The sequence below is a fragment of the Scatophagus argus genome, chromosome 11 (genome assembly GCF_020382885.2).
Source record: "Scatophagus argus isolate fScaArg1 chromosome 11, fScaArg1.pri, whole genome shotgun sequence".
In the NCBI taxonomy this organism is placed as follows: Eukaryota; Metazoa; Chordata; class Actinopteri; family Scatophagidae; genus Scatophagus; species Scatophagus argus.
In genome coordinates, this window is record NC_058503.1 from 5,842,314 (window position 1) to 5,913,647 (window position 71,334).

Genomic DNA, 71,334 nt, shown 5'->3' on the forward strand with positions numbered 1-71,334 from the left:
AAGTACAAATACATATCAAAAGTAAAAACACTGACTGGAGGATATTTTTTGCCACAGTGTTAAATTAAAGAATAAACACCTAAGTTGTATTCAAACTCCCTTTAACTATGTAATTGCTGGGAGTTTAAACAATTGTTCTATTTCATATTATTGATGTCTGGTTAATAAATAAATAAATTAATAAATAAATAAGTAAGTAAGTACATGAATAAATAAAACACACGAATCAAATCACATGAAAACTATCATTTAGGAAACTATCTAACATTTTTCCATTTCTAAAATAGATTTGATATTGTAGCAGTGCAACAGTAACTGTCTGAATGTAAAATCTTAATCTGAAAAGTAATGATTAACCACAGCTGTCGGGTAAATGTAGAGGAGAAAGTAAAGTAATGCTAGTTACTAGTAAAGAACATAACCACAAATATACTGCAAATGTACCGACTAACTTTAAAACGTCCGCCTGATTGCAAATAAGCAATAGTCCCTTGAATGAAACATATATATAGCTATAGACAGCCATATTTCACAGAGAAGAATTTGGACGGCAGTCAGGTTTCAGTGCTCATAGTTCACCCACCCTGTACTGCCTGGAATCAGTGTATCCACATGTTATATACAGAATCCTTCAAAATGTGGGGGATGACAGACACTGCTGGTGAAAGAAGGGAGTGGGCGGACTGAAAAAAGCCACCAAGCTCCACTCATTGTCAGTAAAGATCAGTGACAGCATTAAAAACTGTAGAATTCGCAGGAATTATGAAGCCAGTCGTGACAAGATTCCCTAGAAATATTGAAACCATTGTCATTTGAACACCAGAATAAAAGTGCTACAGTGGAAAGCAACAGATCTATGCACCCCCATGTGAAATTCCCTTTCTAACTGTAAAAAAAAAAAAAAAAAAAAAAAAGATGTTTGTGCATTTATATTTGTCTTGGTTCTTGTTGAATTTATTAAATCCACACAAAGTGAGCATGGTTTACAACTGATTTGTCAGTGCTAATCCCTGCAGATTAGTACTTGTGGGTGAAAGCAGGTGGCATGTCCTGGATAAAAGTGAAGGCAATACACACAGGCATTGTAGAGACTATAAATAGACTGTAATATATGTAATCTATAAACTACATCCAGTAATCAATCAGCAATTCTCTTTGATCCTGAACCATTAAGAGAAGCAAAATGTAATAAAACTAAACTAATGATACAGTGTATTTTGCTCAAAGCAGCCCCAACTAGTTTGTGTCTCTGTAACTTCATGGCCTTATAGCTTTTGCAATTATGATGAATGGATAACCTTTGGCTAAATCATTTGTCATAATGCAGCAGGGTTCTACAAGTGAAGCTTACAGAATAAGCACAGGAGCTGTATCTCATTATAGTTGCATTTCAGCAGTAAATTGACATAAATTAGATTTATTTGGAATACTAACGTGTGATTTTGAGTACCTCTGATAACTGATTACTGATTTTCTTTAAACATAATATATGTTTAAACACCCACATACTCTTCCTAATCCTGGGTTGCTTTATACTGGTATATCTTAATGCAGTGGTGCATACTGTCGGACACTGCTAGTTGGCCCTCAGGTAGTAGGGTCAGGCCACGGGGACTACTCAAACCATGAGTTACTATGGGCCATCCCACTCCCTGTGCTGGGTATAACAGGACTCTGTGCTGCTCCCCCCAATCTGCTACCAGCACATTTCCATCTGTGTCTATACAGATTCCCCAGGGGCAGGACAGGACAGGTCCCATACCAGCACATACACCCAGAACTCTGACTGTGTTCCAGCCTGGCTCCAACACTTTGATGCAAGGTACATGACCTGTTTCATTTCCCCTTTCAGACACAGCTACCATGCCTGAGCTCAAGCAAGCTGCCACTAAGTAGGGCCGGTGGAATCCAGTCACCACTGTGCGCTCAAGGCGGGAGCCTGTTTTGGGGTCAAGCTTTAGCGCAATGACAGTTCCTTTCCGAATATCAGCTACCAAAAACTCATCCCGTCTGGTTACAGTCACACCCCTGGGAGCCTCAAGCTCATCTTTTGCAGAGCTCAGCCCTGACCCTCCAAAGGTCTGGAGCAGGCGACCATGCCGGCTGAACACAAGGAGAGCTCGCTCAGCTGCACAGCTTAGAGCAATCAAACCCTTAGCGTTTACAGCAAGGTCAAAGTAGTTCCGACATCGTCTGGAAGAGCCATCAGAAGTTGAGGAGGTCACTTGCTGGAGGACATTGCCCCGAGGATCAGTTACCTGTTCCAAAGTTTAAATGGTTCAATACAGCTGGCAACTTAATTTGCTATAGTACACATGCTGTATGAAAGATGTTTAACACAATACATACCTGAACACGTGCATTTCCGCAATCTACTATAAAGAGCTGGCCCTGGGGTGTGGCATGAATACCACTTGGCAGGGTAAGGTCAGCCCGACCTGAACCCTGCTTCCCAAACTGCCTGATCAAATGCACTCGTGTGGGGTTGAATACTGTCAATGATGGGTCTCCCTCCTCCTCCAATTCCACCAGGGTGGGCTCTCCTCTGCCTCTCCTTGGTTCTCGAAAGGAACCATCTATGACAGACATGGATAAAGACCTAGCCACCAGAGGTTGTTTTGATCCAGCCACTGTGCTTTTTTTCTGCGGCTGATGCAAAATATTATGATTTCTATGTGTAGGGTATGAAAGAGACTCTCCCATGTCAGAGAACCTAGTTCCCCTAGTGAGAGTTGGTGAGCTTGAGGTGGAGCTCGACATAGAGTTGAAGTTGCCACTTTTCAATCTCCACACTCCCACATGCTCATTTGTCCCACTGCTGATCAAAGGGCGTGTCTTGTGTGTCAAGTCCACCGCAGACTTTGACAGACGGCAATTGTAGCTCAAAGACCCTCTGTTTGTGTTGTAGTCATGAGAGGGGCTGACAATGAAAGTATAGCTGGAGTCAAGGCTGTCTGTTGGGGATGGTGCTCGGCCAGAGTCACCGTGAGTGCCTAGAGAGTGTTCATCGGAGGACTGGCTGAGGCGAGAGTGTGGCCGGGCCCTGGAGGTGAGGTCTTGGCAGCTCTGGCTGGTCTGTGGCTCTCTTGAAGTCATCCTGGGAGAAGTTAGTGCATTGTTGCCATACCTCAAAAGTTTACTATGGGAATCTTGTCTCACTTTTCCTTTATCTCCACCCTGGCTGTCTAAACTTAAACAGTGATTCAGCTTGGCATTCTCCCATCTTTGTTCAGGTGAGGGGGGTGCCTTCCTGTCAGAGACCACACTAAGTAGCTTCTTCTGATTCCTAGGTGAATAGTGTTTTCCATTATTATTCATCTTGTCCACCTGCTCCTTGCCTTCAGTATCTATGTTTTTAAGTGCCGTAGGGACAGTGAGAAATCCACCCTCCCCTTGTGACTGAAAGTTGGCTGATTCCATCTCTTCATACTGAGTTGACTCCCATTCAGAATGTTCACACTTCGGAAGCCAGCAATATATCTTTGTCGAGGAGAACTTTTGGTCCTCCTCTGATTCCAGATCAATCGGGGTAGAGAGGCTGATCTTTCTGACAACCCTGCCTGTTGGTGAGGTCCATCCTTGTCCTAGGAATTTTTTTTCTCCCCCAGCACCTTGATGGCTTTTATCTTCATACTGCATCTCATGTGAATGGAGAGCACACAGTTGCCCATGTGGCCCACAACCTCCAACATGGAGGGATAGGCTTTGCTCTTGCACACGAATATCTCCAAAGGTGATAGCATTAGGTTGGGAGCTAGGTTTGAAGCACACTTTCTTTAGGGAAACTGAGATTTCCCAGGGTTGTAGGAACTCTGCAACTTCCTTCAGAAGGTTTTGGTTTGACACACTTTCATCTTTCGTCACAAGAGCTGACTGTGGACCCACCTTCTGAATCTGCTGCTGAAGTTGAGTCAGTTTATGGAATCTTTCATCCAGCAGGGACTGGCTGACTCGGACTGCTGCTGTGTTCTCCTTCTGGACCTGTTCTAGGTGCTGCTGAGTATCTCGATGGTCCTGTTCCACCCTTTCTAGCAGGCGCTGCTCTTCTCTGCGTGCTCCAAGGATGGCTCTTTCTATACCCCGCTTCACAGATTCAGTCTCAGTTGCATGACGCTCTTGTAGGCTACGTAGTTCAGCCTCTGCTTGGGCAAGGTCATACTGTGCCTGCATTGCCCAGCATGGAGGAGACTGAGGCGGGAGAGTAGGGGAAGGACCATCTGACTGATGATCAGGACTGGGGCTGTGGGCTGGGATAGGGGAGATGGGATTGCTACTTAAAGAAATCCCCGCAAACATAATGACAGATACTTATTTTCTAGAATTCAGTGAATTCCTGCAGAAAGACATAATAAAGTAAGATTAATACAGATAAATAACAAAACTATAACATAGTAAATGCCTAATGAACTACAGTATTAGGTACCAACACTACTACAGTGCCCACTGTTTTTGTGAAGCTCTAACATATTTTTCAGCAGATTACCAAAACTGTATTGCATCCAAATACTCAACAAATATTCAGTGAATGAATTAATCAGTAAAACATAAAGTTGTTTGAATGACTAGCCATTTAAAAGTCTGTTTGTTTGTTTTTTTGTCTTTGTTCTTCACAGTTATAGAAGTAGGAAGTAAGATAGCTATAGCAATAGCTGAAGCAGATCTGTTGTGTGAACCCATTTAATCTAAAAATGCCATTCATGTCTGTAGTTTGTTTAAAGATATGTTATGATATATTATGTATATGTATGTATTATGTTATGGTATAACTTACCATAAGCTATACCCGTTACTGTCATTTTAATTTTAAAACTGTGCGGTGCAGAAACAAAGACTGTTCACCAAGTGTGGTTAGAGGGTCAAGTGTTTAACTTTAACTTGCAGTGTTACCGTATTGGAGTATACAGTAGTATGCAGTATAATGAAATATGTGCCTGTGCTAAGCATTGTGGTGATGACTCCATTTTATAATCGGATGTGATTTTCTTTTCACTTAATCAAAGAATGTAGTTTAACAAATCTGGCACAGCATCTTATTCAGCATGGCAAAGGTGGCTTTTATTAGAGGTATTTTTATTCGGCCAAACAAACAGCTGCTTATGGAAAGGTGATACGTTTATAGAGAAAAGGTTGTGGGCAAAAAGAAATAGAACAGAGGAGGAAGAAAGTTGTGACTTTAGTACTGAGAAATCTATTAGCATTTCAAATGGTGGCAGACAGCCAGAAGCATCTAGAGAGAGGGCGAGAGTGGGAGGTAAGGAGACAGCCCAAGTGTCAACACAACAATACTTCTCCACTCCCCAGTTCTGCAAACAGACCCCGCTTTGATATTTTATTCATGAGCAGAACAAAGTGATGCAGAGAAATGCCTGTGAAAGACGTCTTGTGAAAGATGTATTGTGATAATACTGGAACTCCAGGGAGCCATCATGTAATAAACAGAAAGTAGCATTCTTACTGGGAGTACATTAAGAAGCTTATAACCCAAAACATTTTTTTTTTCATTTACAGGAATGAGTACAGGGTACAGTCCTGTGCATGAATACTACATAAACTAATGTCTTTTTGTAGTATGATTTTTTGGGGGGGTAACTATAACAAACAAACCAAACAAATCAGCTATCAGCTGTACAACTTGGCTGAAATGACCAAAATTATGTCTCAAATTGTAAAATACCTTTTTAGGTTAAGAAGAATGATCATATATATCAGGTGCAACTTTTGGTACTTCACAATTTTTATTCCTCAACAGTTATTACACAACTATTCAAAAATTATTTCAAAAAGACCCAGTCTTAAATATGGTTCATTCATTTATGTGTTTAAGCTCATCAAGCAGTCTCAGCATATCATTGCTTTAGTAACAAATGGTATATACTGTTTTTATGTCAGGTAAATCCAGTGATTTTAATTTAACTGTAGCCTCCTGATTGCTAAAGGTTGAACACAGGTAAGCAAAACAAAGCAGTAAATGTGACAAAAAAATGAGATTTTTTTCTTTTTGGGGGAAAAGTAAGCAATGTTACTCTGTTTAAATGCAACATTTCAGTTTTAATATTACACTTGTTATGATTATCAACTAGTGTGATTTTTTATTTTATTTGAATGTTTTACTTGCGACAGACAGATAAGGACCTCCTGAAATGTAGTTAGTTTGTCTTAACATTGCAGCTAATGTTGCTGCAATTGTAGAAATAATAACATTATACTGGTGATGGCCCAGTAGTTCATTTTATATTTTGCAATTTCTCATTACGTTGTAATGGACAAGCTTCTCAGCTAACATTAATGATACCAACTTAACATTTAATGGTTTTCACCATGTGAATGTCAAAGTCCTCCATTGTTGTCCAAAAACCCAGAGGAACATAACAATGAGCCAACGTTGTTCTGGGTAACATGTTCCATGTGAAAATGCACTAAAATTTATTTTGACTCACTCCCACATAATATGACCCAGTGATGTAATTCACTGGAGTAAATGTGGATTCATCTGCAAATGAAAATAGTCCCCGATAAATGCAGTAGCCTACTTCATGAGCCCCCTTTCTAAAATTGAATTTGTGCTCCACAAACAAAGTTGCTTAAGTATAGATTATCACTAACCTTACCTATGAGATGAAAAAATGGAGAAAGGCTAGTCAGTTGAATAAGAGTTTCTGTCCAACTCTGAAGTTTGGAGTGTTGGACCCATATTTTGAATGAAAGTGGCTGTAGTAGATTTATGCACTACCTAATACTAAGACCTTGTGGGAGCAGATGTTGGTGTTAATAGATGAGTGTATTTAATATTTTTGAAAGTAGCATCCATATTTAGAGTACGGAATACGGTAGGTCTACTTGCTAAAACAACTATATATAGTTATATAACAAATTATTAATTAAACATTCTGAAAATTCAAAAAAATTTTCATGAGTTACTTGTACTTTGATACTTGGATATGTTTTAGTTGACATGTACTGAATTTATTTTTTCCTGCATTGTACTGTTGTTTCATTTTTTTAATTGTGGCATGTCTACTTGCACTTAAGAGATGAGATCAAGAGATTTTCCCTTTTCTTATTTATATTGCAGATAAGTGACAGGTGTGTCTGAGGCACTGTGCCAGTCCCATCTCTTTGTGTCACACAGCAGGTTCCCACTCACATTACCAAACTACATTATAGATGAGGAGGATCCAATTGCTCTTCTAGTGACTGCTGTAGGATAACTGGGTAACATTAAGAATAAAATAAACAAGCAGACCAGTGTTACCTCTAGGCTGTATGTCTGCCTCAAAAATAAGACCCAATTCAGAAATCATCAAGACTGTAACTGTACTGCAAAAACAAAAAGATCTGGTAAAAAATTACCTTGCCAAACATTTTCCATGATCCCATTTTCACACAGAATAGAAATGAAATCAAGGAAAACTCACTAAGATCGTGCTTTATAATAAAATCATTGCACACAGACTTTGAATGACAGTAAACACAAATCCATGACTGTCTTACCTGGGATCAGGTACCAACACTGCTGCGACCCCATGCTCTGCTCTTCTTTACAACTCCCTCACTTCTACCATTAACCATCAGCCCTCCCTTTGTGCCTTTTCCCCTCTTGTTGGCTGTTGCTAGGAGACCATCAAGCCGACTCCAGTTTCTTTTGTATGCGAACTCAGACTATGCTGTCACAGCTGACATTTTTCTCAAGCATCTTCAAGCTGTGTACTTCATGCCTTAGTTGTAATCCTGCCTTAGTTGTAATCCCACTTTAAATAATAAGAACAGGGTGGAGAGCAAATTCATTGATGACACAGAACACACAGGCTAATGCCTGAGGAACCAACACTTCATGTTGAGAAATACTTCTAACGAGCTGTATGATGCTATTTCACAGAAGTGCTTGCCATCTGCATTACATATTGATTTCTAGGGTCAGTTTAATGTTTGGCACATACTCAGTTCTGGGTTTGAGTCAGTTCTGTTTGCACAAACTTTGTATGCCCTGAGCCATGTGTCCATGATGTTCTGGTGACCAGGGCTGCACAGAAAAGCTTCAAATCCTCACACTGGAGAGGCTGTAATGTATTTTGAGTATTGTAATATTAGTGGCTGTAATATTTATTATGAGTATTTTTATATTATAAAAATATTTAAGAGATAAATAATAAATATTTTATTTTTGGAACTGATTTGTTGACTTCTAGCTTTATCCACTTTAAACAATATCCAGATGTCTGGTCATAGGTGCATCAGTGTATGTGACCTCCAACTTCTCTCTAATTTTGGTTCTGAATTGACCTCCTGCAGTAGATAAGAATGAACCCAACTTGGTTTAGGGTTTCTTGAACACTGCTGCATTCATCTCTGTTGTTTTCTTCTCCATCTGTTCACCAGTGTTGAAAGATGAGAACAAAAGTACCAAGAATTATTCATTTATCACCACAGTGTCAGCTGGTAATATGGCTCAGCCTCTTGGTTTCTATCAGAGAAACGTTGTTTTCTCAGACCTGATGAAATACTCCTGAAATTGAGGTATTTGTGTGTCCCTCCTCAAAATGGATCAATAACAAATGGATACTTCTTAGCATCGGTGCAGTGAGCACATTAACAAGCTCACTCGTTGCAAGTGTTTTCTGGTCTTTTATCAAAGTTGTTTATTTCCTGGAGCCTCATTTATATGAGAGACTAAGGATCAGTTTTGATCTTAGGGTGGATTTAAGCAGAAAACCATGTATGAATAGTTATTTATAGAACTGTACTTTGATGTGGAAATGATCTGATCTTTTCTTTCAGCAAAGTCTAGACTTGCGTGGTATTTCTGATGGTAATATAGGAATTATCAGTGGAAGATGTGAGGGATTAGCAGATCCACGGTCATTATTCTTCAACATGCTGCATCACTTTATCCTTTCATATTGAATTCTTAGGACCATTTCTTTCTTTCCATCCTTCTGTCCCACCTCATTCTCTGCAGCGCCACCACACTCCCAAACTGACAATGTTTGTAATTACCATTTAGTCCCTGAACACTGAACAATACATGTTGCCTGACTTTGGTCTGTTCCTCAAAAAGTTTAACTTTCTCTTTTGGTCCATGTCTATTCCTGACTAAACCCCTGCTCCATTATGTAAGGGGAAATCACAAGTCAGGAGATGTCAGTTTAAGTTGACTTGAGATTTATAAATCACATGTGTGTAAGTTACAAATGAGATTCATAGAACCTGCTCAGTGAGATTTCTTTTTGCTCAGCACTGACAAATGATCTTAAGACTAAGTTCAAGTACAAATCAATTTTATTTTATTTTTACAAATAAGGCCCCTGGTGCTTGTGCTCAATTAATACTCAACTTTTATAGTTTTTTGCAGAGTTTCTCGTTAAATACTGGATAGTTTAACCTTTCCACACCTCTAAAAATCTTTCAAATTAATTAAATCCCTTTCTGCTTGAACTAATGTCTACATTAAAGCCATACATTATCTGTGATAGGAGGTCACAAGTGGACATTCCTTACTGCACAAACCACAGTTTTACCAAAATGGAGATATGATGTTTATATGGAACCTAGATTAACATTGTCCACCACTCAAACAGTCACAGGACAACAAAGAAAGAACACCAGGACAAATGCAATATTGCTAGGCAAAGAATTTATAAATTAATAAAAACATTCCCTTTGTAGTGTTCTTCTGACAGCTTTTCCCACTTTGTATTTTTGTCCTTTTTTTCCTAATGATTTCAAAACATAGAAAAATATTTCTGACAACATTCATCATTACATTTCTTTTTTTAGCATGATTTCATTCTGTCTTGTTGGTTATTTCACATACCATCTGCATGTTTGACCCAATACTTTTTACAGTATTTACACATTAAATCCACATCATCTTTCAACTTCAAACAGGGGACACCACAGCATGTTTTGCATAGATCACAAGGGAGAAATCAAAAGTGAAAGTTTCAGCAAAAAAAAAAAGAAGTGAAAAGATACTGTACATCCCGTGATAGGCATTACAAATCAACACATGAAAAATCGATTTCAAACATGGCACAAAGTATGTTCAGAAATCTGGCGTGAAACAAATTCTAAGCATCAACCGAGTCCCTTCAGATGGAAGTCAAACAGCCCGAACTGTTTCAGCTATATTCATACAAAAAAAACAAAATCATTTCCAGAAATCAACCGTGTGACTGCATGTGTTTGCACCAAAAATGTGTTGCAAAGCTTGACTGGAAGTTTCATCTGGCAGACTCCACTGCTGTTAATTGCGTTGGGTTCTTTGACCCACTTTACATTGTGTTGTGGTGATGGAACAGCCAATCATAACCCACCCTGAAACAAAAAGGCGTGCCGTTCAAATCAAAGTCAGTTGCTGTTTGCAGCATGTTTGCGTGCATCTTTGTATGTACAAAACACAGAAACTGAAAACATAACACGAATTTAGCCACAATTGTGAACACGAAAGGTGTGAGATTCTACTTTTAGCTCACTGACTTAATTGTCATGTTCAAGTACATCTGTCTGAAACACAGACAGCAGGAAAAGAGAAAGAAAATCTGTGACATTTTCTGAAGCTTAGCTTTGGGTTTACCACTCAGCACCATCTCATCTTTGTCAGTTAACAGATTCAACAGATCACACTTTGATCCAGTAAATAAAGTCAGAGTCTGAGTAGAGCTGGGGAGAAACGAGGACACAGTAGCCATCACGGCATCACAAAGACGTGCTCTGTGATAATAATAAAATACATACATTTAACTTTTTTTTAAATGAATTTGGTTTCCTCTAAAGAATCATTACAGTCAAGACTTTTAAAGGAGTTAAAGACATTTCAGGACTGGTTTCACTATCCAGCCGTGGCAGCTGCTGTCAAAAAACAAAATGTAAAGTAATCTAATGTATGTCTAAGGAATTTAAATCACTTTTGGTGTTTTGGTATTTTCATCTGGTTGTCCTCCAGTCCGTGATCCTGACTGGTGTCTGGACAGTTTGTTTTTATTTGTGTGGGGAGGTCATTTTTCTACCAGCAGAGGAAGCTGTTTGTTGCCATTCATTCTTCTGTATGAAAAACAATTACCACAAAGTTGAATACTCCATCTCAGGAACTACGCAGCCTAGATCACATTGGTCAAACGTTTATTTCACTGTGTGCGCATTGAGTTTTCACCATATCAGCGTTGCACTAAATTAATCGCTGATTACAGTGTGTCATCTGACAAATCCAGGCCAAAGTCCCTGATAGGATACAATCCCTTATAAAAAAATACTTAAAACTTACAAACTTTGTTGCATTTATGTCTTTGTTTTCTAAACAATGAAAGAAAAATAAACAATAAATAAAGCAGTGAAAAATGACTGTGGGTGGTGTAGACAGGTGCAGAGGGCAAATCAGCAAAATGTTATGCCTAGGAGGACCAATGCCAACAATTCAAGTACTGCAACTCAAAATGACTGAGCAGCATCCCTTTTTATGAACTGAATCTCACACTGAAACACAAAACTGAAACATGCATTGCCCTGTAATCAGCTTCAGCTGGCAAAAATCACCTTTCCAAAGACAATCCAGGTTTATTACAGATCGGGTCTTGAGGTTTGACCATCGGTTCTACCATCTGACAACTCTGTAGCACCAACAAACATGATGAGTACAATTGTTTTCTGTCCTTCAACATTTACGCCTATTTGGCGTACTGTAAACTGTTTTACATTAGGTAGTGGCAGCTTTTTTTTGTGGGATCATTTGAAATTACTCTCAACATTACAACACTACATAAACAAGGTTGTTATGTACCGTGAAACTGTCGATGATTGTTTAAACAGAAACACTGGAGGAGGGGGGGGGGTCAGGTACTGTCAGAGATTGTCTTTGGTGATAATGAATGCATCGAAGGAATACAGCTAACTGACTGAAGCTGCTAAAGTTAAAACGCTACTGACCAACTCAACAAGTGGTCTGAGAAGCTCAGCATTTACCACCGTGCTAAAAGTATGACCACTCTCTGACGGAATAATTTGTAAAAATAGTTACTTTAAAAGACACAATCTTGAGTGTAGAAGTAGAAGAACCTGGAGGGGAATGAGACCCCCTGGCCTTTCCTGCACATCAGAAACATTAACCTTGTTCTGCACACACAGACGAACAGCAGAACAGGTGAACAGATGGCTGGACGGATGGCAGTGGGTAAAATACAGACGTGATTTCTCTACCAATTTAATTAGCCGAGAGGAAACATTCAGTGTGAAATGTGTTCTTGTTGCCGTCGCTGATCTCTGTAGGCACCAGGATGACTCACTAACCACTAAAATCTACTGCATGGAAGCTCAGTTAAGCTCTGCACTATTGCACAAACCAAAGGAAATTTACTCTACACTACTTAATTATTATTTCATTATAAACATGGCCTGAATTGGCATGCAGAAATCCTTACCTAATGGCATTTGAAAAATTGTGGAGTGTTACGAAATGTGTCTAAAAATTCCATAGAAAAGTGAGTTACAGGAGTAATGAAGTACTACATTTACAAACTATGGCTTCGACAAGTTGTCAGAACATGATGTGTGTGTTTAATTTCAAAGGTTAAGACTCTGCAGGATGGCAAGAGCATTTATCATTTATTATTCTCTGCTGCTAAAAATTGAGAGAAAATAGCTATTATGTGCAGGATATGATTTCTAAATGATTTCATAAAAAGTTGGGTTAAAATTAGATGGACTTTTTAAATGGATTGCAGTCATGCAGGTGATGCTTCATTTTTTTTTTTCTCTCATAATTTCCCTTCTGTACAGCACAGAACCAGAAAATTTGTTAGGGCATTACAGACCTGTAAAATAAAGAATGGCCATCTTAAAAAAACAAAACAAACTAAAAAAAACCCCAACATGCAACAATTCAAAGCCTCAAAGGTTTCTTCAACAGTGAGGTAAAATGAAGAGCTGCATGGGAATTCTGTCTTGGCAAAAGCTTTTAACACTGTGTGGCTGGAACTTCATTCAACCTCACACGCGAAAAAAATAAATTAAATTCTGATCACAATACTGGAAACGACTCCTCCACATCCACACACACATTTGTACTTGGTACCTATAATGAAATGAAGAGACAGGAGATATTACACTACTAAAAATGAGTGTTAGTGTTGAAAAATAGCAGCATGTTAACTTCCAAGCTGAACAACTTTGTATGTTCAGTTTGTCCCATCTCATTCTTAAGAGTCACTACTTTGAAGCTAAAACAAAAATGAAAAAAGTGAAATGGAGAATGCTTCTTACAAGCTTCATCTTTAGCTCACAAAAGATGTGTTGTTTAAAGTCAGCGAATACCTCAATACCTTTTTCAAATGTCAGTTCAAAGTGAATGGAAACCGTGCCAAAAGCTCCCTAGAAATAAAACTCCTTCCCTTCTCGCCTGTCTCTCACATACTCTCGGGTCTTTTAAAAAGACTAAATGACACACAAAAGGTATGAATTGTAAAGCAGTGCTGTCTTGTCAATCACACAGCCTCTTTTATGGCAGTAGGTGAATGGCTTATTGATGGCCTGACGAGCTGGCGTCATTCGTTCAAATAAACTCATACGCAAACGCACGTTGCTGATATGTCTTGAAAATGGTGCAAATGCAAAAGACAAAACATTTCAACATTTCAAACAAAACATTTTTTTTTTTTAAAAATGGCATTAATTAGCCAAAGATTTCCAGTACTTCTGTGGTGCTCGTGCTAATTCACGGGAGAGAAAGTGCCACTCAAACTCACATATGAGTTTCAGTTTTCATCTCATTCACTGATGTCTAGTCTTTGCAGCAGTGTGGCCTCTTCTTACTAGGAACTCTTGCTGTTTTTCTGTCGGCTTTCATTATTGGTCAGTCCTTGACAAAAAGCTCTTAGATGAGAGTGAATATGAGCTTGTCGTACAGAGGTGGCCAAAGCCGACTGGATCACTTTGTAGTCGATTGAGCATCCTACACTGTGTTCAGTGTTTTTCCGGCCAAGCAATATTTGGTGTTAGTCAGAATTTTGTTGAGGACAAAAGCTTCGTCTCCTCTGTGCCGCCTGAAAGCACCCTTTCAACTTAAAAGAAAAAGAGTATCGACTAGCACCAATATGTGCACCTATTTCTTTTATCTGTGGCTTTACTGTGTCACATTATACCGTGACATGGTATGTATATGTACACGCTCCCAAATATCAAGCATTTACAGAGATTTTCTGTGTATAGAATGTAAATATAATACATGATATGAACAATATCATCATAAGGTTTACAGTTTACAATTGATGAAAATTCTTACAGTCCTATACGTGTTCCATGATGATTTTGGTACAAAAACGCCACTGCTTTCATCGCGCTTTCTGTCTGTGTCATTGCAGACAACCCTCTCCAGTGACAGAAAAGTCTCAGTGCTCCAGTTTACCCTCTCGTGATGAGAGGATCCTAGATAACTCTCTTTACAGCACAAACAAAAAAATGGAGGCTAACGGAGGCTAAGAGCTAGATTTGAGGAGTTTACCGTCTATTCCTCTGCCTCCTGGCTGCGAGGGAAAGGCAGAGTGACAGCGTGCTCTTGAGCCAGGGCAGCCAGCTCCTTCAGGAACTCACAGAAGATGACGGCACAGTACACAGCGTTTTTTACTCGCAGCGCCTCTGCTTGCTTCTCCAGGCTGGTGGCCCCTCCACCTCCACCGCCCCTGAACAGAGCGCTGTGCAGTGATTGGCCACCGTCCCGTACGTGTGCGAGGGCCAGCTGAGCAGCATGTCGAGCCCGGGTGGGGCTGTTGGTGTGACGCAGGATCAGATCTCCAAGAGATGTCTTACGACTCTTCACTGAAACAACAAAACATAGTTTATAATTCATCACAGTGATAACAAGGATGTGTGTCCTGATATGAAGTGAATTTAGTTATACAGGGCTTTCAAACATGACTGGTGGAGTTCGGATTGTTTTGGTTAACTACTTTCACACACAGGATATGTGACTTGGTAACAAATTACTGGACAAGAAAACTATGACTGTGACAAGTCTGTTGGTCTACGATTAAACATTTAGAATTTAGTTATTTCTGTGACATGAATGACGACATCTTAAAACAAGACAAAGTAGGCAAATTATTGTTACAAAAGTAACATAACTGTAGGAAATTCCAGGAAATAAAAGGTAAAATATATCATCCCACTAGTACACTGCATCTCGATGAGTTCAACACCTTCTTTGTTGTTGTTTTATATCAGATCTACCTCTTAAATGTATTTCCATGTGAACGCTTTTTTTCTTTCAAATTCATTAGTATAATTTAATTAATATGACTGTCTCTCTGAAATCAATTTAATCTTTTTTATTCTCTTCTGTAAATTATTTGTCATCAGCTCTTCTGTATTTATGCTTAAATTCTATGTGAAGGCACTTAAAAACTACTGCAGTGTATGAATGATTCCATATAAATAAATCTGCTTTCACTTTTTTTTTTCTTTTAACAGATAAGAAACATTTTTTTTGTCTTCATAATTAAAAGAATCACATGCAAAGAGGTTTCTCATAAATGCCTGAGGCAATCTCATTCTGTTCCAGTTTAACAAGTGAGACAAGAAAGGCACAAAAGGCAAAACCTGGCTCAAAGCTCCCTGATGGCTGATTAGAAGTCAGAGAAACACCACACACACACGCGCACACACACACACACACACAGAGTATGTGTAAGTGCATATACTGTGTGGTCTCCTGTTTCCATCCTCACCTAGTGAATCAGAGCGTCGCAGAGGAGGAACTGCTGCAGGCGTCCAGTCCACTTTGCCTCGGGCCACCAGGTACTGCTGGGCTTTCTTCAGCATGGCTGGGAAGTCCTCGTGGGAGGCTGCAAATGCCTCGATGCGGTTCTTCACAGAGCTTAAGACCTGAAGTGAGTCAAAGAAAAACGTTTAGAGATCTGACTGATCTTCAGAAGCAGTCGGCTTTTGATAACTTGGTCAGTAAATTTCATTTGGTCACTCTACAAAATTTGACTTGGTGAAAGTTTCTGACATCGATGCTAAGACTAATAGACTAATATTGTTAATAGTGCACTATTTTTTCCACTGTTCACTCCAGTATTAGATATTCATTTACAGAATCTTTGAAGATGGGCTGAAATTGAATATGGAAAAGAAACTTTGCATTGTGGGCCTGGTGCCTTTGGAAGAGAAGCTTGAACAGATTGAGGTGGGCTGGAAGTGGACAACGATGCCTATAAACAGGAGACTAAAAACTGTCATTGCTCCAAGAGTAAATACAGAAACCTTTTTCTCCAGGTTGTACTGAGCACCTGGTTTAGAAATGAAAAGGTCTTAACAAAGATAAGGAGAGCATTCCTCAGCCAATATATCACAGGTTTTGGCTGGTGCAGCGTACCTGGATCAGTGACTTGACGCTGGGCTGGAAGACCATGTTGGTGTTGAGCAGGAAGGAGCGTAGGAGGGGCTGAGGATAGCAGGCCAGCTGGGCCACAATGCCCGTGAGCAGGATGTTGACGTACAGCGAGTTTTGGAGCATGTTCTCCAGCTTGGCAAACAGAACCACCATGAAGGGACCTGCCCAGACAACAACTGACAGATCATTGGATGGAAAGATGCAAAGACACAACTTAGGCTTAACTGCATGTGAGTGAACTGAGGATGAAATCAAAGGACTTTTTGACAGCTTTATTTAAATGACTAACATGGCAGTGTAGTGGCTGTCGTACTGTGAAGAACAGGCAGCGGGTTGCCTTAACAGCTTGTATAGGTTAATTAAACTCTAAAATTTATCTATTCCTCCTTCTGTGAACTCAGGACTTGAAGTGTGTCTAGAAACAAAGTTTATTAGAAAGAAAAATTCTTGAGAATGAAGATGAGAACGAGATCAATGTCTCACCTGTGTATGGATGAGAGGCAGGCTGATTTAGTGGTCGAACAGGACTACAAAGGCCCACCACAGATCCTTCCCCCTTTGTGTCACCAGCGAGCTTCACCTCCTGGGCTGAAGACAGCTGCTGTTCGTTCTCCTGCTGCTCAGCAGATAGGGACTCCCTGGTAGTTTCATCCTGCTGGCAGGCTGCTTTGGTGCGCTCCTTCACCCGGTCCTCCAGCTCTCTCAGCTCCTGTGTGAAGGCCTCGATGCTGATTCCCTGTCCGTTGGAGTCCCCAGGTAGCTGTGGTTCTCCTGGTGCCTGTTCCAGCAGCTCCTGGATGAGACTCTCTACAGACTGTTGCACCTGGTTGGCTTCTGGAAGATATGAGGATGCACTGTGCGGGTTTGAGGTGTTGCTGGTCAGCAGTTTGGTGTCAGACACTGGCTGGGCAATGGGGCTTTGAGAGGGAATCTGGTTAGCGCAATGAGATTTTGCATCACTCATTTCACTGTTGCTAAAAATGGACTGTGGGAGGGCCGTGCAGCTTTGGGAGGAGCAGGTGACCAGGGATCCATTTTGATTTGCGTTTTCATCTAAATATTGCTGCTCCCCTAAGTCTCTCTTCACTTTCTTTACCTCCAATCCTCTGTCTCGATTGTCTGAACACCCGTCCTCCTGCCCCAACGTGCCATTATACATGGCCTGGTAGCTAACAGTGATGGGAGAAACCGGAATGTGAGGAGCTGGGGATGAAGCAGGGAGGGAAGCTGATAAAGGGGTGGCTGAAGACGAGGAGGAGGGGACAAGATGAGGTATAGGCTTTGGCAGAAGTTCCTCTCTCTGCAGGCTGCGTTTCTTGGAGCGTGGCGTGAGGCTGATGCAGTTGTTTTTGCCAATCGTGACATCCCACTCTCCACTGTCCCGTTCAGAGCTGCTCCACTCGGATCGTGCTGCAGCCACAATAGCCGCCCTCTGTTGGCCTGGAGGGGTATTATTGCCTCCTGCCTGCTGGAAAGAGAAGTGCTCAGGGAACATTGCCATGGAGGCATTGGAGGTAGGCGGAGGTGGGGGTGGAGGGACTGTGTTAGGGGATGGGTTTTCTCCATCATAGGGCGCTGACCAGTCACGGCAGGCCCAGGAGCAGAGCTCAATGCCCCGCCGGGCATCTTTGAGGTACTCCAGGTAACCCGAATCCCAGTCCAGACACTCTGTGTGAGCCTGCTGTTGATGCATTGGGCTGTCAGGGGACAAGGGGTGGGAGCTGGAAGAACCCGACTGCAGCGTTTCCATTCCAGTGGGGGTAGAGGGACCTCCTCCTCCTCCTGATCCACCGCCGCTGCTCTGTTGGCGGATGAAGAAGGCTAAGCGAGATGGGGTGCTGGGTCTGGGTGGGGCTGGAGACTCTGTGCTGGGACTGTTCAGTACTGTAGGATGACAAAAATACAGATTAAAAGAGCTCACTTTTAAACACCACTGGTTAATTAATGTCGTATCAAAATTATTAAATGTACATGCAAAGTGAACTTTCATCTAAGTTTGTCTTGATTTTATATGTAGAAATATGATGCTTCTGCAGGTTGCAGCAGGTTCCAATGAAAAAAAAATGGCACTTAAATTAGTTTCTCTTCTTGAATTACTTAATTTGTATGCATACACAGCTGCTAGCCTGCCGCTAACACTCTGGGTGCTCCTCTCTCACTGACAAGTGAGAAAGAATGATTATCTAGTCTCTCAGTCAAGATTTAGTCACAACTTTGGATTAATGTTAAAATGGAAAATAACGGATTGACACTAACTACAGCCTATAGACTCAAGTTTATATTGTACAGCCACCCCAGAGGGTCTGAGGCCCACTGATCACATCTTAAAAAATTCTGTGAGAAACACTGTAGCCTATGCCTGATGGTCCTCACAAGAGAATGAAAAAAGATGACTGAAGGGACTGGACAATTATCGTTTTGAGGATTATACATAGGGGTGCACATAACTGGTACACAGGTACGCATGCGCGACAAGTGACATTACGCATTCCTGATTTTTGTCGTGCATGCGTACCTACATACCAGTTATGTGTACCCCTGGTTATTTATGTCTGAGTGTTCACTTCATGTTTAGAGCTATAAGTGTCAATTGTTCCTTTTCCACAGGTGTTTATTGCTCACCTTTGCCCCGGAATGCACTGTCCTCATCCCGCTCAGCAGAAGGCGCTGCATTAAGCCGGCAGCACTCTGGGATCAGAGACAGGAACTTGTCCGCTGATTTTCCGTACATGTCAGTCTCCCGGATAGCGCGACGCTGACTCAGCATTACATGGTTACAGGGCAGCAGATACCTGGGAGCAAACCACATGGATATACACTGTTAATCCCCATACAGACTATAACACATATGTTATTATTTGGAAAATTGTTTCCGTTTTGGCAAAACCAGTTAAGACTTAGTCAGTTTCGTTGGCAGTGTTGGTTACTGTATCTCATTGAGATGGACCAGCTGGTTAAACACTGCAGTTAACAAACTTTACTTAATGTATCATTCTCAGTCATCCTTGTCATGAAACGCAAAGTATAACATCAGAGGCAGCTGAATGTGCTTTTTTACTTCAAAAGACAAAATCTGAATAGCAAAACTGGCCACACAACATTGTTGCCACATTTGTGGAAACATGTTCTCTACTTCTCTCTCAGACTGTTTGGAGACAGAAGAAAACAAGACTATTCCTTTGTTCAGTTTTTCTACATTTTTAAAGGAAAACACACAAGTTCAGCTCATGTAGCTCTCATCGAATGACTGAGTAGGGAGAAAAAATATATAACACTAAATCTGTGTTTTTATATTAAATGAAATTATTAAAACGTAACACTTAGGAGGATGTAAGGTCTGCAGACATACCTGAGAACAAGCTGCAGCATGACGTCTTCACAGTTCAGGGACAGAAGAGTCCTGAAGAGGCTCAACGATACCATGCAGAGCTGCAGCACATAATATACATGCATAAGAAAGCTAGTTAGAAAACTTTGAATATCTGCATAAACATACACTCACTGTCCGCTTCATTAGGTATAATGGCAATGTAATGCAATCCAACACAACAGCCGTAAATTGTCAGGTTTTGTTGATACCCTCACAAAGGAACAGGTGAGGTTTATTACAGATGTCACTGGGTGGTGATGCTGTACTGCAGTGAATCACACTGAAATGTGGTAATATTCTGCCTTTCTCATGCATACAAATGCGGTGGATATAATATTGAGAAATAGCTCTCAGGATAATGCAGTCCAGTTCAACAGCAATGAAGATGACAAGTTCACTGATGAATATGTACTTAAATGAATACCTCACTGACAGTGTCTATATTAAAACTGAACATTATCTTTGCTATAGCAGAATTGCTCTGCTCCTACTGAAGAGGTCAACGACTGTATGATGCTCCAAAACATGGACGTCTTTTGAAAAACCTGTAATTTTGCCACAAATCTGTATTAAAAATGTACAACGTGACACATGAAACTTTTTTCCTCATTTTCCATGTGGGAACTCTGTGTTCAGCAGTTCTGCTGCAATAAAAGTAAGCAAACATAAGACTGAAGCTGCCACCAACCACAGCTTTCCCAAAATCAAAATCTTTACTTTCTGTTGTGTTTCCATTGTTCCCATTCAAAATGATGTTTAAACTCCAACAAAGACGATGGTGAAGTGATGAAACCCTTCTTTTTTTCCTAAACACCATGATTGTCTCAGATGGATGAAATGTATTTATTTGGATGGAATTTCACTTGTTTTACCAACTACAAACAAAGTGCAACACGATACTTCTGGATTCAGCTGGAGTCATTCTCAGTCAACTTTTGCTCTCAGCCCACTCACCACCCACACAGCTGAGTTTATGTCAGAGCCTCTATCACACAAACACATCTATACCCTTGAATTGCTGCTGATGCGCGTGAGCAGTGTGTCCAGGATGGTGTCGTTATCGTGACGATGCAGCAGGATGAATCGCAGGAAGGTTTTCAAGAGGGAAGTCTCTGACACACTGCGCAGGAAAAGGTCCAGGTAGGCAGTGCTGGCGATCATCTCGTCCACCGACGACTACAAACACACACACACACAAATTTGCATCAAAACTGCAGAAGAGGGCAGCATGACAAATGTCCTATAAATAAGCTCAAGTCTACAATTTAAGCAGGCAATAAAACAATTTCGACTGGTCATTTTTTGCCTTGACTCACACTGTGACTCATCTGTTGAAGAAAGTCAAGGAAACAAATCAGTTCTTTGTGTTCTAAGTCTGCAGCCAATTCACTTCAAATACAAAATATAACAATCTCTTACAGTAACTCAAGAGGGGCAGTAACTGGGTGATTATTTTTAATATGGTCCACCATCCTCTTTTAGTGACAGGGTCGGTTTACCCAAGTTCGACACACCTTTAAGGATATCTGGCGAGGATGCTCATAGTTCGTGGAGCTCAAATCCTTTGGACCTATTTTCTAACATAAAAGTTGTTCCACTGTAAACAAGTGACAGGGAAGTCTGCTTATCCAGAGCAAGCATGTTTAAGCCACCCATCCGTTTCCCACCTTGTGCAGCGCAGGGCCCATGACAGGTATGAGGAAGCCGTTGTGGAGGTAGTCCAGGAGCTGAGAGCGGACAAGGGGATGTGCCACCTGAACCACAGCGTTGCAGAACTCCAGCGAGTTCATAAACAGCACGAGCGATGACACGCCCATCCAGTCCTCCTGCCGCAGGGCATGCCAGTCATCTCCTCGGACCTCAATCTTCCTGGGCAGAGAGGAGTAGAGAGCGCTGAGGCCGGTTGCCAACACCTGAGAAGAGACAGAGAGGCTTCAGATACAACTGCTCATTCTCATCCCCAGTGGGTCAGTCTACTCTCTGGTAAAAACCTATGTGTATCCCGATTGAGCAATGTTTATTTTGCAAATGAACTTGTTTTTGTATTGATGGAAACCATAATCCATAAACAACCAACAAGACCAAAACAGTAAGGATGTATGACATTTTATAGATCAAATGATGACTCACTTTGTGCTCACCACTAATGACTCAACATGTCAACAAAGCTCACTTCCCTACGGCAGTCTTAAGAAGTGAGCTGGATAAGCAAACTAACTTCCCAGTACATACATAGATGATGAAAAAGACCCCATTTTACACTCAATGTAAAAGCTCTCAGGTAATTTAGCTGATGACATGTATGAAACTGTATTTTTGTATTTTCATGGATGAGTGAAAATATATGAAGAAGAAGAACTTGTTTGCCCAATTAAGCAAATTCATCCCAAAAACAAAGTCAAATAATGATTACACAGAGAGTGAGACTCAGGCAGAGTGTTTGGTCCTTGCTGCCACCTCCACAAGTCCTTCCAGCCTGTAAGTAGGTCAGACCAAAGCTGCTGGAAGGAGGACGAATGGAAAATAGCTGAGACAGCTCTTTAACATCGGAGTGAGCAGGCAGAGCCAAAGATAACAGTACTGACCACAGCATTAATTTATGGTACACAGACATAGTCATCACGCAACATTATTTAATCTCATTATACAGTTTCAAAGCTAAAATGTCACTGAGTTGCTGTAACTTGTGACCAGATTTTGGCTGCTAAAACTGGACTTCGAACAATGGCCCTGATGTTCAAATGCAGCCAGAGCACAACTTTGCCTCACACTGTATCACCATAAAAATGATATCCAGCAGGTAGGCACACTCTTACTAAACAAACATTTTTAAGAAGAAGCAAGAAGTGGCTCTTTATTAACACCTAGTGGCAGCAAGAAGAAACTACAATAACTACAATAACTTCGTTTCGATCCACAGTCTTCTACATCACTGAGAGACTAAGTAAAATTTAAATTTGTTGATTATCCATCCCGGTAATTTAGACACCATTGATTTAAGCAATTTACGTAGCAGCAGTAGCAGCATGAAGGAAAAGTATAGTATAAAAGTATAAAAGTATAGTACGGATGATGTTTCCCTTATCTTCACTGGCTGATGATGGGTGGTTATTTTGTTTGTTTTTTTTTAGTTGAGATGGAGTTGACAGGATGTAGATAAGGATGAACGGTCTGTCAGAGTGCCTAGTCATGTCCTTCCCCTTCCATTATCACACACCATCACTGATGCATCTGAATTAGACAACACACATACACACGCACACACACACGCACGCGCACACACACTCGTCTCTCTTGAAAGCAGTGTTGAAAGCAAGGCAGGACTGTAGAATTATGAGCCGTCTTAAACTATCACATCAGTAAAGACTGGGTCATACTCATGTGTGGACTATACAGAGGGCTCTTTTGTGTAAGAGCCAAAATTACTGTAAATAATAGTGTTGAAGTTTTATATTATATGCATAGTATTGCAGAAGAATGTGAAATATAAGAGCTGTGAGTGAAATAAAAGAGGCTTTGGACCATATAATATAGTGAGGAGGAACAGACAGGTTGTACATTTCCAAATAATTCTCTTTGAAAGAAGCTCTGTGGGGTTTACGTTGTGGGTGGAAACTGAAAACTTGACAGGATATTGAAGATGTTACTAAATCATCAAACCAACACTGAAAGACCTCTGCTCTTTTTTTGGAGTCATTATTAAAGATCTCCTCCACACATGTATTAAAGCTTACATAAAAATTCAGCTTTTTGCGAAAAAATATAATTACCACATTCAAATTTTATTAGAACTGTCCTTTAACCTTACTTTAAAATCAGAAAATAACTATATAATTATATACACAGCTTTATGCCAGGAAATAGTTAGCTAAGACCAGTCCATTCTTTTGTAAAGCGCAATATCACATCCAGCGTGTCAACTGTCACGTCCACAACAGCAACAGCATTACAAACCTCAGCACATAAATAAAATGTAAGACACCTCAGGAGAGGAAGAAAATTGGCCTTCCTATGTGGGGAAATAAAAAACGGTCCAAATTCAGCACCAATTGTAGCCACATACCACTAAATCCCCGGTTACGATCTAAAACATAACACTTTCTGACAACATAGCTGTCATGAGCACCATCACTCACTGGGCAGAAGTAGGAGTTCTCGGCGATGTAACGTGCCACGGCCTCGTGACTGGCTGAAGCTGCCATCACCAGGAGCAGAGCATCTCGGGCCTGCTGTCCAATAGCTCCGTCCCGGTGGATGAATGGCACAAGCAAGGAGAAGATCAGCAGGTTAGTAGAGCCCTGTTGAGCAGGTGCCGCCCGGAACAACATCTCTAGAACCACAGGCTGCCGCGCCATAGACACACAGACCTGATGGGAATTTACAGATGATTTACAAATCACATTTGATAATAAATGATAATACATTATAAGGCGTCCTGACTATGAAAGTGATAGAAAAGATCACCAACCCCAGCAATATCAGTGCTGTTCTTCACGAGAGACTGTGAATGCTGGTTAACAGAAAACTGACATGCGACACAAGAACTTTCCATGGACACTTTCTAAACACACATATAGAGATAAAAAGTGTTGAACACTTTCTCCTCAATATAGCAAAGGTTCCAGTTTCAGACTCGGCAGCCATGGAAACCGTGAAGTCAGCAGAACACACATTATGCGTAAGACAAATTATAGTTTTCATCATTACACGTTGGACCAAGTCTTTTCCAGTCAGGGAGTCAAAACTTAATGTTTACAGTCAGGAGATAAAATCATAGAGTGTGGTGTTTAATGATTCTCATAGTTGGACTTCTTATCCAGTGGCTGCTTTTCATCCTTTTAACAACAATTTTAAACGAGTCTGAACTTTCGGACTGGAACTGGCACAGTCAACTTCACACAGTGAGAGAAATAACAAAAAGAATTTTTTATAAAAACTTCCAACCAATCCACCATCATCCAAATTTAGTGTTTTCCAACAATGAAGATGTTCTTATGTAGACTGTAGGTAAGTGCACACGCATTAGAGTCACATGCATAGACTACAGGTGAATGTACCTGGTTGAGCAGCAGTACCAGGCTGTTTTCCAGCATTGAAGGGCAACCAAGTTCTGGGTCCGCACACGCTCCCAGCAGCCTCAGCAGGGGGTGGAGGACGGCTGTGTGCTGCAGCAGAGGCTGCTGAGACTGGCCAATGAGCATCTCAAACAGTTTGAGCAGCGCCCCCTGGCTATCTGGGTCAAGGCCTCTGCGGAGGTGCCACTGAACCAGGCACTCCAGAATATTCTCAGTGACCACCAGCTCCAGTATGGGACCCATAGGTGGCACACTGGCACCGCCCTCTGAGCTCTCAGCAGGCCGCTCCTCTGCCAGTAGACATAACATCTGGTCGGTGTGATTTCTCACTGCTGTCAGGTCATCGCTGGAGGATGAAGGCTCGTGCTGCTCCAACACCCAAGAGACCTGAATAAAGGAACAGTGTTTTAGTTTAATGTTTAATTCTTACCATCACTGTTTTTCTGTGAGAAGATTGAAAAAAAAACAAAACAAAACAAGAAAAGTGTGACCTCTAAAAGGCCTTTCATTCCATTTCAATGGCCATTTTGTTATGTCATGACAGGAAAAGCACAGGTATAAATAATACCATTAATAACAAAATTATTAGGACAAAATAAAACCAACAAAATTATTTTATGCAATTTGATAAAATGTAAATTCCATTGACAGGTCACACCATAAATATGGTAAAAAATAATTACTGAAACTGCAATATGTTTTTTTTCCAAGAAAAAATTCATCAAAGTTGTATAACGGTGAAAAAAAATAAACAAACTGATGTTCATAAATGTTGAGAGATTTCACAGCATTTAGCAAGAATTTTTACTGTGTGGTCAGCATGACAACAGCAACGATGAATTTACAGATCCGTGAGCAGCTTGTTCAGATAAGACATGAGTTGTTTGTTAGCTTGTTGTAAATGTATGAGCTAAGCCTCTGCTGCTAGGAACCAAATTGGTGAATGTATACGCTATACACACACACACACACTTTCCCACAAAGCCACTTGGTATTCTTTTATGTTCTAATATCCCCTTACATGTAACTGCACAACAGAGGTATATAGCATATCTCTGCCATCCTTTTAAAAGCTATGAAATAATGGAGGACTAAGATGTCAAAATACTGAAAAGGTGCTCCAGTTTCCTCTGCCGCAAACACGCATGTTCGGTAAAGTACTAAGAATCCTGTAGCAACATGTAGAAGTAATCGAACTTTTACTTTAATGGGTATGCTGTAATTCAGTTGCAGCATATCCACTTCCCACAACAGACCAATAAGTGTCACTCAGTCTTGTGTTGTCTCAGAGGAAATTCAACAGCCAGGCAGCGGCAAGGCTCTGTCATCTATAAAACTTTCAGCCAGTGATTGGACATAAGCCAGTCACACTGTCTGACTATTCTCATCAGCACTGGTACGGCCAACTGAACGTGTGAACGCTCACACTTGGTGTCTGAACAGATAATCATTCACCAAAACAAGAGCCTTAAAACTGGTGTCTCTATCAAGTACTGTTAACCCCTTTTTTAACCCTTTAACACTTTTTATCTGTCTGCTACTCAACACAAACAAAGAAAACTGAACATCTAATATTTTCATTTCCAACAGTACTGGTGGTAACAGCCTTGAACCAAATAGAGTTGTAGAGTAGAGTAATGCAAGCAATGACACAGTTACATAAAAATGCCTGTTTTAGCATAAAAATCCAAACCACTTATTTTGAAGGGAGACAAGTGATTACATCATGTTCTACTGCATGCACACACAAGTACAGTAAGCCCCAAGTGAGTGGTTTGGATAGTATTTTAACTAGGAACTAAAAGGCTCTCAGATCGCCTGTATGTGAGCCTTCTGCACTTATCGGTAAAGTCTAGTTGATGTGTTTCCACATCTTGGCTGTGAGACTATAAAAATAAGCAAAACTAGCAAACAGGTTGTAAAAAAAATAAAAGGGTGAGGACATAAAAAAATTGAACAATATGTTAAAACCATCACAAAATATATCATTTCATTAAAATTCAAGAGAAGAGGTGTGTCTGCAGCTCACTTGTCTCCAGTGGTTCTCAAACACCATGAGGCAGGTCTCCGGGTCAGCAGTGCACGGGCTGGAGGGGGCGGCGCTCCGGCCTGACCGACTACCAGGACCTCGCGGGTTCAACCTGCTCAGCCAGCTCATACTGGACCCAGTGAGAGGCAGGTCAAAGGTCAGAAGAACTCAAAGACAAGAGAATGAGTTCCAGTACAAGGGTCAGAGTATAGACCAACCAGATGGCAGAGAGTAAAGAGAAAAGGAAAAGGTACTGTGTCAAGGAGGAGGCGAGAGGGAAAATGAGGGCGGGGGTGGTTGTATTCGAACAGAGAGAAGGAGGTCAGCTGCAAACACGCTGTCACTGCCACTCAGTGTACGCAATGTTGAGGAAAAGCCCGGTGCTGCTTTAAAATCTGTGTGACCCTGTCCTCCCTGTAGACCCTGTCATCCAGTCTGAAGCCAACACCACTCCATAGCCAGTCAGGACAGGCACTCTGCGCTGAGTGAAAAAAAACAAAAATACAAAAATCATACATCAACATCTGAAGAAACAATGTATAACACATTTTGGCAAAAATATCTCTTTTCTTAATATTATACACACATTTTTATGGTAGCAATATGTTAGGGAAGGCCAGTTAAAGACTGGGCAAGTTGCGGAATGTTCAAAAAACACCTGTTTGAAATATTCCACAGGTAAACAGGTTCATTAAAGAGCAGACAGTATCATGACTGGGTATAAAAGGGGCATCCTGAAAGGCTCAGTCATTCACAAGGAAAGACGAGCAAGATTCACCACTTTGATGAACACATGATTGTGTATGATTGTACATGTGTGCATGGACTCAGGAACACTTTGTAAAACCGATGTCAGTAAACATACTTGGTTTGCATGCTGTTTTTATTTTATGCTTTACACAGAGTACCAACTTACACGGATTAGGGGTTGTAGAAAGGAGCCTCTCTTTATGTGTTTACATGTATTTAATTAATGGATTTATGGTTGACTTTCTGCAAAAAACAGATTTCTCAAACATTACATGAATAAGAAACTGTATGGCATTAAGGAAATATATTAAAAAAATCTAACCAATACTATCAAAAATATTTATAGTTTTTGTTCACAGTATAGCTAAATATTCTACTTTCCTACTGGGCTATCACATTCAAAAATATCTGGTGGAAGCAGTGCACTTAGTGGTATATTAAGAGGATTATTTGGAAATGACTGTACAGATGGATCAACAGTGGAAAAGTGGATTATGCCGCAAGAGTGGTTTTGAGCGTCTGGTTTTATTTTTGTTTTTTTGCAATGTGTGTTGCAATTAGAATCAATTGTAACTGTTGAGCATCCAAGCTGACCACAGCTGCTTGGGTCTGTGGGAAGAAGCAGCAAACTGCAAACATCTGACACCCACCTTTCAAGCCAACATGCCTGTTTGATACTTAAAAGACAGATGTTCTTTGTCACATTCTTCTAAGAAAAATCAATAAATGTCATAAGCATTAGTTAGTGCAGCTTGAATCCTATTTCTGCTGAAGTGTTTCAATAAAAGATCATTTATAAGACCCTCTGGTTGGTCAAGCAAAGTTCAATAGGTTATGAGTGTTATGAGAATGCAGATAAATAAGCTTTAAAATAGATAACAAACATATTATTGTATTGTTAGATTACAATTATGATATGGACTAGAGTCACATGACTGGGACTTGGGTCAGACTGGCTCAACTTTGCTAAATCAATAAAACCCCATGCTTTTCTTTATTGACTTTTTCATACAGCAGCTAAACGAGTATCTTCACACAAACAGCCCTTAAAATAGGGCAGGTAAAATGTAACGTCAACACATTTTTTTTAATGATTCACCAGCCCTGAACAACTGAGTCCAAGTTAGTGATACTCAAGTTGCTCAGACAGAATTTACTCTTTTCCTTAAATCTATTAAATGAATCCATATTCAGACACAAAAGCATAAAGAAAATGAACCCACAAAGAGTCTAAACAGGGATATCTACAGCAATATAACAGGCTGAAAACAAGCTCACTGAATAGAGTCTGCCTATGATTCACCACAAATGCAGTTATCTTAAATGCACATAAGCCAGTCTGCCTCAGCATTTGAGACAAGACATTCCAATCATGGCATTGAGGATTCAGCTAATATTAGGCATGTCACATGAGGAAATCCAAATTGTATTTTCCTTTCAGGTCACACACACAGCATCATAAAAAACATCCATAAAATGTGTTCAAAGTTCAACTAGAGATTCCACTGAGGGGAGACCGCCTTCATAAAGACAAGGGAGTTTGTCAAAGGTTAGTGATCAAACACACCATACCACAGCTTGTCTTGACTCATCTGATCACTCACACTCAGTCTACAGGCCAATACACTCTCTCAGAAGTTCAGATGGCCTGAAGTGAAGTGAGGCTTGTTTCCAACGTTTCTGTGACTTTCTTCAATGTAGAAACTGACAGCCACACCTGCTTTCTGTCCAGGTGTGCACAGGTGTGAAAGCAGGCAGAAATCCAAGATCTTTCAAAGTTCTGTCCTTCACGTTCCTCACACTTCAACTTCTGTCCCTGTCAATTTTGGCCGCTGAACTTCATTGATCACTTCTGTGTTTGCAGTGTGAGAGTCAGTTAGCTTCCATAGCAGAAATAAGAAAATATTACAGAACTCAAAAACTGTGACAGATATCAGCAGATGCAGAGTCTCCCTTCAACTAATGTGTATTTTTAAGTCGGTGGCAGAGCCAATCTGAAACATACACAAGAAAACGTGGCCTGCTGTGTGCTACAAGTGCATGCAATCATGTTTACTGTAACCACCAAACCTCTTGACATATGCAGAAAAGTTGTTCTTTTAAAGCATACAAACTTAAAGTGAGAGTAGATTTAAGATTTAAAACTAGTGATGCATGATGCTGAACTTTTGCAGATATCCTGATATTTTCCAGCTCATTTTGTCCGATACCAATACTGATACACATATTTTTTCCATCCAAATGCAAAGAAGATAAAGTCTCTCCCATAGTGGAAATAACTACATAACATTATTATCCCTACTCTTATACCTGGCCCAAGCAGATAGAGACATACAAGGCTTTTTAAAATGTTCAACTTCTCTGGGCAAAAAAGAAAACTACTTAGTCAATGGTTCACATGAACATAAGTGATGCATCATCATATCTACTTGACGTGTTGGCAAAATTCATTTGAGGCCAATGCCAATATTTCCTTTTTCAGGCATTCAGCAATAACCCCCTTCCGTTCTTCTTCTCTGAATGTCAGTGACTGTATCAAAATAAACAGAATACTACAATTTGTCATATTGTATTAACACAAAGAGACTATACACAAGTTTTTTCCTATAAAAACATGCAAAAGTATCAACTAATATGCAGTTTATTTTCTAAATAAATTAAAAAATAGCGAAAATGTGCATCACAATTCCCAGAGTTCAAGGTAGGTGACATATCTAAACTGCTTGCTTTGACCAACCAACACAGCCCAAAGATGTGTAATGTGCAATCATCAAGATCATCAAAAGCAGCAAATATTCACATTGGACAAGCCTAACCTATTAAACAGACTGATCGCTTGTCAGATATGTTGCTGATTAATTTTCTGTCAATCGACTGATCGCATTTGCTCTAATTCTAACCAACCAACAACCATTCTAATCAACAAAATTATTTGATTATGTAAGTTAATTGTTGACTTGATGCGTCCGACAAATTCGGTAAGAACATCGCAACATAATGATTTAAAGCAGGAAATGTGTAAACAAAGACAAAGTTAAATAAAACTAGAAGTCTGACAAATATACTTGACCAGCTTTCAATACTCTGTGTTGCAGGCATATTTCAGTCAGCACTCAATACCGAGGCCTAACACTATGAATTCACTGAGCGAATTCATACATGCATCATGAAGCAATCTGTTAAAGGACTGTGCACTTAATCAGAGTGCAACTTTGTCCATTTACATTTGAACAAGAAAACTGGTCTGCTGATTTGTGGGTGTATTTACACAACAGATTAGTGAAGATTAAAGTGCTTTTGCCACAGCTGACAAGGTAAAGATGACTACCAAAGCACTCCACGTGATTAGGTTGACTAATTTAATTCAGTACGTTAACAGATCGTATCCTGCAAAATCAGACATCAGTCACTGCAGTGTTTTGAGTCATGTGTCCCCTTCAGTTTGACAGACTGTTGGCGCACACTTCAGACCAACCATCAAATAAAACATCGTTGCCTTTAAATTGAGTGGTTGATTAAAACTAGCTTAACAGTATTTCGGGTTTACATATGATCTTAAAGTCACCGCCGTGCCCCAGATCTCTTTACCAAACCGAAAAGGCATACGTTAGGATCCGCCGGAAAACAACAATCAATGCAAGTCAATGGCGAGATGATATAGCAAGCTAGTTGGCACTATCAAAATAATTAGGTGACTTACAGATGTCAACCATGTATATTGTTAATTCATCAAATTTAAGTTGATATTAGGTAAATCTTTAGATACTTACATAGAATATTTTCAGGAATTTCGATAGCTGTTGTGAGGTGCTGTTTTCCACCGATACCTGCTAGCTGGTTGCTAGTAAGTTAGCGCTGGTTGGGAGCTAACGACTAGCCTCAAATGAATTCCACAATGTCAGAGCAGTAAACCGAAGACCAGCACGCAAGAAACCTGGAGACAACTGGCGAGCTAGACCATACTGAGCCGAGGGAGCTAACAAATTAACCCCTCCTCCATTGAAGCTGCAGTACATCCTGTTAACAGCAGATAAACATCCCATTAGATGATTTCTCAAACACTCTTCTCTTTCCCGCAGCCATCTTACTTTAACTCCTCCCACACGACTTCTCTGACTCACACCCACAGCGACGCAGCCTCACTCCGCTCTATGAAGTGGTTGAAGTGCCAAAATTCAGGAGCCAACACCGTGACCCAGTTCCGAACTAATTCTACCAAGTGTACATCGTGTACTCGTGTACATAGGGGTCTGTTTTGGTCAAAGTTGTGTTTTCATCGCTTTTGGAAAGATGAGCTCATGATGACTTAGCATCCTTCTTGACCTTATAGTTAAACAGTAGTTTGTCCAAGCAGTCCAAATTCAGACCACCAAATCACATGGTCCTCATCAGTTTGCTTAGTTGTCATGGAGACTGAGTAACTGAGTAACTGTTGTGATGTCATCGTGTCGTCCATATGAGTTATCCCATATAACCATCCTTGTTCATGCTGGCGTAAAGGGGCACTTCAGTTTATTATTGTACTTCAATTAAGTTGGGGGACTCACAAGAAACGCATTAAGCAGAACAAGAGACTTTCAATCCTTACTATGTGTCAAGCTCTGAACTGCAGCTTTTTACACCTCCTCAAATGCCGCACAGTAGCGTCCTTTAATAATAGAACCTCCCTTACTTTAAAATGTAATGCATTAAATTGAAACACATTCACTTTGTAACACAAGCTTTCAGTTATAAAAAAGAAATCTCAAGGCCTAGCTGAGATAACCCTGATGCCATAACTATGGCATTATTTGTAAAAGTTAAACATCAAAGTTCATTCTTGACATAGAAAATAAGCAGCCAAAAGCTCTAAAGGGGGAAAGTTAGTGAAGTGGGAGTGAGTTGGGATTGCTTTTTTCTGTGATGCTCTGTGTCAGCCTGTGAAGATTCAGTTTTTCTGGTCAGTGCACTTTAATCAGACCATCAGACTGATCCAGCAGTTCAGCAGTGTTGGAAGATGCACCAAATCCACAATGTAAAAGTTCTGCACTCAAAGTTTCACTTACGTAAAAGTACAAACATAAATTAGGTCTACACAAAAATTTTAAAGCTGGTCAAATATAGAATTAGTTAAGGTGCAGTGAATTTTAACAACTTAATGTAGCATTACTGGGTAGACACATTACAGGCCTATATAGCATAACATCTGTAATAATGAAACATGGTTTTCATGGTTTTCAAATTAATTTTCACAGTTTTACTTTCAAATTTGTTACGTGTTTCATATGTTAATGTGGTATATTTATATTTATACATGCATACTGTATACTGTACACTCTGTATATAGTGACACATTCTCTGTAGTTCGGGTTCAACACTGCAGTTATTGTATGATGTCTGTGGGTGTGCAGAGGAGGACATTGCTGGTTTTCTAGGGGAAGGAGGAATTCCCAGAGGACAATTGCCATGTGTTGTGACTTGCCTCCATAGAGACCTGCATCACCAGGCAGTGCTCCGGTAGACCTGGTTTGTTGTTACCTGAACCACGTAGCATTGCCTGATGCAAGTCAACAAGGCTGTTTGGTTTATTGTCCGAGAAAGTGCAACGCTCATGCAGGGAATAAGAGCAAGAGCAAAGGTCATCCTCATTTAAAAAATGCATTAATTTAAGGGTACACTTTGGAGAATGGATAAAACAGGTGTAATTAGTGTTACAGGTAACCAGTGGCAGAGACTGCTCAGGTGGCATCGGGGACAGAAAGTGAATGAGGAAGAAGAAGATGGAGTCAAGGATGAAGAGAAACGTAACACCAGTCTGGATCAGAAGTTCAAAATTAAGTGAGTAATTAATGTTTGGGCTATTCATTTTTACAAAAAGAAGGAAAAAGAGATTTGTGATCTCTTTGAATATTTTTAATTTGATATTTGCTATGAGTCAGTTAGTACAGTTACATTTAGTATATCATCCATGATCAGAGCATTTGTCTTTAACTGTATAATCTTGTATTGGATTTTAATTGGTCAAACAACTAAAAAAAGCATCTGCCAACTCATAGTTTAAAATTACAGATGGATGTTTAGGTTTTTAAGCATTAAAGACATCATGCTGTGACAGATTGTGGTAACATTCAGCCTATTATTCATTATATAAAAACCATAAACCACAATCTCTGTGTGATTGCTCAACACCAATACCATCATGACTGATGACATGACAAGTTGTAAATCTTCATTTCACTCTCTCTTCATCATCACTCCCCTCTCAGCTGGAAAGAGTGGGTGGTTGATCCAGCAGATCAGTTTTATTACATCTGGCTACAGATCATGATCTTGCCCATTGTCTACAACTCAGTGATCATCATTTTGAGGTATATTAACATCGAATATGATCAATATCAAAGAATAATTATGTATCTGGAAATATAACCTGTATAATCATTGGACATCCCTTGACACCTAAATTCATTGGTTATGTTTTCTCAGGACGTGCTTCACTGCAATTGCACTGAGCTACCTGCCTGTGTGGCTGACACTGGACTATCTGTCAGACATCATGTATATGGTTGATATGATCATCACTGTTCACACAGGTAAATATTTCATTGTTGTGTATTTTGATTCAGTCTATGATATAGAATGTGATTCTTCAAATTCTAATTTTCATTTGTCACATATGCTGTTATACAAATGTAAAACGGGCGGGAGCACTGTAACAAAAATGAATAATAAATACAACAATAAACCAATTGTCTATATAGACAAGTGATGTAATATACCTTAACATTTCTGATCAAGCTAATTACAAACTAAAAGACTTCACTCTAAATAGTTTTTTAAATAGTTAATTTTTAAAACAGTTTCATGAGGTGAGATGAGGTGAAACCATCTTGAGTTTTTGGCTGATGAGGAAGTCATAGACATGGGAATCTTTGCGGTTGTAACATTCCATTTGTGATTAAGTCAGAAGAATTTGATAATCTTTAGTAGTTGGTGCCAAGCTGTTCTTTTATTAGGCAATGGTACAAGTGTATGAAGTGTACTCTGTGCTTTTTTAACTCTTGCTCTTCTTTCCCCAGGTTACTTGGATCAGGGCATCCTGATCAAGGACCTAACTCAGCTGAAGAAACGCTACCTGCACTCTAAACGTTTCTTAAGGGATCTGGTTTCCCTGCTGCCCACCGACTTCCTCTATTTTGTCTTTGGCATCCAAACTCCGCTGGTGAGGATCAATCGTTTTCTGCGCATGCCACGACTCAACGAGGCCCTCGATCGCATGGAGACGAGAACCTCTTACCCCAACACCTTCCGCATCTCCAAGCTCATGATCTACATCTTTGTACTGATCCACTGGAATGCTTGTCTCTACTTTGCACTATCCAGCTACATTGGCTTTGGAAGTGATCGTTGGGTCTATCCCAACATCACCGACCCGGAGTTTGCCTCCATGCGTCGTCAGTACTTTTACTGCTTCTGGTTCTCTGCCCAGATTTTCACCACAGTAGGAGACACCCCCCTACCAAAAAGGGAAGAGGAGTACTTGTTTATGATTGCAGATCTGCTCATTGCTGTGCTGGTGTTTGCTTCAATTGTTGGAAATGTTGGAAATGTCATCACAAGCCTAAGGGACCGTGATAATGTCTTCTTCCCGAACCATGAGCTGGCAAGTTGGAAAATTTCTTTTTTTTCTTTTTTGGTAAAATATATGATATTACACAAAGTTAAATGAAAGAAAGGAATGGATGGTCGTCATTTGTTTTATAGAAATTGAAGTTCTTCTTTTCCTCTTTCAGGTCAAGGCATACTTGCGTAGCCATCACATTAGCAAAGAGCTTCGACAACGTATCGACAACTGGTACCAGCACCTTCACATCAACAAGAAGATCATGCGAGAGAATGAAATCCTGTCGCAGCTGCCTGTACACCTGAGGACAGAGATCGCTGTCAGCGTTCACCTTCCCACACTCACCAAAGTCACCATCTTCCAGAACTGTGAGAAAAGTCTGCTGGAGGAGCTGGTGCTTAAACTAACACCTCAGGTCAGGGAATAAAAGATGGCAGTCACAGGGTATGTGTTTGTGGTGGTGTGTAGCCATATACCTACAGGTTGAGATCTAAAAAGTGGAAATAATAAAGCTTTTCATCTTACAAATTAATTTGCCTGGAATACTTGCTTTTGGCATAGCACATCACATTGTGTTCTCACCTGCAACCTGTGTTGAACTTGCTACTTTCAGGTTCAATATGCAATAGCTCAATGGAATATTCTGTAAATTTGAATTCAACCATATTGCTTTGCCTGCTCTGTTATCCAATACATCGGAAATGCTTTCAATTAAGAATTGTTTCAGAATGAAAAGGTTTCTCATGCCCTTTTTCCTTACAGGTATTCAGCCCAGGAGAATACGTCTGCAGGAAAGGAGATGTAGGCCACGAAATGTACATCATCAAAGAGGGAAAACTTGCTGTTGTTGCAGACGATGGGGTTACAGAGTTTGCTGTGCTGAGTGAAGGGAATTTCTTTGGAGAAATTAGTATCCTGAACATCAAAGGTAAGTTAAATGTTATATGTAAACACACTGCACATTTGCACAACAGTTCAATTCATTCATGCATGTGGTGAATAGACCATCATAGTGTAAAATAAATTTTAATTTATACTTTATACTTGAAAAAAAAAATTCAGAAAAAGAATTTTGCCAAGTCAACAGTGTAAAAAGGTAGAAGACTATTGTAGGCGATTGATGACAAACATGCAATACATTCTCTCTTTTGATATACATTTTTTCACTTCACCAAAGTTTTAAAGAAATCCCAACATGCTCCTTTTTAGGTAACAAGTCAGGCAATCGCCGAACTGCCAACATCCGCAGCATCGGCCACTCTGACCTGTTCAGCTTGTCCAAAGAGGACCTGACAGATGTGCTGTCCGAGTTCCCTGCAGCCAAACGCCTCCTGGAGGAGAAAGGCAGACAAATCCTCACTAAGATGGGCATGTTGGAGGAGAGTGGGGAGGGAGAGGAAAGGGAGGCAGAGAAAGTTGAAACCAAGATAAAAAGGCTGGAAAGCAAGTTGGAAATCCTGCAAACAAAATTAGCTCGACTTATGGTGGAATTAGAGTCCAGCAACCGCAAGATGCAGGCCAGAGTGGAGCAGCTGGAATGGGAAGTGGCAGCATTGGAACCTCAGCTGCAAGAAGGTGGAGAAGATGGAGAGAGGACAAAGGGAAGAGGTGAAGGGGTCGGAAGGGAAGTTGGATGGGAGCGAGAGGAGGCAGAGGGAGAAGAAGAGGGTTCAGATGCCAAGGCAAAAACACAGGTACAGGGAGAAGATGGTAATGATGTGACCAAAGAAGGCGATGGAGAGAGCACCAAAAGTACAAAAGAGGATGTGGAAAAGAAAGAATCAGACAGTCAGGAGAAAGGAAAAGAAGATGCTGGAAAGACAAACAGAGAGAAAGGGGATGACAGACCTGGGAAAGGAGATGGAGCTGAGACTGAGTCTGGAGATGAGAGAAAAGGGAAAAGTGGAAAAGAAGAATCGGAAGAGGCGAGGGAAGATACTGAAGGAGATTCAGAGAAAAGAGAGATGGGGCAGAAAGATGAAGAGGGGAAAAAAAATAATGAAAAATAAAACAAAATAACTGAAAATGAGAATAAATTTTAAAAAAATCCAAGTTTGTATATCTTCCTATATGCGTGTGTCTGTTTTATATTAATAAAAATAAGGAAAACCTTAGCATCTCGTTGCCACAGTTTCTGCTGTATAACTGTACCGCTAGATGGCAGCATTGTATTTCCCACCGTAGGTGAATGTCTATCATCAAGAACGAAGTGTTGTTTTTAATTTGATAAAATACTTATTTTTGTTTGGTTGGATGTCGATAAATTGATAACAAGCTCTTTCTGGGACAAACTGCAATGGCATTGTAAGATGTTACAGCGACAGATATTGTTTCGTGAAATGGTGTTCAGTTTACAAAGAAAATGAAATGCAATCCCTTGTTATTAGATATTAGATTTTTGTGAGGTTATCCTGAACTTGTTGCACAATAGTAATAGTAGTAGTAGTAACCCATATTTTCGTGTATTTTTTCATGTTATAAGCCCACAAACATTATGATAACTACTTTTGTGAAAAGGTTTGCTGCTGTTTGTGAATTCATACAAATTGCTGGTGAAATCGTCACCATACATTATGTCTAAGGTGGCAGCTTAACTGTTTTTCCTATTATTTAATTCTCATAACAAACACCTTACCTGCAGGGTAATTTTTCCTAGAATTTCTTTATCTTTTTCAAGGCACATTTTGTGATCCAAACAGAATATATGAACAAAGATGTAGCCCCATGCCCCCATCACACAACCACAAAAAAGAACCCGCAGACTGTTGTGTTAATAAAGCAATATTATAATATTTAACTATATAACATTGTCAGGGAGCATTCTTCAGTATATAAACGTTTTACTTTTGATATTACGTTTTTCAGATTAGAAGCATATTTATGGACTTTTGAATGCTTGATTTAAACCTGTCCCTGAATACACCTGAGAAAGTGGTAGGCCTGCTACTACTGCTACTTTTACTGAAGTAGGCCTAAAAGATCCGAATACTTCTTTCATTATTCAAAACTACACTAACTTACAAGCTTATTGTCACCTCCAAGACAAACTTTTTAATAATACACCTGTAATGTGGTTCATAAAAACACAGGTTGGCCCTTTAATGACGCAAAGTTTACGCACTTCCCGGAAGTGCAGAGGGGACACAGGCCCCATCGATTCAACACAACTGCATACTTAAGCATTTACTAATGATAAAGCTCTGTTTGTATGTCATTTTCATGGAGTACGACCGCTAACATCTATGGAGTGTCAAGAGGAAAGGCCGATCATCTACACTATGGAAAACAAGCCGATTGTGACATGTGAGTGTTTATTAACTGGAGACGTTCAGTCTTATTTTTTCTGGTCTTGACAGTTAGCAAGCTAGCTGTATTCATTAGCTCGTTTTAGCTAAGCTAGCTGGTACCCTGATATTAACAAGCCTGGAGACACTGTCCGTGTGTTTGGTGACTGGTGGCTTAATTTTTACTTGTCAAATCAGTAAGATTTTAATACATAAGTACTGCACCTCTGTCAGTGGAGAATGTTGATATTGAAAACGGTATCTCGTTCAGCTAGCTAGTAGCTACATTGATTAACAGGCCTAGCTAACGACATAACGTCACGGATAGTTGCTGCAGTTTTGGGAAGGATATCATCTTGTTCCCTGCTGGACAGCTATAGTTTCCTCTGTTAGGAGCTCATATAGTTGTTGTCATGATGTATGGGCGGTGGGATCATTTTGCCATTCATAAATCCTTTGGAGTCTCACGGAAGCTTCTTGGAGGGTTTATTTTAGGAGCCGACTCTAGTGGGTGCCAGCTAGAGCTCCAGCTCCATTTTTAGGATAGTGTTATCCAAAGGTGCCCCAGTACATGGGTGGACAGATGCACTGTAAAGGAATATAACACACAATGATAAGTGTCAAAGTTCCTCAGTGGATCTGTTAGTTCATTCAAACCCGAGACACAGAATGTCCCAAATTGGATCCGGGGAACACCTGAATTTCCTGTGATGTCCACACTCAGGTGTATGCCTTGAAAATAATTACTGTCACATTTGTGAATTTTGCGTTGATGATTAGATTCAGAAAGCCTTATGTATAACTTGCATAGTAAAAATGATCTGTTTTAGGGCATGTTCCCAAAGACTCTTTCACCACAATGAACAATTTTGAAATCATTTCTCAAAATCCTCCCTCACCTGATCTAAGCATAGAAAGCAACGTAACGAGTTTTCCTATTTCCGTTTTTTAAATTGCTCTATTGTAGTGGATTTTTATATAAAAAAACAAGGTAGAAGAGTCCTAAAATTGTGGACATCAGGGTTCAAGGTTTGAGTTTTTACTGAAACAATAAAGTACGTTTTGTTAAAAAGTAACTCTGAGGTTGTTCAAACAGTAGCTTATTTATAAGACTCCAGCAACATAATTATCGATGCAAATATTTAACTGTAGAATTAAGTGTTAGACATGATTGAAAACTGATTCGTACATTTATAAATAAAAAGCTGGTGAGGTGATGCGAATGAGCGCCGTGTATTTGACTGAGTTAGGAGTTTAGTGGTGACATTTCACACAGTTGAGTACTTCCATTCACCTGAAGGGTATTGAATAAAGTTCTCTATTAGTATCTGTATGTACTTTAAGGGTGCTGGTATTGGTACTGGTAACCTGATTTTTTTAAAGCAATGCCCAGCTCTGATATTGCTACATTTTAACAGTGACTTTAGGCTTAGGCTTCTAGTTTCAGATCAGAACAAAGAACCATTCAGGCTCATGCCACATTTAAAAGACCTCCAAATTGCTTTGTTTACTAGCTGCCACAGGTTCTCCCCCCCCAGGTTAGCCAGCGGATGCGCCCATGAGCAAGGCACTTAAGCCCCAATTGCTCCCCGGGCGCTTGAAATGGCAGCCCACTGCTCCTGTGTGTTTCACTGCATGTTGCATGTGTGTGTGTTCAATCAGTGATGGGTTAAATGCAGAGAAAGAATTTCGGTGTATGTAAAAATATACTGACAATAAAGGTTTGAAGTTTCTTTTCATTTGCAACTTCCGTTGTCAGCTCCCGGAATAAACTATGTTTATTTATTTATTTTATTTTTACTATGTTTTATTTTTTTCTTGGTGGTTTGTATTTAGTTACTTGATTGATTGTATGTGGAAATTACTCAAATACTGACATATCATGCAGTTTTTCTCTGATTCAGAGAACTATATCTCCATCAAGTGATGCTTCGGACATGTCCAGGTGTCAGAAAGAGGGCGGCACGGCTAACTGCAGTCAAATGGTTAACACAGGGAAATATGCTGGCCTAGCTTGAGCACCGTGGATTTAGAATTTTTTTTAAATAGAGCTCACTACAAGGTTTAAGTACTGAAGTTCATGTTGATAATGTTTGAGGGTGTTTACATTAACACCGAGTGAACAGAGTAGAACTTGTAGAACAGAGTCCTGTTTACCTATGGGAGTTGTTTAAAGAAAGGTCTTTTATTTGATACATTGGATGTGGCCTAGTTCCATTGTAGCTTGTAGTACGTCAGTCCTACAAGTGACTGTGTATCAAAAGCCCACATGAACGAGCATTTCTGAAATTGGGCACTGGCTGTGAAATTGAAGTCACATTATCAGTGAGCTAGCCTGGGGATTCTACCCATCATAGATAGAGAGCTGAGAGCCTGGTCCACAGGACTGGAGTTTGCTCTGAGGACCAACCTCAAAAGTGGATCCCACAGCATATGGCAAATGTTACTGTAAATTTTTAAACCCCTTTAACTGAAGTTGAATTTCAGTGCTGTAATCTCAGTGTTGTGTGGGTGCAGTGCCACAGCAAAGCTGTTGCAGTACTTGAGGACTGTTCTCCATATGGAGCAGGATGAGCTGAGCTCAGGGCTGGACTTACACTTACAAGCCCTTGTGAAGTGTGATCTCCAAGTTATGCTGAAAAAGACCAAATGTTTGTCTTTCCAACAGGAATGGCTGATACCCTGTTGTCATGAAGCTTCTATGTAGTATAGGACACTCTACTGTGATAGCAGGTTGGAGTACTTGTATCTTGAATTGTGAATGATTTAGACATATTTTGTTGTAGTAATGACTTAATGTTGTTAACCAAATGAGAACATTGGAAATAAAAGAAGAATTTCCCCTCTGGGATGAATAAAGGAATCTGATTGACTGACTGATTGATAAAATAGACTAGTCCTGCCCCTCAAGGGTGATCAACTTTTTGTTGGGTCCCTGAAGCAGCGAACCCAAGCTTTTTTGCTCTCTCACAGTTAATAATTTTATAGCTGTTGCTGTGTAAAACTGAAGAGGCATGGTGATGAAACTGGGTCTGATGCATGCTTTGCAGATTGTAAAACCCTCTGGGACAAACTTGTGAATCTGGGATATAATCTGGACTTGATTTGAGTGAATACGTCCAACTCTATAGGTTTAATTCCTGTGTCTTAAAAATGATTGATCTAGATAACAGACCTTTCAAGAGACATCACACTCAATGTATTGTTTTTTAATTTTCTTTGTGCTCAGTGGTTTCATACTGCTGGGCAGAAAACTGTTTGCCGCACAGACAACTCAATATGAAGCTCCCTAAAGCATAATAGCAGTAGAAAGCATGAAATGTGCCCTGACATATGAATCATATGAAAATGAAGGAATTTAACAGAAAAGATAGAAATGGAAGTTTTAAAAATGAGTAAATCACTCACACACTTAAAGGGATAGTGTCCTCAATAATCAAAATTCAGCCCTTATCTACTCAGCTCCAAATTTCTTAGTCTACAGAACATTTCTGGAGCTTGACAGCAAAGCATCATTGCAGCACTCTCATTAACAGTTGAAGAATCTGAGGACTTGTTTTCAAATGTTACACAACAACTGTGAAGAATAAATTATCTGGCTCCATACAGCTAGCAATAGGCTTTTTTATTTCATGAGTTAAATATTTAACTCTTAAGAAAAATGCTGACATCGTCTTGCTTTATTATACACATGTTCATAAATTATGTGCATGGAGTGCAAATTATGTAAACTGAGTGCCATCATGTCCAATTCTGTTCAGCATAAAGGTCCGTGTTCATCTGCACCACGGTGGTCCATACAGAGTTGCAGTTTCTAGACCTAGTTTCCTGCTGGTATTTATGAAGCGTCATAAGCAGTTGTATCTCACTCTCTTTTGTCAGACACAGAGTCAGAGAACACAGTTGTTGCGCGTAAACAAACAAGAGCTTAGCAAGGCAGACTAGTTGGAGACGCTGCAAGCAAACACATCAACGCAACATTAGGGTTATTCCACACCAATTCATCGAGGACCTCACAGTTCATGTCAGTACTCAGTGCACATATATATTTAGCAAGACCTGTGGTGCTCAGTTTTTACACAGGACCAAATAACTTGTTGAGTTGATAAAGCTATAATAATAAATTTTAAAGAAACATTTTAATTTTAATGTTATTTATTTGATTACTATACATTCTGTACCAACTACTTACATGAATACAAACTATCCTTAGGGTTTCTTGAATGATCAATACAAATTTCAGCCAAATCCAGTGGAAAAATAAGCAATTGATGAGACTTAGAATACGCATGCAAGGAATCACAAAAAATATAAAATTTAGCTTTGAGAGCCCAACTTTAAAAATTCCTAACTGAAGAAACATTTAGACGAGAGTTAAAGGCTTTTGGAGACATTTGGATACATGGATGTAGTAGAAGATTTTCTATGAAGTTTTTCAATAAAATCCATGACACAACCTGGGGATAGTTCTGAATTCTGGGTGACATGACATGAAATGGGGCGGCATGGTGGTGTCAGTGTTTAGCACTGTTGCTTCATAGCAGAAAGGTTCCAGGTTTGAATCCTGCTCTGGGCCCTTCTGTGTGGAGTTTGCATGTTCCCCCTGTGTCTACATGGGTTTTCTCTGGGGAAATCTCAAAAACATACAGAAAACATTAGATTAATTGGCTACTCTCCATTGCCCCCAGGTATGATTGTGTGGTTGTCTGTCTTTGTGTGTGTCAGCCCTGCGACTGACTGGCGACCAGTCCAGGGTGTACCCCGCCTCTCGCCCGTAGTCAGCTGGGATAGGCTCCAGTCCCCCCGCGACCCTGCCGGATAAGCGGTATAGAAAATGAATGAATGACATGAAATTAAATGGAAAGGAAAGAACAAAAGTTTATGTGGTCGTGGTGTGGTGCAATTCACTTTAATTTTTTAAAATATTTCTTTTCATGACCAAAAGGAAGGTTCCTCTTCATCCTTTCACCACAACCACTATTCACTAGCAACCACTTTCACACGAGGGGGAGGCGGTGCCCTTTGCTTAACATATAAGTCCACCTGGCTGTTCTCTTTAATAGTGTCAAAGTGAAACAAGCAAACACGTGGCCCAGTGCATGTTGTGGTCTGTCACAGATCACTTTTGCATCACTTTAATTTACCCATGACCATGGCTGGTTGAGAAAATTCACCTGCTGCTACACAAAATAACTCACATTTGGCTGGTGGTGAACCTCTGGTGCTCGTTAGTCTTAAGGCTTTACTCTATTGTAAAGGACAAAACCGGTTGAAAAGTTGAGTGATGTTCACAAGACATACAGGAGAAAAGTAAAAATTTCTATAAAGTTTGAGAGGAAGAGTATGTTTGCATTTTGAAAAGAGATGAGAATTTATGCTGCAAACACTGACCTCAATACATGGTAAAACAATTTTACCTTTTCAAGGAAGAGCATCATGTAGATCCACAGGGAGAGAGCAGATAAAGAGAGCACTGTGGTGAACCTTGTTAGGTCTGCTAAATATATACACCTCCTGACACAGTTTTTCCTCAGTAATGCCACTGTGCTGACTCTGAAAACATCAGTGCATTGGAGAGGAAAAAATATGAGGCTTCCTTGAATGTTCTTGTATTTTTGTGCAGATTTAATTTTGCCCAAAATATCCTCTATGGTCTTTTATGCTTAAGTAATCAGATAAAATTTGGGGCACTAAACAAAACCAGTGATTAATTTTTATGATAATGGGTAGATAATAGATTTCAGTTTCCGAGTTTTTTGTTCTGACCAAACACCCTTTATGCTTCCCTTGTCATCACAGGTGCTGGAGACCAGAGCTTGTTTACGTCTCTCTATACCTCATTGGCCCAACAACTTCCCAGGGAGCCAATGGAGTGGAGGAGGCGAGTACTGTCACGGCGAATGCATGAAAAATATTGCGATGAACATCACTGTAAAGCTTTCAAGCTTTCAGTTTTTGTTGCCAATGTTTAGTGAGGTCTGTGGTCATTTTGGAGGGCGTCGTTAATGGTCTGCTCTTCAATTTTTCGTCCACCCCTCTGTTAATGTCAGTGGATATGCTTTTAGCGTGGGAGGCCAACATGTAACATCATCACACCATGCACCATATTTTTGGTCACGTATTGATAATGTGCTGGAGTTTAATAGACACAGACACAGGAAGTAAAAGTGTTTCATTTAATGATATCAGATATGAGTATTAGAGTATTGATGTGATGTCATGTGACCTAACACGCATTTTCATCTGTTGAGATGGAGATTGTTGACCATGAATATGACAGATGTATCTGTATACTGTCATCTGTGTTGTGCTGGTTTTTGAAGAGTGAGATCAACAACAATGAATGTCATTAAAGGTTAAATGGAAGGATGTGCTGTTATAGAAGAATATGTATATGTTTTACATACTGGGTCTTAATGTCATGCTTTTCAGTAACAGAAAGTTAACAAAGCAGTTTTTGAAGTTGATCATCAAGCAAAACAGGTTGAGTTAGAAATACTGCAATAGTCTGTCTCAAGTTAACTAGTCTCTTCAGGCTAGTGATCTGACAAGGGACTGTATTGGCAAAAACTGTGACAATAAACAGAATTTTTACTTTTCATTTTTGTTTTCTTTTAAACTATGCTGCTGATCCAGTGCCAGATTGAGGATTCAGTGTTCATGTTTTTTTCTGGAGTTTGACTGTGTTAAAGGGGTTTTAATCCTGAAAAAAAATGAAGAATAGGTGTTCTGTCACAGGGCGATAAAAATAAAATTCATCAACTATAAAACCCTGTCTTTTCTGTGCAGGACATACGGCCGTGCACCAAAAATGATCCACCTTGAAGCTAATTTTGTCCAGTTTAAAGAGGAGCTGCTCCCCAAGGAGGGCAACAAGGCTCTCCTTACCTTCCCCTTCCTCCACATCTACTGGACTGACTGCTGTGTGAGTAGCTTAAATGTCATACCCACACACACACACACAACCTACTCAAACGATACTGGGTAATATTCATTATTGTACTATGCATTATCAGAGTGTACTAAGATACAGGAGGACACTTGTTTTAAAACTTGGCAACTCACAGCTTTGCACAGATGGTGCAAAACATTGAGTGCTAATCTGTTGTATAGTCACAACACACCGTGCATAAGATGTCATTGTGATCGTTTTTTTCTGTTTGTTGTCAGACTTTATGAATAATGATTTAATTTGTGGTCATGAAAACTTATTGTCAGCGAAGACTCGTGAAAATATGCTGCTTCAGTGAGACTTTGGACTGTGTTATCATAACAGACACTTTTCTGACACTTCAGATATAGATAAATTAATTTGAACTATGCTGTTTGAATTATGCTTAGATGCAGACTGATTAAACCAGAGACTGGTGGCAGCAACACAAACTCTGTTTTGTAATGTTAGTGCAACCTGACTTTTTCTGTCACAGGAGCAGAATCCTGATACCGTTTGTTTATTTCATGTGTTCTGGGAGGTAGGCAGCATCTGCCTTTCCTCTAAGAATAGATGACTATTTATGGACATTCTGTCTGCAAACGTATAATGTGAGATATATAGGATATGCAGGTTTGCTGAGTGAAGATCGTGGTGGCAGAATGTTGGCACACAAAAGCAGTTGAAAGGCTTTATTTTTCCCGTCCAGTTTTGTGAAGAAAGATCAACTTTGTGTGATGGAAGGAGAAAAGAATACATTTTCAAATACATCTGCGTTATTGCGCACATTTTGTGCAGTTCACAGCCTTAAACTGAACTTGACATCTACTTTACAAGCGTCCTTAGGGAAGGCAGATGGGAGAAAAACAAGAAGGGAAGCAGGAACCTGCTGCTGCTGACTGTGCAGCTGGTTTGTTTAAGGAAGTGCTGTCATCAGCTTGTGACTCGTGACATTTCCTAACGACTCTGCCTCTAGTGAGGGAGTAGTGAGCCAGTATGCCATAGCAATAAAGTCATTTGTTTTAACTGTCGGATTTTCTTTCTGTTTTGACACTGTACAGTGAATAAACCTTTTCAGTTTCGTGCTGGATTGAAGTTATTAGCCTTCTCAAAATGCTGCTGACAGCTCTTCTTCACTTACATGATATTACACTTACAGGAGCTTTTCATTGCAAAAATTTAAAAAATTTAAAGTCTAATTACTTTAATTTGTGTGCAAACACAGACCTACAGGTTGTGTTAGATTGTCCATCTCATCAGCCAGTCCTTTCTTACCGCCACTTCACTGCACAGTTTCGTAAACCATGAAGTCACCAGAGTAGAGTGTGCTCCCTTTTAAATGTTTTAAATAAAGAAGCAAACTGTGGGATGTAAAAAAAAAAGTACAGGTTGTCTTGCTGTAAAAGGTGTAATAAAGTTAAATGGAAATTTAGCGAGATGTCCGACTAACACAGTCTGTACACGTCCACAAAGTCTTGACAGTATAAGCAGAGTGAACGGGGCAGCAAGTCAGGACTGCAGCTCGCCTTTCCTTTTTCTACAGAGAGCAGTAAATCCAACGCTCACAGCATGACAATGTCGCAGTTGGAGAGGACAGGCGGGCTGCGTGTTGTTCACAGCTCACTGTTTTGAACAGTGAGCTGTGAACAACCTGGACAGGTTATAAAACCACAGTGCACCAACCTGTCTTATCTGTATTTGTATGCAAATTACAGGAAATTATTTTACACAATTCATATGCAGTTTGTGTACCAACCTGTTTAACTTTAACACAACAGCAGTGAAGATAATGAATCCTCTGCAGGAGGCAGTGGTACGCTTGGGTCAGGCTGTCCTTCACGAGGACAGTCACACAGAGCTGATCAGTCAGTGTAACTGAAGTGTAGGTTTCCATCGGTGTGTACAGGTGTTGCATAAAAATCAATCCAAACCTTCAGTGCCACACTTTAAACATTTCAGAGAAAACAGATGTTAAGGGCTTAAGTCATTTCTATGACCATGTGATTGCAAATGCAATATCATTCAGCTGACCAAGATTCACAACCCAAGAATGATTTGACAAAGTTCACTTCCAAAACATTGTGCAACACCAGGACTTCCTGTCCTCTCCCTGCCAGTGCACACTGTTACATAACACAACTGGCTCAACGAATTATATTACTCTCCATTCAGATCCAGCCCATTGAAAACAACACCATGCAATGCTGTTCTGGCTTAATAAGTTCATTTATCATAACATATAACCCCGCTGGATGGCACTCTTCTTGTAATTTGAATCCTCTATTGTCATCTAATGTGGAAACTCACTCATTGTCGTCTAATGTGGAAACTCCCTCAGTGGATTAAACATGCAGTTTTACTCAGTGAATATCAGTAAGAGTTTTACATACAGTATTGGTTCATATGTATGATTTTTGTGTTTGAATGTAATTTTGTGGGGTAGTGAGGCCATGTGAGTGAAGAATAATCATTTTGTCTGAATGCTAAATCTGTTTTACTTAATTGTAGGATACAGAAGTATATAAAACCTCAGTGAAGGAGGACATGATGAGATGGCAGAACAGCTTGCGCGTTCATGGTTCAGCAGACTGGGTCATCATCGTCGTGGAGACCAACGATAATAAGAAGAAGAACAAGACCAATATCCTTCCACGGTCATCCATCGTAGACAAGATCCGCAGCGATTTTTGCAACAAGCAGAACGACAGGTGAGGACAGTCCTCTCCCATGAACATATTTAGGTAAAATTGGCAGGAGATAATGATAATGGGTTACATACTGACTTCCCTCACAAGATATTGTCAATTCCCAGTTCCCCGTGTTGCTGCCGTGACCTTCCATAACCATATAAAGGCTAATGTCCTTCAATGCAGGTGTGTCGTCCTGTCGGATCCTCTGAAGGACTCGTCACGGTCGCAGGAATCCTGGAACTCCTTGCTGCTCAAGCTGCGAACCCTCCTCCTCATGTCCTTCACCAAAAACCTGGGCCGCTTTGAAGATGACATGCGTACGCTCAGAGAGAAACGTACCCAACCTGGCTGGAGCTTCTGTGAATACTTCATGGTCCAGGTACCTGGAAAAATAATGATGCCGTAGACTTTAAATTTCTGATTGGAGTGCCTGCAAAGAAAGAAAAGTAGAGGTTGTCATGACTAAAAGGACATGAAAACCTGCAACCCCTTCACTTTTAACTGCAGATTTTTTAATGCTGTTGATGCTGTTCTTTCGTATGCAGTTATGATTTATAAGTGCTGCAGTTCAGTGTCTCGTGTGTGTGATTATACAGGAAGAGCTGGCCTTTGTTTTTGAGATGCTGCAGCAGTTTGAAGATGCCTTGGTCCAGTATGATGAACTGGATGCTCTTTTTACCCAGTATGTCCTTAACTTTGGAGCTGGAGGTAAGAAAACACCAACCCATCCTAAGATTGGTTTCAATATGACAATAAGAAACAATTTCTCTAAGACCAAAGGAGCATTGTACTTTCGGTTTTGATCTCACTAGTCTGCCTCTGTCTGCAGATACAGCCAACTGGCTCGGCTCATTCTGCGCCCCAGTGCGTAGCTGGAGCGGCCTGCTGCTTCGACGGCCCATTGACATGGAGAAGAGGGATGGGATCCAGCGTGGTGAAGCCAGCCTGTTAGATCTGAGGAGTTACCTGTTCTCCCGCCAGTGCACCTTACTCATCTTCCTCCAGAGGCCCTGGGAGGTCACCCAGAGAGCCTTGGAGTTGCTGCACAACTGTGTTCAGGAGCTACGCCTGCTAGAGGTAAACAGACTCTGACTGTGCAGTTGCTGTGCCTTTTCCTGTGTATCCAGTTACAGAGAAAGCGGAATGAAAATAGGTGATTTGAGGATTGAAATGTGGATTGAAGTATGGAATGTGTCACTGTGTTGTTGTTGTTCAGGTGTCTGTGCTAGAGGGAGCCCTTGACTGCTGGGTGTTTCTCAGCTGCTTGGAGGTTCTACACAGGATCGAGGGCTGTTGTGATCAAGTCCAGTTGGCTGCAAACTGCTCCCATACAGTTGGACTGTGGGCTTATGCAACCGACAAGGTAAAAAAAAAAAAAAAAAAAAGAATTTTAGCTGTGGCTTTGATCACTTGTGTAATGTTTAAGATATGGCAGTTGACCTGCAAAACTACAACTCATTGACTCATTGAGCTGGATCATGACAATCACACTGTATGGTAAATAACAGCCATGAACTCATTTCCAAATACAAAATGACACTAACAATGTTCAACACACCTAAGCCATCTAACGGCAATCACATTAACAATGATCTTAGTTTCAACTTTGGTTATTATCATTATTATTATTATTATTCTTGTTTTTGTTGTCATTGTCAAAAAAAAGCTCTGAACATGACTCAAGGATTAACGAATCAGTCTTGTTTTCAAAAGAGCAAATTAATGCGATGAGAATAAACAGGATTATACAGCCTGATAACAGCTTGTGAGAGTGAGAATTAGTTAAGCCACATTTGAAGAAAGGTACCCTGGTTAATATGAAACAAACTGATGTTTCTGGAAGCTCTCACTACAAATCTGAACATTTTTAAAGTTTTTCATGGGGTTATGTGTCTGCTCATGGTTGGTCTGTTTATTCAGATTAGAGCACTATAAAATCTAAATCCTGACTTTAACATTTAAGAGGATGAAATAATTATCCTCATTCATATAAACAGCAATAACAGTCAGTATTAGCTAGAAAACGTCTTTGTCTAATTGACGACAGCGTTTCCTTTATTTTCCTGTGTGTCCTCTCCAGCTGAAGTCCCTGGGGGAACTCTGTGGCCTGGTGTCAGAGAAGGGACCCACATCTGAGGATCTGAACAGGACTGTGGATCTGCTGGCCGGATTGGGAGATGAGAGGCCTGAGACTGGTGAGCTTTCAGACCCAACCATTCTCACTGGTGACATCAATACGTGGATTATGATTTAGGGTCCTGGCACACCAAGCTAACAGAAAGTCATGTTTGAGCAGTGTGTGTGTGGTTGCCTCTTGTCTGTGACCCTCTTGAGCGTGACCCAGCTCTGCTCTGATCTTATCAGCAACAGTTCAGCAGAGTCAGGACTGACTGGAAGTTCAGTTTAATTAATATGTGCTTTTTTTCCATTTAGTGCAGACTTAGTATTTTTTTTTTTGTCTCTTCATTTCAGCGTAACAGATAACGTGTATGTATGTTACTTCTGTCTGTCCGTCCTTCCGTTCTCGTCCTCCAGAAATCATCCTCACACCTCACACCTCCAAACACATTTTTAGCCATAACTCAAGAATTCGTTCTACTAGTGATGACAAAATTTCACTTAAGAGTATAATAGAGTGAAATTATGAAGTGAGGACATTTTATATCTAAAAATCTAAAAGTGAAAGGTCAGCTTCACTATGACATCGTAATGCGTTCTGTTTATTATTCAGCGCGATAACTCGGGAACAGAAGAGCAGATTGTCACCAGATTTCACATTTGGTCACTGTTGGTTTTTGGATTATAAGTACTTGTTGCCTGTATGTGCATGTTGTTCCTCAGCTGTAGTCTGCAGCGTATTCGAGTTCAGCTTCTATCGGAAGACATAACATAATGCATCTGTTGTTCTGTGCTGACGAGTTCTTTAAGTCAGCTTGGTGTGTCGGGGCATTTGGGATCACAATTCTCTTTTCACCGAAACGCTTTCTCGGCCATGTTCATTTTAGGCATAATGAAGAATTTGACTCGTATTTGAACGAAATTAAATATCTGTGTGTGTCTTTTTTGTCTTCCTCCGCAGTCAACAGTTTGCAGAGCCCTTACAAAAAGCTGAAAGAAGCTTTGTCATCTGTGGAAGCTTTTGAAAGGCACTATCTTGTAAGTCAGTTTCTTGCCACAGCTTGGTGTTATATTTCAGTATCTGGAAAAACAGGAAGCTTGCACACATTCTCTTAATTCCTGTGTCAGTTTTCAAATGTTTTTAATTCTGATGTAATCACCCAGAAATCTCAGTGGCAGCTGTTCAGTTGATTATCTCTCTTCTCTCCTCTTCCTTTCCCTCTCACCATCCTCCACCTCCACCTCGTTTGCCATTTCTTGCATCAGGAGCTCTCTCATGCTGCTTTGGAGATGTACAGGGCCATCGGCCGGCTGAGGTCCGCCAGACTGGTGGGAAAAAGTCTTGCTGAGTTCTACATGTAAGGGAATCTGCTAACTTCATGCCTGTAATCTTGACCTCAAAACTGTATTCAAGGGCCTGCACAGCCACTCTGGTATTCATTTATTCTCGTTGATTAGGCCTCTTCTCCAGAACTGTAAGTTCAGACATTCCTATGGAGCATCCTTATCAGGCAGAGTAAATTAAAACATGAATATGGCACGATGCGTGTGACAGGAACTTGAAATTAGAATTTATTTCACTTGTAATTAGCATTTAAAAGATTTGTAAGCACACATTCTGGCAGTAATCTGTTTCTATCGATCTGAAAAACAAGGTGATGTATTTGTCTGTGTTTATTGTTGTTGTGTGTTTATTAGGAGGAAGGGAGACCCTGAGCGGGCAGAAAGCTTCTTACAGGAAGCTCTGAAGTCATACTTGTCAGAAGGTTGGAGCCTCCCCGTCACTCACACCAGGAAAAAAATCTCTGAGTGTCAGAAACTGCTGGGCAGAACTGATGAGTATCCTTCAAATCATGAAAACCAACTACAGCCAAATATTTCAACATCACAGTAGTGCCTGGAGTATACTGTAAGAGGAAATAACCGTCAGACTGCACAATGGGCCTGTGTGCCTTTTATTTTGAATACCAAAAGATATTACAGCGGGATGGTAAAGGTGCACTTTGATAAAGAATTGCACACTTTGTAATATAAGTAGCTCTCTTTGGTACTCAAAGATTCAGGTATAAATCCATTAAACTGTACACCCTGTGTATATATATATTTCTTTTCAATTTTCTGTAGCTTCATAAAAGTAAAGTAGTTTTATTACCCAAGTGTAATAGAAACCATTGCACAGGTCTAAGGTAATTATTACGATAATTTCATTTTACATTCTTTTTGGTCCATGTGAAGTTTTTGAGTTTTGAATTGGTTTGTGCTGTCTTTCCACTTGGGGTTTAAGTAGGTTGGACCCTGTGAAGATACAGGATCTTGTCCAACTTGATTGAGCATTGGAATGTAGACAAAAGGTTCCTGTGTCGACCTGATAAAGGTGGCGTTCTTGCATCAGTGCACTGTAGTGTTTGGTTTCCTTTACGAAACACTGCAGCTACCTGCAGACCAGTGCCTTGTTAGCCGGTGATGTCAACCTGACCACAGAAGAGAGGAAGCACTTTTGTCAAGAAATTCTGACATTTGCTGGCAAGTCTGGAGACCAGTGTAAGTGAATGTGTTCACATATGGTACAAGTTTGCCTTAACAACGCAGAACTTAAAAGGGAAAAATCCTACATTCTCTGTTCTGTATCATCAGTCAGACTTGATGAGACTGATGTTTGACTTCAGTAAAACTGCAGCCTCCAATAATGCTTTCATATGCTTTATGTTACATTATCAGTCGGTGAATCTAACGTTTTGAAACAGTTGTTTTAACTCTTTGCATGCATGTTTTAAAATGGATGATATGTAAACAGCCTGTCATCTATTGTTTTCTTCTATCAGCTCACCACACAGTGTGTTATCACTTACGTACTCATTCTGTAGCTGTGAACATCCTCGATATTTTTCTTGCTGTCTTCATTAACACCACGTTCTCTTCCCTCGCAGCGCACAAAGTGACTCTCAGCATGGGTGTTTTTACTCAGCTCACACGGCTACAGTTCCATCCAGCCACAGCCTCAGTGCACTCTGGAGCCGTCCTGCAGGTGGAGCTCACTCTGCGATGTTTGATGCCCGTGCCAGTGCGTGTACAGCAACTAGTTGTTAGCATTCACTTTGACCTGGACCGCGGAGGGACTAATGGAAGGTCGAAGGGAGCTCAGAGGCAAACAAACCCAGGGACAGTAGAGTTTCACCATGGCAGCTTGTCAGCAGGGCCCCCCTCCTCAGCTGCTGGTCCCTCTTTAGAACTAGATGAGATTCAGGACAGGAGTCCTTCGGACAATTCTCTCAACTCCACGGGAGTGGTGTGTAAAAACACTCATCTGGTTATGCGTCGTCATGACAGCAACTCGCCGCCGGACACGCCCAATTGTGTCAGCCCTCCTGCGGTTACCATCAAGGAAGGCGCACAGATGCTCAAAGTGCAGGATGTAACATTGGAGCCCGGGAATAACAGCATCATATTGACAGCACCAGTAAGAGAGACTTTGCTGCTGCTTAAAATGAAAAAAAAAAACAAATAAAAATAAAAATGTGACCTTTAGAAATGGTTATAAATCAGTTAACTTTGCATTTTTAGCTCTTTCCCTCTTATCATTTCTCTGTAGAGTGGACAGCCAGGTACTTACACACTGCGTCAGCTGTTTGCCACAGTGGGTCAGGTGCAGTTTGTGCTCCCTCATATCTACCCATCAGTCCAGTATGAAGTCTATTCTCAGGAGCCCCAACTCACCGTGGAACCTCTCTCAGGTCTGAATCTTTTCTGTGTTGGATACCAGAATCCCTAAAATCTGAGGGTGTGATATTGGTTGCAAATTTCAAGACATTTAAGTCAGTGTTTGCTTTAACATGTAGTATGTTTGCTCAATTCTTTCACTTGATAATAAAAATAAAAAGTGTTGTAAATCAGTTGCGGTGCTTAAATCAAGAGCTGCGCTCACAGATTTCTCTTACAGAATGACTCAAAAATGCTGCGGGCCGACCCAAACGAGACGTGTTTCTGCTGCTTTTATATTATATATGAACCACACTGCAGCGTGTTTCAGTGTGTGTGTGTGTGTGTTTGTGTGTCGCTCACTGCAGTTGTGTTTGTGTTTTCAGAGCCCCTGCTGGCCGGTCTGCCTCAGATGGTGAAGTTTACTCTGTTGACGGGTCACTACACTGTGAAGAAAGGAGACGCTCTGCAGCTCAGCAACACAGACACCATGCCCATCCTGCCCTCCACCAGCTGCACCGCCCGCATCAGCAACCCTACTGCTGGTCAGTTACACATTTTAAAGGCTTTATTTGAGATTCAGATATTTAAAGAGCTAATCTTTGACACAAGCTGACCTGTTTATTTCAGTTTTAGGTGTGGTTTAACTTTGAATTTAATGATTCTAGATGAGTGATTTTCCTGACTCATCTCATTGGTGTCATTTTTTGTATAAGCCATGTTTAAAATCTCGTTAGGCTTGTCCAGCATAAATCTACCTCTGTTAATTGTTTTTCTATTAATCAACCAAATGAAGCCATTCCTGTGTACGTAATCTTTGTAAAAACAGGTTCATGCGGGAAATGAATCACAGCGAGACATTGGTGTGCTTGTAAACTCGCTGACTGCCACATGTACAGTTCTCATGGCTTCCTTTTCTGCCCCCTTCCTGCGTTCAGAGTTGGTGGGTGAAAGCATCCTGTCCATTCAGTCGTCTGAGAAGGTGACCAGCATCAGCCTGCCCCCCACCCCTCCTTATCACACTCTGGAGTTCCAGCTGGAGGTTCTGTGTGTCATCCCGTCTGGTACCGACCGGGCCGCCAATGAGAGGCTGACCAATGGGGAGGTGCGACATCGACCACGCAGCTACAGTCACCCTGACACACCCATGACCGCCATCGACCAGAGGGTGAGGCCCTCAAATAAATACACTATAATGAATTGCAAACTATTTGGAATGTTAATTAATCATTCAAAGGACATTTGATGAAGTCACTTTGATCTCTAAAATATTTTAACAGATGTTTTCTATTCTAAACAATTCATTGAGAAAATAATCTGCAGAGTACTCTTTCACAAAAATAATAGTTAGAGCCCAAAAGTTTTCAGCATAACCATCAGCTACACAGAAATCAAGGCCTTTTCACTGAGTTAGCTGTCTGTCACGATACTTGAAGAGGTTGGATAGTAAAGGTTTTCTGGTATTCATGCTCAGATGTCCATCGACTGTCCGTGGTCTATCTACTCTACGCTGCTTGCTCTCACCTTCTACATCCCCTTCAAGACCAAACACTCACTCCTTTCTGCTGGTAACAGGTGAGCCTCCTTTCTCACAGCCAGCCTGTACGTGTCACAAATAAAAAATTAATCATGTTGCTGAGAAATTTTTCTCTTACCTTGTTCCCAAGATGGGCCTTTCTGTAGTGTTGAAGCAGCAGTGTTTCTCTCATTCTTTACCATTCCAAAACTCATACACATGTGACCTGCGACCTTTGATCTGACCCCACAGGAAGTACATCCAGGTGTGCGTGCAGAATGTGTCAGATGTGAACTTCACGCTGGCAGAAGTAAAGCTGACAGAGAAGCAGCATGCATCACTAGAGCTGCAGTCCCTCAACACTAAAAAACAACAGGTGAGCAGAAAAAAACTAAACAAATGTCAGTGACTAGAGGATGGATCAGAAGACCACTATTGACAAAAAAAATGGTTGTGTTTGTAAAAAATATATCCATTTTATAATATTCCCTTTATTGGGAAAGAGTAGAAGTTAGATAGATGGTTTCTAAGACCTCATTCATACTAATGAGGATAAAAATGAAAATACAAATTTCTTTCCCTTAATTTCATAGGCTGATCTAAAGTAAATGATGACGTAGCCAAATGAAGTTTACTTAGCAGCACTGGGCTGTAGGTTTCTCAGGATCTGAAAGCAGGATTTTAATGTTGCCAACTGAGGTGGTTCAGTAATCTGATTAGGATGCCTCAGTGTGGAGGTATTCTCAAAAGCATTGCATTATAGTCATATAGATGACACTTTTACCCAAAGTGACTTACGTTAAGTGCATTCAACATGCGACATAATCCAAAAATTCATGTGAGTACACAAAACTGATTAAACATGCAAACTACTTCAATTGCTGTCAGCAAATCATTGACCTAGCCATCAGAGTACAACTCTCTGACAGCTACGTTAAGCATGACTCTTCATGTCTGGTATGTTTTTTTGTTTTTGTAGCTTTTGTGCAGTAAGCACACAGTCTTCTGCTTGTGGGAGGTGAGGTGGAAGGACGACTTGCCCTCCTGTCTCCAGTGTGTTTTCTCTGCAGACTTCTCTCCGCTCAACCAAGACATTTCTTCCTTCAAACCCTTTCACTACCAGTTCCAGCTTGAGAGAGTCACTGTAAGTCCTTTACAGCTTTTATTTTTCTCTCTTTTCCACTAAAGAGTTTGATAAGTGAAGCTTTGATTGTGTTGTCAGCAATCCAAATATCTGGACAGACATCTCCTGTCTTCATCCAGGAGCAGCTGCCTGTTATATTCCTGCTTGACATAAGTGATTTTGCAGGAAAAGGCCAAGTTTGAAAATTGGTTAATGTCACAAATGGTGCTATAAAGGTGATTCTGTATGATAACACGCGTATATTCGTACTGTGCTATTTTGTGAGCTTGAGTCTAGATCTACTCTTAGCACAGCAAGAGACATTTTCACCATGAATAACCTCTGTGTGATGTTGTCAGACGTTGTACAGCGTGCGAGCTGAGATCTTGCCTCCTGCTGGTGAGCAACACTGTCGCTCTGGTTTACTCTGTGGGCTGGAGATGTGTATAACACGACTGACTGAACCTGCTGAGGGGGAGATGGCAGAGGACAGCAAGACTGACACTGATGGTCTCAAAACCACCAAACTCATGTATGAAGGTATGTCTGGGTAACGCTTTATCATCTGGGTTTTCTGAAGGATAGACAAAGTCTGAGATAAAAAGAGACGGATCGAATGGGCATTATAGCACTCTTTTATCCAATAACGTGACATTTTTGTCATATTTTCAAAGTATCACTGTAGAGGTCCTGTTTGTAGAATTTAGAGGCAGAAATTGAATAGTCGTAATTATGTATTCCTTAGTATATAATCACCTGAAGCTAAGAGTTGTTGTGTTTTGTTATGTTGAATTAGCCTTTTACATCCACACAGTATGCCATGTTGCCTTGCCATGTTTCTACAGGAGCCTAGACCTGACAACCTAAACATCGGCTCCAGAAAGGGCCTTTGGCTTATTTCACACTTGTAGCAGCCACCGTAGGGGTGAGGGTGAGATGAGCGGTGTTTAGCTGGTTGAAGTCTACAACCTCCCTATTAAATGCCACTGGCACATTTAAGTTCTGGCCACGTGTAATACAGACAGTTACTTTCATACACACTAGTTACTGTCATTTTTTTTTTAGAGTCTAACACTGTAGAACAAACACAACGTCATTTCTTTGTGATTTCAGCTCATGCGTTTATGTATATGTGTCCACAGTGGCTGACAGCAACAGTAACTGGGCTGTGTGTGGGAAGAGTTCAGGGCTGGTGTCGATGCCTTTGGCGGCCAGGGCCACCCACAAGGTGCAGATCGAGGTGATGCCTCTCTTTGCAGGACACCTGCCCTTCCCCAAGATCAAAGTGCTCAAGTACCTGCCTCACACTGCAGCAGTGGCCATCCAACCGGACCCTGGTAAGTCATCTCTTGCACACATGCAAATTTGCTGTCTTCCCACACTATGTAGCAGAAAAAGGAGGGAGAACCTGTGGCTGAAATGACTCTGGTCACAAAGCAGCAATATGCTTTCAGTAACACTGACAGAAGAAGATGGTGGTCTAACAAAGCCAGCTCCACACAGGCTTTTTGTTACAAAAGATATATTGGTGTTAACAGAAGTTTAACATTTTAATTTACGTTATTTGTTTTCCTTTTCACATTGGGGATTTGTTGTCTAAATGCCTGTTTTCTTTGACATGTTGGATGGTTCATTAATGCGAGAGCCAGGATTTAACAACAACAATGGAAAAGAAATAGAGATCTTTTCTTTTTTTTTCCATTATAACAAAGAGACTTTGCTGACTTGAGCTTGAACTTTGTTTCCTCAGACAGCTGCGTGGAGAACGACAGTCTGTCCCTGCTGGACAAGACGCTGGATGACCAGGCGGACACGGCGAGCATCCGCAGCCGGGGCAGTGTGCACTCTGTGGGCAGCGGCGACCAACAGCAGAAGGGCGTGGCAATGCCGCGCCTGGAGCCCTTCAGCCCCGGACAGGTGTTCAACCACAGCCACACGCGGCAGGTCCTGGTGCTGCCCGCCACCGACGACCACATCATGGAGGTCAATGCTACATGACCCTGGTGGGGAAACCACCCGCCATGTTCTTACAGAACTGAACCCAGTCCCTGGACAGACTCTGCTGAGCCTTTGCTTTGGGGCAAATCGGGTCCATGAGTCCATGTCAAAGACAGCTGCAGGTTTACCGGTATGGACTCACCCCCTAAGCATGAAACGTTCACATCACTGGAGACATTATGGACTAGACACAGTGACGAGCAATGACATCTGCTGATAAGATTTAAATAAAGATTTTTCTTTGCCATACTGTGTACATAGCTCATTGGATGGATTTATAGTTACAAATATATGAATATATATATGGACTGGTCAATCAGATCAGCGCCTGTTGTGCTCCTCCAACATGAAGAATAACAACTTGATTGTCCCATGATGCACCAAAGCCCTAGATGTGTGTACACCTCAATCAGCTTCTCAAGTACTGTAACTTTGACTGAGTGTGTCCAATGCTGTCCCTGTGCCTCTCAAGTAGTCATCCCTTTTACATTTGAGACTTTTGTCTCGACGACTATGTTGAGTTTGCTGAAGTAAGCTGCTGTCAGAAATGTTACAGAGGTCAAAACAAAGCAGGTTCACAAAAATGAATGGATCTTCTGAGACATATCCATAATAATCCTGGTGTAGAATATTAATTCAGGGATCAGACTACATAATATCAGCATGAAAATCATTCTCCCATTTTACTCATTGGAACCCAGAATGTCCTAAAATATGGTGAAGTGAGAGAGGATTGAGGTCTGTCTTTGATGATCAACTTATTGTACAAGTCGTTTGACTATACTGAAAGGACAAACATTGTGTTCTCTCATCCCATCATGTCCATTTTGCCATGAAAATTTGACCTTTCCTAATAAGGTAGGGAATATACAGTATTTCGGATCAGCAGGATAGAAGAGACTGGCATACTGTCATTCTTGTCAGTGTGTGAAAATGTTTCTTATTCTTTAATGCCAAATGATTACAAGACCAGCATTTAGACAGTTGAGTTTTTGTCAAGTGAAAAGAGAGTGAAATTCTGAAACGTTTTAAACTGTGCTTAACTCATTTTGGTGCTTGCTGTCTTCTGTGATCAGTACAGCCTTGTTGATAATAACTACATTTTAGGCTTCATATACAAACTGAACAATTTGTTTTCATAATAAATTCTAGACAAGGCTTGAAATATTAATGAACTATTTCCTGTAGTGATGTTTTATTTTGATAAAACAAAAACAAAGTCACTCTTCCACCTCAGTTGACTTTAGGTAAAAATGCACCACAGAGAAGAACACAATTGGTGAGTATGGATATATCTTTTTTTAAAAAAAAAAAAAAATCCTGCCTGATTTATTCAATAAATTAATTTCTGTAACAAAATCTTATTTTCTCAGACTCAAAGCGAACATTGGCACAAACGTTTCAAATGTAAAAGCACAGATGACATGAGAGGCTCGGTGTAGCAGTGTGTATCTGTTCTGCTGTAGGTCTGTGTATGTGTGAGGGTCTACGTGCATGTGTCTGTACAAGTGTGTGTGGGATCAGGTGAGACTTTTAAACAAAGATCAGCCAGTGCACATTATTGTTTATCTATTGTCTTACCTATCAGTGGATTGTTCATATACAGTGTGTGTATATTTATTCAGTTTGTGTGTGTGTGTGTGTGTGTGGGGTGTGTGTACGTTGCCTTGTCTGTGTCTGAGCTATGCACACATACTGTTACATGTTGAATGGATGAATGAAATGAGTCATTACTAGATTTATCCATTCATTTGTTTGATAGGATGAATGTCAGCTACTTCTGTCCCCCTCCCCCATACTTCCCTCCTCTCTGGCACACACACTCACAGTGTAACTACAGCCTCATGTTCTTCTTTGACCACTGTACATACTGATCTGTAAATACTGATTCAAATCAAAATCATCTTTGATTGCCAACCATATTAAAAAAAAATCATTGGAACTGACTTGATGTGTGGTGTTTAGCAGAGATGTGTAACAGCCTCCACTTTTTTGATTTCAAAGTTTTCACCAGAATTAAAATCTGCATGTAGGAATTCTCAGCTACAAGAGCATTAGTGAAGTCCCATCACATTCTGAAGGTTGTTGGATGGGGTTAAGGTCAGAGATCAGTGTGGGCCACTCAAAACTGAAAACCATTTCTTTATGTGTGTGAGAAACAAACACACACTCTTGATACAAAATTGGAAGAATGTTATTGTCTCAGATATTATTGTGTGATGCATATGGACATGGGTTTCAAACTTTTGACTGTATTTTTTTTTTACATAACAAGACAGAACCCACAGTTACTACATTAAATGTCTGAGCACAGCTAAGAATCCCTGGAAGTTCAGTGAAAAAGCAGCTGTATAAGTCATAGTGTCTCATATTCAGAAAAACTTCACATCTTCAGCAGAACAGTTCTTACTGCAGCTTTAGCATTGTGTGATGTAAGTAGGAATCAGGCTTAAAGAACGAGCCACCAGCTTTTTTATGTGCTTAAGGAGAACCGTGACAACACTAACTCAGATGACTCTAAATTAAAATCTGTTGCTCTCAACATGGGGCTCAGGACCCTCCAGGGGGTCTCAAGTTAAATCCATGTGGCTCATAACTTCAGGGATACGAAAGAAAGAAAAAAAGATCTGAGCTGATCTGCTGTCTTATTTGCTTTTTTTTGTAAAAAAAAAAAAGATATTTTTAGTGCCTCTAGCATCTGAGTCCTGACAACACTACCTGAATCTCTGGCTGAAGTTCTCTCAAGCCAACAGTGTACCAAAAATGGACACAAGATGGCGTAATAAACTCACTGCTTGGAGCAGTTCAGGGCTAGCAGACCTGTTGAGTAACACACTGCAGTGCACACCACACAGCTTTGGTGGGCTGAAATGTTGGTAAATAAACACAAACTCGAGCACTTCTTTCTTAACTTTCTCCTGTTCAACACAAAGTGTTTAATTTCTAATTTCCCTGATAGTGAGGGCTTAGAGGGCAGACACAAATGAATTCACTTATTACACACAGTTGGAAAAGAGGAGAGAGATTTCAGGCAAACTCTGGCAGTGCAAGTGGTTGTATGAAAAGATTCGATTGCCGCAAAATTTTGGGAGAGACATTTGTTTTTGACAGGATGAATCCTAATGATACTGGTTCATGTAGTGCCTCTGATTCTGTTAACATCCTGATGTCGCAGTGTGTTCAATGGGAGTAATCCTTAAAGTTAGTTTAAATACACTTCAGACTGAGAGGACTGGGAAATTCTACACTTGCATTTATACATTTTGCCAAATACACGCAAATGAATCTGACCTCTTTAAAAATATTTGGGAGATTTGGATAGTTGATATGAAAATTTCCATATTTACCTATAAACAAGTACCTCATGTTTTAGGTGTTGGCGGTGGAAGGTGGTTGGTGCTTGCCAGAGTAATACGCCTTTGTTAATGTCACGTATTCAATACATATTAGATTTGACATCTTTGATGAAGCTGGCTGAGTATAAGTAACGTTTAATGCAGTCTAACCTGCTCTCATCCAGTCTAAGACAGCTGAATCTAACAACATCTAATCTAACTGGAACTGATTTAATCTAATCTAATCACAAAGGTAATACTAATACAGAAAAAGTCTTATTGTAGTCGTGCCTTGTCCAGCACAATTCGTTATGGCTGGTATGGAAGTCAGGCCAACCTGTCATGGACAGGTTGCAAAACAAGACTGATTAAAAAAGTGTGTCTTGGTCCACTTCCAAGCCTGTAAATCCTGTATTTATGCAAATCATTTGGAAACCTTGCACATCAGTGTGAGTATGTGTGATTGAATCTAATCTAATTAGGGATGCTTTCACAGCTGTAATTTGTTTCATGTGGTGCAGACTGAGGGGATTTTTTTTTATTGCATTCTACATCTGGTCGAACTGACTGCATGTTATGAATAACGACTAGCAGGGAAAAACAGGAATCAAAGGCAGCATCTTGTACAGGCATGATGCAGGGCTTATTACTGTGTGATCCTTATCAGACACTCTTGTAATGGACTTAATGAACTGACCAAGTACACAGAGAGGATACAAGAACATCCATTTTAATGGCTTTTGTGGCTTTTGACCTATTAATCAGGGAAAATAATCGCGCTGATGTTTTTACCTCACGTCATCTCACATGTATAAGCAGGTAATTGGGTAAGTTCAATGAGAGCCTGTCAGTGCCTGCTGAAAATAACAAATTTGAATTCCTCTGTACTTGATGCAAGAAAAGGCTAATATTAGGAACTTAAGGAAAATATTCATTCACTTTGCAAGTAATTCCAGGACTCTGGTTTCCCTTCATATTCCTTCAGGAACCCTAATATAACTGCAGGAACCCTAATATAACTTATACACAATACTGACTGAGAAGATCTCAGTCCATGGAGGTGCAATGACACTAAGATGGTCTCAGCCCAAACATGCATTTAGGAAAGCTCTGGGCTGTAACTACACTGAAGACTTTCTTTGCTAATAACACTCACCACATAAGTGTGAAGATCATACACATTTGTGCAAGCTGAATGCTTTTTTTCTAATTTAACTTGTTACAGTACAAATAAACAACTACTTTTTAAATTAGAACAGAATGAAAGGAAAGACAAGATTAGAGTCTTCATTCCATCATTATTATTATTATTATTATTTTGTTTTGTTGTTAATGGGCAAAAACCTGCACAGAATCAAAGGTTGTTTCTGTTTAACACTGACGTTTCACCCAGAACAAACCTATCATTTGTTCTGTTTTGATTTACTGCCTCATTTAAAGAAGTACATATAAGTACATAGGAGGGCTCCCTTTTCAGCCACAATACATTATTCATTGGCTAAAGGATGGGCAAACTTGTACTGAAATATAAAGGAAAGGAAAGTGACATATCTTGTCATTGGAGGGAACTCACTCCAACGAAATTTGTTCTCTGCATTTAACCCACCCAAGTGACGTGCACACACACACAGCAAACCCGGGGCAGTGGGCGACCGCGTGCAGCGCCCGGGGAGCAGTGGGGGTTAGGTACCTTGCTCAAGGGTACCTCAGCCATGGACACCGGGACGGGGAATCGAACCAGCGAAATATGTTCACAAAAACAGCTGTAAATGTGAGCAGGAGTCCACTGAAGTGTGAAGACATTTTGGTGACACTACTCTGTCCAACAGTGAAATAATTGAATATTTTTTCCAATAAATATTCCCCAAAAGTATAAGAAAGTATTTTTTCAAAGTAAGTCTCATAGTAGCTATAACCACAGGAGACAACTGATGTGTCAAATGATTTTGGCGACACTATAACAATAAAGCACATATTTTTGTAGTACTTTTGCAGACTGTATTTGTAGCTAGGATTCAGAAAATGTTGATGTCTGAGGACCTGACCTGAGATCAGCCTCTATCTCCCCGCCTCTTCTCACCTTATCTCTGGCTGTCTGGCCGCGCCTGATTAACATGATTAGGCAGCTGCTCACCGGGAGGTTTCGCAGGTTCAGACGAACGTCCTGCTCTCTTTGGGAGCGGAGTCACAGGGGAACAACCAACAGAGCCGAGTACAACCGAACATGAGGCCAAGCACGACCCCTCTGGTGCTGTTAGCGGCGTGTTTCCTCGCTGTGTGCGCCCTCTCACATGTGGAGGAGATGAAGAGCCAGGAGCGAGTCTTCCTCAGCTCCATGGGGCTGTCCGGGCGGCCCCGGCCCGCGGGGACCAAGCAGCCCCGGCGCCACGTCCCCTCTGCACTCTGGAGGATGTTTCAGAGGTCAGAGACCATCCAGGCCCAGGAGAGCGACCCCTGCACGGTCTCTGAGTACGGAGTCCGCGGCAACATCATCCGATATGTGCAAAACCAAGGTGGGCAGAGGGTCGGCAAATAAATTCTAAAAAATGTTTTCTGTCTTCAGTGGAGCCTACTTGGCAAACACTCCTCTATTATCATTATTTTTATTATTATTACAAGATGATAAGTTTGTATATGACTACATCCAGTATACCCAACACCACACAATTTTAGTTAGTTGATCTAGTATGTGTGAGACAATATGTTTCAATAATATGAACAGTCTGTGTCTTTTTTACTTGGTGTGAAGAGACAGAAAAATAACTTAATCTGATAAGTTTCTAAAGTAGTAGTAAATAAGTCTGAATTCTGACTTTTGACTGTAAAAATTGTAAGTGACCTTATACTGTCCCAAAAATATATGACATATACCACGTATGGATCAGTGCTTATCTGCAAAGCTTGGTTCATCTTTGCTTATTCATTTGCTTGTCAAAAAGCAGGTTCAGTAGAAGAAAAAGATGAAAGCAACATGGCACAAGAATCCAAACACATTTGTGTCAAATTTTCTTTTAACACAGATAAAACTGGAGACAAGATAAAAGCCTATGACAACCCGCTGAAGGGCTTGTTATTCTAAGGTGTTTACGCTAGATTATACTGCATATGTCTACTAATAATGCAGATGAGTACAGCCGCAGTGTGTGTTTGAGAGAGGAGTAATTGCTCATGACCGATTATTCTTCTCCATGATTTAGGTAATCATGCACCCTGTCTTCACTTAAAAATACTGGTAAACCTCTGAAAAACTGTAATGTCCTTGTTAAAATGCTCGTCTCCCTGCTGATGTTTTGCAGGCCGGCTGGTGTCTGGCTGGAGCAGCAGCTGTGAGGCCTGTCTGGAGAAGCAGCTTTTCTTCAACATGTCTGTCCTGCAGCCTGTGGAGCTGCTGTCTCTGGCTCAGCTGGAAATCAAGTTCCACTGGAAGCCCTTCAGACCTGCAGAGCTCCTGCAGGGTCCCCACGCCCTCAGTGTGTCCTTGTATAAGGTGATTCGAGCCACGCTGAGGGGAGCCAATCCCCAGGCCAACCGCAGACTCCTGCTGTCCCAGTCAGTCCAGCTGCAGTCTGAACCCACCTCCATCACCATGGACCTCACCTCGCTGGCAGAGAGCTGGAGAAAACCGGGACGCAACTATGGTTTGGTGTTAGAGCTGCTGCCTCTCAGCACAGATCCAGAAGAGCTTCTTTCCTTTCACCCAGGGAACTCGCTGCCATTGGAACCAGCCCTAACCCTGCCACTGATCCAGGCCTCGTTGGTGGCCGTGTCCCTCAACCCCCACCAGTGTCGCTCCAGACAGAGAAGAAGCGCCGTCCACCTCCCAGTGACACCCAGCAACGTGTGCAAGGCCCGCCGCCTCTACATCGACTTCAAAGACGTGGGCTGGCAGGACTGGATCATCGCTCCGCAGGGCTACATGGCTAATTACTGCCACGGCGAGTGCCCGTTCCCGCTAAGTGAGAGTCTGAACGGCACCAACCACGCCATTCTGCAGACCCTGGTGCACTCCCTGGACCCGCATGGTACGCCACAACCCTGCTGCGTCCCCATCCGCCTCTCCCCAATCTCCATGCTGTACTATGACAACAACGACAACGTGGTGCTTCGGCATTACCAGGACATGGTGGTGGATGAGTGCGGGTGTCGATGAAGTTGGTGGACATTTCTGATTGTCCCTTGAATATCAAGTATCCACAACTTCTTTTCAAACTTCTTGGTCAAAAGTTCAGAGAGTCAGTTTCTTACTGTAACTTACCATGGTTTAATGATTTGACAGACATACAATGTTCTTTGCAGTCAATGATTTTAAAGAATTTAAAATTGTTTCTTCTCACAGAAATGTAGCCATATCTTTTAATATGTAAGCTGAAGTTAATAAAAGTTGCAATAAAGCTACACTGGAAGACTAAATGTGAAAAGTTTTCTTTGATTACTAATTTTGGCAAAACTTTCTTTACTGATCCACACTCTAGAACAGATGTTCCAATATCAAGTGACCTGGGGGCCCCTCCAGCGCTTAAAATTAATCTGTGTAAATATTAAGATGAGAATAAAATACATTTTTGCCAGAAACATAGATGATATCTGATCATTGCACTACAAGAACTGCAGAATTAGGGCTGCAACAAGTGATTTCAGGAATGGTCGATGTCTTAGTGATTCAGTGGATTTTGTAGTTTGTGAAATGTCTGAAAATATTTTAAGTTCTAAGAGCCCACAGAGATATCTTTTGGTCCAAAACCTCGGGAAGTTACCAAATATAAAACTGAGAAAAGCAGCAATCTGACATTGGAGAAGCTGAAGACAGAGAATGTATTGCATTGTTTCTTACATTATCTAAATAAATCAGCTTTTCGAATTGCAATTGTATCCTGAAGATAAACCGTTAAGTAATAATAATAATATCCAAATCTTTAACACATGCATACATATATACTATCTTGCCAGTATTTGCATACGTTTTGGAGGGTAATATTCAGTGCCTGCTGTAGATTTATCAACAACTTAAATGTTCATACTGCTAGAAATATTCACATTGGCACAGATGCAGATAACCATCCAAACGTACTGAGTAAGTCTTGGCCTTTTCATGTCACCCCTGTTTTCCTGTGACTTAAATGTTTCACTGATGGAGACAAGCTACTCTTTTTATCTGCTTAAGTAGAAATAAACTCTCTTATCTCACCTTCCAGCCTGATAACACCCCCTCCACCTCCATCACTGAGCCAGACGGACCACCGAGGTTGCCATGACGATGGCTGATCACCACAGCAACCGAGAGAGGCTGACAGGTTGTAGTAATTAGTGGGAGAGACCGTGAGAGTTTGGGGTGTGAAGAGGGAGAGAGGGAGTGTAGAGGATCCTACAGTGATCCCCTCACATGACCTGTGGCTTAGAGAAATGTTCCTTTGAAAACCATGTTTGTAGCAAGTTTTCTAAGGTTTCTCTGTCTTTCTTTTCTCAGAATGCTATTGGACGTTCCTGCATGACATTATCATCTTGTTAAACTTGATTTCCCCCTAAATTTAGAAACAAACAAAAAAGAAATGTGTAGACACTGTGAGTACGTAGGCCTACTGTATCATATGATTGTGCGTTAGAACACGCTCGGTGGTTGACAAAAATACTGATGTAAATGTTCAAACTTAGAATGCAACAAGAAAATGTTTTTAACAACATATGTCAAATGAGGTCAGCATCATTTCACACATATGTATTTCCCAGAATACAAATTATTTCAGGAATTATTGGTATCTGATCTCAAGTAGAAGTGCAGTTAAGTTTAGTAATGTTTGCATGGCCCTTCATCATTTGGAAAAATGGAACCAGCCACTTCAGTGTTTAGGAGGTTGAAATATGTGTTATCAAATCATGCATAGGTCGTAGAGAGGTGCTTGATCAATCAACAGCAAATTTTGAAAATGCAATATTTGTATTGAATATAATGCCAACATTGTGCAGAAATTAAATAATTTCCTTGGAAGAGCCCCCCAAGCCTCACTGGATCCCACATTGCCCATAGTGCCACAGGGTGGATTCATAAAAGTTTTTCTGTGGAAAAGTTTGCCCATTCATGCAGTAGAGCGTTTGCGAGGTCAGACACTGATGTTGGATAAAAAGGCCTGAATCACAATCTCCATTCCAGTTCATCCCAAAGGTGTTGGAAGGGGTTGAGGTCAGGGGTCTGTGTGGGCCAAGTTCATCAGTCAAGTTCATCCATACCAAACTCATCCTGCCATGTCTTTATGGACTTTGCTTTGTGCACTGGGGCACAGTCATGCTGGAAGAGAAAAGGGCCTTCACCAAACTGATGCCACAAAGTTGGCCTTGCCCAACTGTTGAAAACAGACTCATACCACAGCTGAATTCAATAATAAAGAGGTGTGTCCAAATACTTTTGTCTATATAGTGTAATTTGCAGGTGAAAGTGACAAATTTATGAAAAATGTTAATGTGTAGAGAGTATTTCATTCTTGATTCAGCAGTATTTAAATTGCAATATTTCAACATCTAGTTAGAACCTAGTGTAAATAAAAATATGTGACTGCCATTTTATTGCATTTTTATCTTTTATTTAACCAATAAAAACATTAAAAGGTTCTTAATCTGTGAGCAGTGACATAGTGTAGTTTGGTTTGTGCACACCATGTATGTTTCAGCCCTTTCTTTATTCCTTCCTGTTTATTGTTCTGCCAGTTTTCTTAATCATATTGTTCTCTGATGTGCAACATGAGTGAAATGAAGCAGAAGATAAATCATAGAGAGAGGGGGCAGTAAAGGGATAAACAGGGAAAGAAAGAAACCTCATGCTGTTTAACAGCACTTTGTTGTCAAAGGCAAAGTCATTTCCACTTTACCCTCTGGGGCCCACAATACTCACTGTACTGTATCTCTACCAGTCAGGCTCACAGGAAGTGTTTTTCTTCCTGTCTCTTAAACTGAATAACTGGCTCACTCTCCTCCCCCCAAATGAATCGTATAACTTCAAGATAACTTCAATTATCTTTAAGCTTAACTGCAGTGGTGATGCCTGAGGACACTCTGAGTTTCTTCAGCACTCTCAGAAAACAAGATCCACAGTTTTGAACCAGCTAGCCACCAGGAGGGGGATCAAGAGTTCTTTGGTTTCACTTTTCTGCAGCTCTCATGTCATCTGTCTTTATATAGAGTTAATGGTGCCAACATAAAGTTCACATTTGTCGTTGATGAATGAAATATCTCAGATGAGATCTGATTCTAATATTCATGCCCTCCTCCAGATGAATTGTAATAACTTTCTTGATCATAACTCACATTCCCATCAGTCTCAGCTGCACTTTGTATTTAGAGCAAATTAGTGAGTGTTAGCATGCTAAAATGCTAAAGTAAGATGGTGAAATGTAAAATGAGATGAAAACATTACACCTGCATTGCCCCTGTAGGAATGTCAGTATGTTTCCATTAGCATTTACCTCAAAGCTGTTGACTTTGTTTCTCTTTTCTGTCTTTTGTAGTTTCTCTCTCCCACATGTGACCAGTAAATGAGAAATGAATAATCAATAGCAGTCGAGATGGGGCCTGTGGAACAATATGACTCAACCATCCTGACTGAATCAGGCGTCTTTCATCCATCTGTATTCCCGTCTCCATTATCTCTATCCATTTCTGTTTTCTCTTGCAGCCTTGCAAGATAACAAAATGGAAGGAGATGATGTTTAGAGAATAATATACTTCCAACTTTGTAGCTTTGCAGGAAGGCCTGATCTTGTCTGCTCAGAGCTCTGATATCAACCTCATCCATCACCTCTGGGATGAACTGGAGCATCTGTGAGCCAGACCTTATTTCTCAGCATGAATGTTAGACCTCATTAATGCTCTTGTAGCTTAGTGGGAGCAAATGTGTGCGGCCAGGTTCAAAATCATATGCAAAGTCTGAAAACAGAAGTGTGGAGGATGTTATATAGCTTAATGCTCATGGTTTGGAAACGATATGTTCAATAACAACAAATGAGTGTAATGTTCAACTACCTTTACTTTTGACCATTTAATGTAGCTTCTTACTCCTTTGCTTGTCATTGTCACATTTTGAATGTTTAGCTTCAGCTTACTTTACAAAGTAGGTTTTGACTCAAGATGATTTCCACAGTTTTGCAGCTAACATGATTTTGTCATGTGACTCACCCTATAGAAAAGCATGTGGATCAACTGGGCTCTACTGCTGCTTTCACTCACCAGAAAACCAGGAAACAGCCACTATGAAATGATTCCCTTTATTTTGTAAGGGATTGTAAGCCAACCTCTCTGGAGGAGGACATGTCATTTAATAAAATAACATTTAAAAGACGAAAATAAGAAAAAACTGTGTAAAACAAGAGTACTCTACATAGCTGATTTTGAAATGCTTGTACCTGCTGTACTGCTAATATTTGTAATGCAACATACATATACAATATATTATTGATATTTATAATATTTGTTATATTATATTTGATAAATTCCACTTTGCATTTCTCATTGTTCCAAGAGCTATACTTGTAATTCACGGACAAAGATTTAGTGAGTAAAAATAGTGCTGAATATAGACATATAATTAATTGATTTCAAAATCTTGCTTCTGAATTACTAAACAATTTAACACTCTGAAAGGAACCACTCTTCATAATGACTAGATTATTTGCCAGTTTAAAACAAATGCCAGCTCACTGTTATTACTTTTATTTTTTGTACAGAATGTAACGACATCTGTAGCCGAGAGGAAATATTCTTCTGTCAACCAGCAGGGGGCAATATGGCTTCAGCTTAAAGTCCAGAGCAGGCTGCTGTAGTTGTCTTTATAGCCACTGGTTTGATGTGTGTGTGTGTGTGTGTGTGTGTGTGTGTCTCAGCATGAGGTAGCTGGTAGCTGGTTAGCAGTGGGTAAGTGCTGAGCTGACCACTGCAGAGTCCATCAGCAGTGGATCTTGGTGAGGGTTGGATGTGTGTGTGTGTATGTGGTTTTGTGTGTTTTTGTGTGTCAGGCTCAATGTTCTTTTTTTCTTTCTAGTTTTTATCACATTATAATTCTATTTAAGAGAACCTGTGTCATTAAAGCACAGTCAAACCTCATATTTGTCCTGATGAACACTGAGGTTGCCCCAAATCAAAAGAAAAACAACCTGCCATCTTTTCCAAATTGATTGCCAGGTCGTCAATACACAGACTTAACACCTATAAGTCATCATCATAAATCAAGTTTTCTGGTGCTGTACAAATATTTATTATATACCAGATATGGAAACACATATTTCTAAATAAAACAGATGACACGCAGAAGGCCCAAACTCTTCAAATATGTTATTAAACTTGAAAGGTTTTGAAAAATATATTAAAATACTAAGTGGGCCTTTATTAAATACACTGAATTATTAAAAATACTTTTCCTGAGGCATCTGTGGAAATCAAAAAGAGGCTAAAAAGAGGACA

The 71,334-nt window shown here is 40.5% G+C and overlaps 4 protein-coding genes across 8 annotated transcripts; 3 read left to right on the plus strand and 1 right to left on the minus strand.

Moving 5' to 3' along the window:
- Positions 1-9,616: 9,616 nt before the first annotated feature.
- Positions 9,617-31,908, minus strand: fhip1b (FHF complex subunit HOOK interacting protein 1B). 5 transcript variants are annotated; one of them, XM_046404133.1, is made up of 13 exons: positions 31,373-31,908; positions 30,032-30,132; positions 26,853-27,328; positions 24,806-25,210; positions 23,885-24,115; positions 21,416-21,661; positions 20,757-20,924; positions 19,728-19,807; positions 19,001-19,170; positions 16,862-18,262; positions 16,361-16,554; positions 15,711-15,867; positions 9,617-14,802 (listed from the first exon to the last, which is right to left on the minus strand). In XM_046404133.1, the coding sequence occupies exons 3-13, from the start codon at positions 26,979-26,981 to the stop codon at positions 14,492-14,494; spliced, it is 3,492 nt and encodes a 1,163-aa protein (XP_046260089.1). In that variant the 5' UTR covers positions 26,982-27,328; positions 30,032-30,132; positions 31,373-31,908; the 3' UTR covers positions 9,617-14,491. The 5 variants fall into 5 exon arrangements, with proteins under 5 accessions (XP_046260089.1, XP_046260087.1, XP_046260091.1 ...); XM_046404131.1 differs by having other exon boundaries at positions 26,853-27,333; XM_046404135.1 differs by having other exon boundaries at positions 16,361-16,539; positions 26,853-27,333; positions 31,373-31,905.
- A 980-nt stretch (positions 31,909-32,888) lies between these two features.
- On the plus strand, positions 32,889-37,635 carry cnga4 (cyclic nucleotide gated channel subunit alpha 4). Its single transcript, XM_046404203.1, has 7 exons — positions 32,889-33,419; positions 33,848-33,949; positions 34,065-34,171; positions 34,658-35,241; positions 35,372-35,617; positions 35,965-36,130; positions 36,412-37,635. The coding sequence occupies exons 1-7, from the start codon at positions 33,268-33,270 to the stop codon at positions 37,209-37,211; spliced, it is 2,157 nt and encodes a 718-aa protein (XP_046260159.1). The 5' UTR covers positions 32,889-33,267; the 3' UTR covers positions 37,212-37,635.
- Positions 37,636-38,310: 675 nt separating this feature from the next.
- trappc10 (trafficking protein particle complex subunit 10) lies at positions 38,311-58,805 on the plus strand. Its single transcript, XM_046404183.1, has 23 exons — positions 38,311-38,505; positions 44,286-44,367; positions 45,276-45,411; positions 47,926-48,125; positions 48,291-48,486; positions 48,704-48,815; positions 48,937-49,184; positions 49,324-49,470; positions 50,188-50,302; positions 51,187-51,263; positions 51,492-51,583; positions 51,924-52,064; positions 52,657-52,766; positions 53,153-53,682; positions 53,815-53,956; positions 54,308-54,466; positions 54,860-55,089; positions 55,396-55,496; positions 55,690-55,813; positions 56,417-56,581; positions 56,920-57,100; positions 57,703-57,897; positions 58,311-58,805. The coding sequence occupies exons 1-23, from the start codon at positions 38,445-38,447 to the stop codon at positions 58,556-58,558; spliced, it is 3,792 nt and encodes a 1,263-aa protein (XP_046260139.1). The 5' UTR covers positions 38,311-38,444; the 3' UTR covers positions 58,559-58,805.
- Positions 58,806-63,988: 5,183 nt separating this feature from the next.
- On the plus strand, positions 63,989-66,303 carry gdf3 (growth differentiation factor 3). The gene is made up of 2 exons (XM_046404992.1): positions 63,989-64,406; positions 65,190-66,303. The coding sequence occupies exons 1-2, from the start codon at positions 64,118-64,120 to the stop codon at positions 66,041-66,043; spliced, it is 1,143 nt and encodes a 380-aa protein (XP_046260948.1). The 5' UTR covers positions 63,989-64,117; the 3' UTR covers positions 66,044-66,303.
- The last annotated feature ends 5,031 nt before the right edge of the window (positions 66,304-71,334 follow it).

Excerpts from the sequence above, each read along its gene's own strand:
- fhip1b (XM_046404134.1), bottom strand. The coding sequence starts at position 26,981 with ATGAGCTGGCTGAGCAGGTTGAACCCGCGAGGTCCTGGTAGTCGGTCA. Across the intron at positions 19,171-19,727 it reads ATGCTGCAGCTTGTTCTCAG|GTATCTGCTGCCCTGTAACC; the intron begins GTATGTCTGCAG and ends GTTTGCTCCCAG. Across the intron at positions 16,555-16,861 it reads TGCCTCTCATCCATACACAG|TTGTTGTCTGGGCAGGTCCC; the intron begins GTGAGACATTGA and ends ATGATCTGTCAG.
- cnga4 (XM_046404203.1), top strand. The coding sequence starts at position 33,268 with ATGGATAAAACAGGTGTAATTAGTGTTACAGGTAACCAGTGGCAGAGA. Across the intron at positions 34,172-34,657 it reads GATCATCACTGTTCACACAG|GTTACTTGGATCAGGGCATC; the intron begins GTAAATATTTCA and ends TTCTTTCCCCAG. Across the intron at positions 35,618-35,964 it reads TGCTTAAACTAACACCTCAG|GTATTCAGCCCAGGAGAATA; the intron begins GTCAGGGAATAA and ends TTTTCCTTACAG.
- trappc10 (XM_046404183.1), top strand. The coding sequence starts at position 38,445 with ATGGAGTGTCAAGAGGAAAGGCCGATCATCTACACTATGGAAAACAAG. Across the intron at positions 45,412-47,925 it reads TCTACTGGACTGACTGCTGT|GATACAGAAGTATATAAAAC; the intron begins GTGAGTAGCTTA and ends ACTTAATTGTAG. Across the intron at positions 53,683-53,814 it reads GCATCATATTGACAGCACCA|AGTGGACAGCCAGGTACTTA; the intron begins GTAAGAGAGACT and ends ATTTCTCTGTAG.
- gdf3 (XM_046404992.1), top strand. The coding sequence starts at position 64,118 with ATGAGGCCAAGCACGACCCCTCTGGTGCTGTTAGCGGCGTGTTTCCTC. Across the intron at positions 64,407-65,189 it reads CCGATATGTGCAAAACCAAG|GCCGGCTGGTGTCTGGCTGG; the intron begins GTGGGCAGAGGG and ends GATGTTTTGCAG.